This window comes from Myotis myotis, unplaced genomic scaffold (genome assembly GCF_014108235.1).
Source record: "Myotis myotis isolate mMyoMyo1 unplaced genomic scaffold, mMyoMyo1.p scaffold_m19_p_4, whole genome shotgun sequence".
NCBI classification, from domain to species: Eukaryota; Metazoa; Chordata; class Mammalia; order Chiroptera; family Vespertilionidae; genus Myotis; species Myotis myotis.
The window spans coordinates 119,019,542-119,091,630 of NW_023416346.1; positions in this window are offsets into that span (position 1 = coordinate 119,019,542).

Here is a 72,089-nt window from a genome sequence, read left to right on the forward strand (position 1 = left end):
ATTGGTGATAAACTAGTCATCTTTTAGTACTTATAGAGAAGTGAGAGAATTTGAAGAAATGGTTAGTTAACAAATATTAAAAACCTCACCTGAACTTTTGGTTAAGTCAGAGTCTACTTACAGTAGAACTCTCCGAAAATGCCTAGAAGGTAAAGATAGCTTGGGCTGTACTCACATGCTTTCTGTGCTTGCTGGACAGATGGCAAAGGTAACATTCTCTTAGGAAAACTCAATGGAATCTCCCTTAGAGAACCATTATCACTTTGTAGAAAGGAAGGCTTCAAGGGATATTGCAAACCATTAAAAAGAAAAGTTTCTCAGAGCCTTCATTGAATAATAATGATTGTTCCTGTTTAGTGCAAATGAGGTACAGCAGGGAGCTCTGGGAAAATTAGGTTGTCATGGTAACTGATAACACTTTTTTTTTTCTACTGGAAGTCAAGATAGTCCAAGAGGCGAGGCAAAGCCATGTTTCCTTAAAGACTTTTCCCAAGTAAATAAAATAGAAAAAGAGAAATAAAAGGAAGATCTGGCATATGCTTGAGTGCTGTTCTGCCACAAATATAACAGATTTCTAATAAAATGCTATTTTGCATAATTAGCTGACCCAGGGAAGTGAAAGTGGCATCTCTCTTTTACAATATAATTGATCCAATACAGGTGGATAGATGATTATTTTATAATCAAATTCTGAGAAACTGCTGCCCAGACAAAATATTCAGATTAAAGTTAAAATGAAAATTAAATTCTTTAAAGCCAACATTTAACATTTAGCATGAGGAGAGACTGTTTTTCTTTTGGAATTGGCTATGAACTGAAACCTGAAAAGCAATATTTAAATACTCTTTGAAAGGCATCTGGGCTTCCGGAACATAAGTTTGCTTACCTATGAAATCAGCTACTTGGGCGAGAGCTCTATTATTAAAACATCTCTCTCAGTAAAACCTACCAGGGAACTAAACCTGTAAAGAGATAAAATTGCAGTCTCAGGATGGAGCCTTAGCAGGAGGCTCAGAAACAGAGCTGCTGGGCTTCCTTTCTTCTTCGTAATTGTCCTTAAGACATTTTATAGAAAATAATTGACAGACATATGTCTTAGCTTCTGCGTTTTAAATAGTCACACATGAAATGTCTTAATTGCTCTTAACAGGAACTATTCTCCATCTGGTAGCAGCTTTCCAAATGGCTCAGGAAGGATGGAGTCACCAACTAAATCAGAGTAATCAACTGTAGGGCTGAATGGGTTGATGTTTGACATAGATAATTCTGCCTTTTAGTTGCTGGAAGCAAATAAACCAATTCTAGAGAGCTTGCTTTACAAATCTTATGAAAGCCTATGCAGTCATACACTGCATAATAACATTTTGGCCAATGGCCAGTTGCATATATGCCAGTGGTTCCATAAGATTATAATAGGGCTGGAAAAATTCCTATCACCCAGTGACATCATAATGACATAGTGCAAATCATTACTCATGTGTTTGTGGTGATGCTTGTGTAAACACATCTGCAGTACTGCTAGTCATATAAAAGTATACCACATACAATTATGTACATCACATAATGTTTGATAATGATAATAAATGACTGTTTCTGGTTAAATGATCATTCTATACTTTTTATTTTTACTCTCACCTGAGAATATGTTTTTATTGATTTTTAGAGAAAGGAAGGGAGAGCGATAGAGAGAGAAAAACATCGATGTAAGAGAGACATGTAGATAGGTTGCTTCCTGTACACGCCCTGACTGGGGTTGGAATACGCAACCTAGGTATGTGCCTGAGAATCAAATCCGCAATGTTTCGTTTTATGAGACAATGCTCCAGCCAACTGAGCCAACCTGCCAGAGCTAATACTATACTTTCCCCCCACATTGCTCTTTTTTTAAAATCTTCATTGTTGAGATTCTTACAGATGTCCCTCTTCCCCCCCCCCCATAGCTCCCCTCCACCCGGTTCCCACCCCACCCCAGGCCCTCGCCACCCTATTGTCTGTGTCCATAGGTACTGCATACATGCATATAAAATCTTTGTCTAATGTCTTCCTGCACACCCCCTCACCCCTTCCCTCTGAGAATCGTCAGTCTGTTCCATTTCCATGCCCCTGATTCTATTCCATTCACCAGTTTATTCTGTTCATCAGATTTTTTTATTCATTTGATTTTTAGATTCACTTGTTGATAGATACGTATTTGTTGTCACTTTGTTGCTCATAATTTCTTATATTTACCTTTTTCTTCTTCCTATTCCTAAAGAATACCCTTTAGCATTTCATATAAAACTGGTTTGGTGGTGATAAACTCTCTTAGTTTTTTCTTGTCTGTGAAGCTCTTTATCTGACCTTCAATTCTGAATGATAGCTTTGCTGGGTAGAGTAATCATGGTTGTAGATTCTTGCTATTGATCACTTGGAATATTTCTTGCCACTCCCTTCTGGCCTGCATAGTTTCTGTTGAGAAATCAGCTGACAATCGTATGGGTACTCCCTTGTAGGTAACTAACTGTTTTTCTCTTGCTGCTTTTAAGATTCTCTCTTTGTCTTTTGCCCTTGGCATTTTAATTATGATTTGTCTTGGTGTGGTCTTCTTTGGATTCCTCTTGTTTGGGGTTCTCTGTGCTTCCTGGACTTGTAAGTCTATTTCTTTCACCAGGTAGGGGAAGTTTTCTGTCATTATTTCTTCAAATAGGTTTTCAATATCTTACTCTCTCTCTTCTTCTGGCACCCCCATAATTCGGATGTTGGTACACTTGAAGTTGTCCCAAAGGCTCCTTACAGTATCTTCATATTTTTGGTTTCTTTTTTCTTTTTGCTCTTCTGGTTGGGTGTTTTTTGCTTCCTCATATTTCAAATCATTGACTTGATTCTTGGGATCATTTAGTCTACTGTTGAATCCCTGTATATTATTCTTTATTTTAGTCAGTGTATGCTTAATTTCTGACTGGTCCTTTTCCCTTTATTTTAGCATTATCACTAAGATCCTTGAAGGTTTCACTAAGTTTCTCAGAGGTTTCTAGCTGTGGTTTAGAAATCTATATCCAGTAGTTTGCTTTCTTCCATTTCATTCATTGTGACATGTTTCTTTGTCTCCACATTTTGGCTGCTTCCTTGTGTTTATTTCTATGTATTGGGTAGCAGCTAAGTCTCCTTGAGTTGATAGAGTGGCCTTGTATGGTAGGTGTCCTATAGGGCCCAGTGGCTCAGCCTCCCCAGTCACCTGAGGTGGACACTCTTGGTGCACCCCTTTGTGGGCTCTGTGCACAGTCTTGTTGTAGTTAAGCCTTGATTGCTGTTGGTGTCACTGGGAGGAATTGACCTCCAGGCCAGTTGGCTGTGGGGACCAGCTGAGACTATAGTGGGAGAACTGCTGTGTAGGAGACACCCTTATGGGGCAGGACTTGCTTCAGTGGGGCTTTGGTATTCACCGAGTCTTCCCCTTGAGTGTGTCACTTATGGATGTGATGAGTTGTAATCTGGTATGGTCTCACACTGACCACTGGGTACACTGGCTCTTGGATCTCCAAGAGGGTGCAAAGTCAGCCACTGCGTGGGACCACCCAGCAGGAGCTACAGAGAGACCTGAAGATTCCTCCTCTTTGTATTGGGTTTGGAAGTACCCAGAGGAGGCCCAGCTGAGAAGCAAGGTAGGCTGGTCCTGGTGCTGACCTTGGGCCTTTTATTGATAGCTTTGGGGCTCCCTGACCCAGCTGCATCTTGTTTGACAGGTTTTAGGCCATTCATGTGCAAAAGCCACTGCTCACAGGTTGGATGGGATTGTAATTTGGGTGGGATGGGGTCTCAGGGAATCTCCAGGGTGGAGCAAACAGAAATGGCTGCCAGTCAGCCCTGCACCAGGGAGGTCCCAGCATGGGAACAATGACCTCTGCAAGCATCTCCATCTGGAAGAAAGCCGCCCCCGGGATCCTGCCCCAATGCCAGACAGTCCAGTTTCTCCCTGTATGTGTCTGGGTCCCCCAGATCCTCACGCTGGCACTGGAGCTCAGAGCAAGTGGGAGCTTGTAAATTCAATTGGCAGTGCCAGCATTTTAAGAGGAATAGCTCAGTCTCCAGCAGCCTGTGTGTCACTCAGCCCCAATCTCACTGGTTTTTACAGTCTGTAGTTCTTATTGCCTGTAGGGACTTCTTTCCCCAGATCTGGGGCCCTGGGCTGGGGGTCTGGTGTGGGGCTGGGACTCCTTGCTCCTCTAGGTGGCCTTCATAGAGGCAATCTCCCTTCTGATTAAAAAAGCGGCACACCCGGGTGCCGGACCAGCCCGTTCCACGCCTCTGCACCTCCTACCAGTCTCAGTGTGTTTTCTTCTTTACTTCTCTAATTGCAATACTTCCACTCAGCCAGCTTTCCCTCGGTTCTGGATGATAGTAATTTTGATGTGGTTGTGGGAGGCAGCAATTACAGGTATTTACCTATGCTGCCATCTTGGTTCCTTGATGCTAGACTTTTTATCCTTATTTTAGTTTACTCTTTCAACTTATTAAAAAGAAAGTTTGCTATAAAACAGTATGCTGTGTTATGCTGGCAGGAGCCTCACACATCATGTTTACCATGTCTCTTGATTACATCAGTTTCTCTTGTGCTTGACTTAATCTCATGTTGTTTTGTTCATTATGATGAGTGTACAAAATCTGCTGCTAATGTTGCCAGTAAGAGGCCACATCAAGTGATTGACCCGAAAACCAAATTAAAAGTGATTAAGCACTACAAAGGTGGAAAATCAGTGATGATTATTGCTCGCCAGTCAGGCATTTCTCATTCCACCATCACTGAGATCTTAAAGAACAAGAACAAAATGATGGATGCTGTCAATGGATCCTCTTCATTGAAGGCAATGTCACTAACATAAATTCAAGAAAGGTCTATATCAGACATGAAAAAACTTCTAATGACCTGGATTGAAGACCAGCCACAGGAGCATGTCCCTCTTAGTACAATGATGGCCACAGCCAAAGTAAAAAGTTTGTGATGTTTAAAGAAAAGACTGGACCCAACTATAATGCTGAATTTACTGCTAGCTCAGGGTGCTTAAAGGATTCCAGAACCGTTACTCATTACATAATGTGAAAGTGAGTGGTGAGTCTGAGAGTGCTGATGTGAAGGCAGCCGAGGAACTTTTGAAAACCCTAGATATGCTGATTATGGAGGAAAGTTACTTGCCAGAGCAAATATTCAATATGGATGAAACCTCCCTATGCTGGAAATAGATGCTGGACTTTCTTTCTCTGTTAAGGACTTTCATGCAGAAGGAGGCCAAAGCAATGCCAGGTTTCAAGGCTTTTAAGGACAGGATAATAGTCTTGCTTAAGGGCAATGTTACATAAAGCCTATAAATTGAAACCCTTTGTGATATGCGAAAGTGAGAACCCTACAGCCTTCAAGCACATCAATAAGCACACGCTGCTAGTGTCCTACAGGAGCAATTAAAAAGTCATGGATGGCCCAGCGCCTCTTCCAAGATGATGTCCTGAATTGCTATGTCAGCAAAATGAAGAAGTACTGTTTGGAGAATAATATAGCTTTCAAGATTTTGCTTATTGTTGATAATGCTCCCAGAAGTCTTCCTTTTATTGGCGATCTTCATCCCATGTCAAAGTGGTGTTTCTCCCTCCAAACAACACCTCTTTGATCCATAGCAGCTTTTAAAGCTTATTACCTGAGGAGGGCCTTTGCCTAGGCCAGTGGTCGGCAAACTGCATTTCGCGAGCCACATGCGTCTCTTTGGCCCCTTGAGTGTGGCTCTTCCACAAAATACCATGTGTGGGCGCGCACGTACAGTGTTATTGAAACTTTGTGGCCCATGCGCAGAAGTTGGTATTTTGTGGAAGAGCCACACTCAAGGGGCCAAAGAGCCGCATGTGGCTCGTGAGCCCCAGTTTGCCGACCACTGGGCCCTAGGCTATTGCTGCGACTGAGGAAGATCGTGATGCAATTCTGGAAGGATTACAACATCAATGACTGCATCAAGAACCTTGCTTAGGCTTTGGCAGATGTCACTAAGGAGTGTGTTGAAGAGCACGTGGAAGAAGATGCTCAGGAGGTTCATCCATAGCTTCAGAGGTTGCAAACATCAACAAGACTATAGTTGAGATGGCAAACAACCTTAACCTAGGTGTGGGTAGGATGCATTGAGGAGCTCCTACAGGTGGTTCCTGAGGAGCTGACTAATGAAGAGTTGTTGGAACTGGAAGAAGAGGCATGGATTTACACTGACAATACTTAAAGTAAATATATTTATATCATGCAGCATATGAGAGACCGATGGAGGGGTCTGTCTACCTGGGTTCTTGTATCAAAACACCCCCATATCTGACAGGTTTATTTGAATAATCCCTTAAGAAGTTATGGTCAAGTTATTAGTTTTTTTTTAATAAAGAACATGGATGTTTTATTTTCTGAGTCCTGTATTTTGTTGTTATCACAAATATATTTATTGTTTTGCTCATTAATTCAGTTAAGTATTTATTTGCTGTTGACTAAGTAAAAGGCATTGTTTTAGGTGCAGCAGAAAAATCTGAGCCCGGTCTTATTCTTTTGTAGTTAATCTGTTCTATCCAACATGTATACTTTTGTATGTGTCTAAAAATGGAGTACTTTAAATCACTTTTTCCTGTTATATAGTGAGCCCTTCCAATTTGTCAGTCTTCATGGTCTTCCCTGCCCTGGCAAAATATCAATGTCAATGGAGCTGGGAGGGTTGTTGGGAGCACCCTGGGCAAAGATGCCAGACATACTATTTCCACTGAACAGTCAGCAGTTTTTCAATGCTTCTTACATTGCCACATGCCTTTGAATGCTGCCATAGTGTTGAAATGGTTGGTTTTGTTAATTTTGTTCAGCTTTCTGGTTGCATTTTGGAGAGAGGATTTGCCTAGTTCCTCACTCAGCCGTGGCCAGAGTCTGTTTTGGGCTACCATATTTTAAGCCATGAGTGGAAAAGTTTTGAGACAATGCTCCTTTACAAAATTATTTTTTTCCTCCAGAATCCAGGGTGGCCTCTTCAACTTTTCCACCAATAGTTGAGAGCACAAGGAACCTACCTGTACATAAAATGTAACTAGAGTTAACCTATTTTGCAAAGTATGCAGAGTTTTTGCAGATATGCTAAGTAACTATTAGCAATTATGCTACAGAGGTATTTAAAATGCAATGGGCACAGTCTTTGTTATTAAGTCTCTTCCTTGAGCAGTTGCTTAGTGTAGGTACAACTGAGATGTCAGTGGGAATTTCTCTGAGGAAACTGAAGATATATGTTGCCTGTAGAATGTCATAGATGGTAAACTGGACTTTGATATGGATAAAGATCAGTGGATAACAAATAGAATAAGGATAGAAGCAAATCAGCACATAATATTTCCTTTAGTTCCTCCTAGTAGCTTTTTCTAGGTTCCAACAAGTCTGGATTGGAGTTAATACCACAGCAACACTTGGTAATAATTCTCTCATACATTTATTATATCTCATATATGTCTATTTTATGAAATGAGTATGGGTTATATACAAATATGCTATAGAGACTATTGATTAAAGATACTGGACATAGTGAGGTTACATGTTAAATTGCAAATTTTTATTCAGTAGAGATACAAATAATTTCTGTGCTGTGGAAAAGACAACTCCACAGCTTACAGTTTAGTGCTCTGCAGACAATTATTGGTTTTGTATTTAAGCTACCCATCTTACCCTAACTTTCTTTATTGAATTGCCTACAAATAGTTATAACCTTAAACATTCTTTGAATTGGTCTTAACATTTAATTGATTCCTTCATTAATTTTGAATAAAATTTCTGACATGAGAGTTACCATTTTAAGTTATCAAAAATGATATTTTAGCAATCTATTTGTATATGTGTAGAGAGAGGGAGACAGGGAGGGGGCGAGAGAGATCATATTGTTCAGTACACTGTGAATAATTATTTCCATGTAATGGGTTTCATTATAATTTTTCCATTTTAAGACCCAGAGTTAGGAGAAACCTTTTTGATACAGTTGATTCGTATGCATTGATAAATGAAAGAATGCATAACAATACTCAGATTGCATTAGAGAGATTATTTTATGTAGTTATCATGTGAATATTATTGTCTATCTAGCTTTGGGGAAGATTTCTTCTTTGCTGAAGCTTTGCAACTAAGACAATTTACTCATTGACTTTTCCTTAAATCAGATGCATATAGTTCTTGTGTAGGTTCCTGGCGCCTAGGATGATTCCATGGGGGCTAGACTCATATCTCAGAAATGTAGGATGACATATCTTGGTCTGCTTTAGAGAAAGATGAACACAGTAGGGGGACTACAGCTACTGACTTTATTCAAGTAATACTTGTGAACAATTTTTGTCTTGTTATCTGCTTGTGAAGTTTCGTATCTTTCCTCTTCAGAAAGAAAATATTGTTCTCCAATTGAAAAAGCCATAAGGCTAAAAATAACCTTTTTGACCTACATTTGTGGCTCTGTTATGCAGGGGGCCACCTAGAGAATGGCATAGGGTTAGGCTTGAGAAGTAGGCAGTGTGGAGCATGACATCTGGCATGCTATGTTAGGGAGCTTATGGTTTTTTCTGAAGACCCATCGCCCCCCTCCCTTGGCCTTTACCAAATCATTATCCATGTCCATGGGGTAGGCATATATGTTGTTTAGCTAATCCCTTCACCTTCTTCATCCAGTCACTCCCCTCCTTTCAGGAACTGGACAGTCTATTCCATGTATTCATGCTTCTGGTTCTATTTTGTTTGTCAGTTTATTTTGTTCATTAGATTCCACATAATAGTGAGATCATATTATATTTGTCTGTCTCTGACTGGCTTATTTCACTTAGCATAATACTCTCCAGGTTCCTCCTTGCTATTGAAAAGGGTAAACATTTCTTCTTTTTACACAGCTGCATAGTATTCCATGGTGTAATTGTACCACAGCTTTTATATCCACTCATCTGATGATGGGGACTTGGGCTGTTTATAGATCTTGGCTATTGCAAATGATGCTGCTATAAACATAGGGATGCATGTATTCTTTGTTACTGGTGTTGCAGGATTCTTAGGATATATTCTCAGAAGTGGGATTTCTGGGAAAAAAAACAGTTCCATTTTTTACATTTTTTTAGTAAACTCCATTCTGTTATCCATAGTGGCTGCACCAGTCTGCATTTCCACCAACATTGCACTAGGGTTCCCTTTTCTCCACATCCTCACCATTACTTCTTGTTTGTTGATTTATTGATAGTAGCTATTCTGACAGGTATGAGGTGATACCTCATTGAGTTTATCTAAATGTGGTATAATGTGTGGACATTTTATGACTTTAATAAGATTTTAATTTATTTTATTTCATAAAAAGAATAATTATTCTGAACTTTCTAACTCTAAATATTGGTTTGATATTCAAATAAGCTTACATATGCCTACATAATTTTTGAAATTATAAAAATTTGTGTTCAACTAAATTTTTTTCATTCTGACAGACTATTTCTATTAACAATAATTATGCTTTTAAATTTGAAAGCTTAAGCATAATTTTAAACATCTTTAATTAATTTAAATATTTGGACGACTATTAAGTTAATTTATAGGTAATAAATACCAAGAGAATTTGAAAGAATGAATGCTGAAAATTTTATTACAAAGCTTATATGCTTTTATTTAGAAACTAGAGGCCCAGTGCACAAAAATTTGGGCACTCAGGGTGTCCCTTAGCCCGGCCTGTGCCATCTTGCAGTCTGGGACCCTTCGGGGGAGGTCTACCTGCTGGCTTAGGCCTTCTCCCCAGGGGATGGGGCCTAAGCTGGCAGTCAGACATCCCTCCAGCAGCCCAGGAGCCCATGGGGGATGTCCACTTGCTAGCGGGGAGCAGGCCTAGGCTGCAGTCGGACATTCTTAGTGCTCCTGAGGAGGAGGGAGAGACTCCCGCCACCACCGCTGTGCTGGCAGCCATCAGCCTGGCTTGTGGCTGAGCAGAGCTCCCCCTGTGGGAGCGTACTGACCACCAGAGAGCAGCTCCTGCATTGAGCGTCTGCCCCTGGTGGTCAGTGTGTGTCATAGTGCCCAGTCATTCCCAGTCTTTCTGCTGTTAGGGTCAGTTTGCATATTACCCTTTCATTATATAGGATAGAGGCCTGGTGCATGGGTGGGGGCAGGCTGGTTTGCCCTGAAGGGTGTCCCAGATCAGGGTGGGGGTCCCACTGGGGTGCCTGGCTCCAGCTCCATGGCTGTGCCATCTTGGTTGGATTAATTTGCATACTTGCTCCTGATTGGCTGGTGGGTGTAGCTTGTAGGTATAGTGGAGTGACACCAATTTGCATGTTTCTCTTTTGTGTGTGTGTGTGTGTGTGTGTGTGTGTGTGTGTGTGTGTGTGTATTAAAGTTAAACATAGAGTTACCTTTTTAAATAAACAGTTTAATATTACCTTCAGGGGAACCCAAATCAGACCTTGATAAGAATAGTTACTTGCTATATGCCAAGAGAATTTTACTCTTCTACGTTCTTATACTATTGGTTCCTCTGTTAAATTGACCACAGCCATCAAATCTCATTATCTAAGTGTGTTATCCTTCCCCCTGATGCTGTCATGAAAGCTCCACTCTAGGATAGATTTTAGTCTAAAATTTGTAAAGACAACAACCCCAAATAACCAGTCTCAGGTCTCTGTGGGAAGGACTTTGCCATATCCCATGAACTATTGACACTTCCAGGAATAAACTTCTGGGGAAGACCTCGAGCTGAAAATGCTTAGACAACTTTCAAGCTGTACTATGGACTATTAAGAATTAGAGAAATCGTTTTAGTCTGCAAGCAGATATATGTCATGAATGCCAATTGCTGATCAGAATAAAAACATTAATGACACAAGACTAAACTGTTGATGAAAATATAAAACTATGATTATTTTTTGGAATGGTGTTGATATTTGGATTCCCCCCCCCCCAATATAAGAAGAAGCCTTTTTTATCTTAAGCTTTTCTTAACTCTAACTTTAGAATATTATGATTTTGTAAAAGGAAAATATTTTAATGGTTTTTTGGTCTCATTGGAGCCCATTCCCAATTAAAAAAATGTACTTAGACTTCTTCCTTTTCATGGAAATATAATGTTTTACATAGGCTCAAAGAGAATCTACCTTCATTTTCCCTGATGTAATTGGATATATTAGATGTCCAACCAGGGCCATTCCATGCAATGAGTGTCCCATTTTAAAATGATACTAATTTGATGAAGTATGAAATGCCACTATTAAATAACAATAATTTACAAAACCTCTTAAAACTCAGCAATAAGGAAATAAACAACCCAATTAGAAATGAGCCAAAGATCTGAACAGACCTCACTAAAGAAGATATACAGGACACATATGTAATACCTTAATCAATAAAGAAATTTAAAAAACAAACAAACAAACAACAACAACAAAAAGAAGATGTACAGATGTCAAGTAAGCATGTGAAAAGATGTTCAACATTATATACATTAGGGAGCTGCAAATTAAGACAGGAGTGAGATACTACAACAACCTATTCGATGGCCAGAATTCAAAACACTGGCCACACCAAATGCTGGAAGGATGTGGGGCAACAAGAACTTTCATTCATTGCTGATGGGAATGCAAAATGATACAGCCACTCTGGAAGACAAGGGGAAGTTTTTCATGAAACGAAACATACTCTTCCCATATGATCCAGAGATCAGACCTTGCTATTTTTATCCAAAATGAACATATTAGATGTTTAGTAACTTTACTAGTATTAAAGTCACTAGTTAGTTACTGTTAGTTGCAACTTAGTCATTCAGCTCTGAAGTAAGATATTCATTTCACGTCACTCCATCATCTCTGCAGACAATTTCAGACTGCAATAGTTTACTGTATGAGTGGAAAACACTTCCATAAACAGAATCTCTATTAAATTTGTGGATATGGTAATCAATTGGTTTATTTTTAGAAACCATCTCTGTGAACAGTTTTAAAAATTAAAGTTAGACATTTGATATGATTACAGAATAAAATCTCTTGTAATATTTCAACTTTATTTTTACTCTAACAGTATGAAAATATAAAAATTCAGAAGTTATGCCTAAGTTAGTCATTAATAATGCCATTTTATTTTTTCCTAAGGGGTAAGATATCTCTGTGATATTACTGATATGAATGATTATATTCAAAGACAGAAAAACTCAGTTTATTTTAAGGCATAAATAATGTCAGTGTCAGAGCTAGTTTTCAAAGCAAATGGTTTAATGGTGTGATATGGTCAAGTGCTTTCATATGATTCTATAAAATGGATTGAAAGAATAAATCATTTCATTTGCCATTTACAGCTTAATTTAATGATACCACCATTCCCTTGATAAATTTTGTACAGGGAAAGGAATGAAGTCTAGCTGTTTGTATATTGAGAGTATAAATATGTTTGCATTAAGCAAATAGGAATGGAGCTGATGTGTACTTGTATTCTGGTGAAATGATCTTTGCTCTCACAACAAAGGACTTCACTGATAACTAAGAATCAAGAGAAGGTTTTTATTCAAATGTCACATTTATTCAAAGAAGAATAATATATACCTCTCTTGCTTTTATACTGCCTGAGCAGGCAGAAAACACTTCTAGCTTCTATTTTAAATGATATCTATGATTATTGTCAGGGCACAGAAAAAGAAAATGTGAAATGCAGTTTCCCTCTGCAAAAGGTAAGATAAATGCCTCTGCTCTCTCTTTCATGTATTATACCATTATGTTTGTGAAATATCCCTCAACATTTCAAACTTCGACTGAGAAATTGTGATAGAAATAGAAAAAGGTAAGGCAATAAATAATTTAATATTAATTAATTTAGCCCTGTTGGCTTATGGGTTCTCTCTAATATTTGCAAAACTGTTGCTCCAGCTTGCACTATCTGCATCACAACCGAAATATCCATAAACGTAGCCACCTACAAAGAGAAACAGAGGAACATGCCCCTCCTTTGCCAAATTTTGCCCTACTATGCTTTAAGATTTTAGAAGTCCTTAGACGAATAGCACAGGCAAGTGCAAAACCAGAACCTCTTCATTCCATTGCTACCAAGTTTAGTGAACTCTACCTTGGAAATACCAAGAATCCCTGCAACTAAAACTACATTTAGCCCTAACTGGTTTGGCTCAGTGGATAGAGCATTGGCCTGCAGACTCAAGGGTCTCAGGTTCGATTCTGGTCAAGGGCATGTGCCTTGGTTGCGGGCACATCCCCAGTGGGGGGGTGTGCAGGAGGCAGCTGATCGATGTTTCTCTCTCATCGATGTTTCTGGCTCTCTCTCTCCCTTCCTCTCTGTAAAAAATCAATAAAATATATTTTAAAAAAAAACAACTACATTTAAATTGTGTTTAACTGGATGTTTCATTTTTTTAAATTGGCACTTGGTCTTATTTGGAGCAAAGCACCCCTGTCATGCTTACAGTTTAGGAAATTCTAACTCTGAAATAAGCAAGGTTAACAAATTTTGAATGCCTAACTTCTAATTGGCTTCATCTGTGAAGCCACCAAATATTTATTGAGCACCTATTATGATAAGCTCTTTTTTTGGAAACTGGTCTTGTTTATGTTCTTTTCTCTGCCTTTCAAAATCATCATAGCAAAATTTCAAAACCCTAAAATTCTAAAAACCAACTACCTCATTTAATTCTCAGCTAAAATTTCATCATCATAGGTTTTTAATGATAGGGAATCCTCCTCAGAATTTAGGGAGGACCTGCCTTGTATTTTATTATAAGCCTGGACTTTCATAAGTGAAGTACTTGCCAACTAGCTTATCTGGAATCCCATCCAGTTTTTCTTGGGTTTAAGATGTTGAAAGTTAGCTTACATTAATGGCAAACATGTTACCTGGGAGGAATAACATGTTAACCCCCATAATTATTACATCTTAGTAGGAATTAGCTACTTAATCCCTGAAAAAAATTCCTGAGAAAATGAAGCAGAGGCAAATAATGTTTGATAGGGTGAAGAGGTTCCATACATTTTCTGTTGAGTAGTGCTTCTCAGAAAGATCCAGGCTGGGTGGTGGTCTGTTTTTAAGAGCAAAGCCAAAATTTCATAAAAGAATAAAATACTTTAAATATCACAAAATTAAGCTATTCACAAATAACCATCCTATATAATAAAAGGCCAATATGCAAATCGACTGCACCATGGAATGAATAGTCACTATGAAGCACACTGACCACCAGGGGTCAGACTTTCAATGCAGGAGCTGCCCCCTGGTGATCAGTGTGCTCCCACAGCGGGAGCACCGCTCAGCCAGAAGCTGGGCTCACCAGTGGGCTCATGGCTGGCGAGTGCAGCTGTGGTGGTGGGAGCCTCTCCCACCTCCACGACAGTGCTAAGGACCCCTTGGGGGATGTCCGCTGCCAAGGGGTCCCAGACTGCGAGAGGGTGCAGACCAGTTTGAGGGACCTCTCTCCCTGATCCCAGTGCATGAATGCTGTGCACTGGGCCTCTAGTCATTAATATTAGATTAGATATCATTATAGATATCTTTGTATGCACATAGCAGAATGATATAAAATGTTTGTATTAGGCAGGGTTCAATCAAAGAATCAGAATTTCTGAGTTATGAAGTAGAGGTTTTATTATAGAAATCTGACCTTGCACAGTTGTGGGAGTAAAGGAGAGGAGTGGAAAAATCAAAGGAGGAATTGCCAGCCAATCTGAAAAGCCAAGCAGGTCCAGTTAAGTGGGAAGCTGTCTTTGTGTAGCTTCCACATCAATGGTCTGGCACCAAGTATCTGCTGGTGAGTTCAGGGTTGCTGTTGATGAGTAGGAAGAACTGGATACAGTTTCAAGGACAAGCTATAAAACCACTCAGAACATTTGTCTCTATCACTACATCTAGTCACCATGACCTTCTGATAACAGTGCCTTTAGCATCACTTCTGTCTTTCAAATATTGAACAAATTTATAATTTCGACAGCTAGAACCCAGAATGTATAGGGAATGAATTCTGGGAAATGTGTGTCCAGCTTAGCCAAGTTGAACAGTATAAACTACCACAAAGTAATTTATAAATTGGAATTATACTATAAATGTGATTTTAGAATGAAGTATTCAATTTTATTTTTCTTAAACAGAAGAAAAAGAAACTGAAGGAATTCAGATAAGTTTTCTTCATTGCACTTTATTACAAGATAGCTGATTTTCTAAATGATCATTTTAGATATTAAATACATTTTGAACACGATTAGGGGTTGGAGTTATGATTTTTCATTGAACTATATTAATTACATTTAGGCAAATTTGATTAAATTTGTAGCATGACAAAAAGAGATAATTTATCTTACATTTCCTCCTGTCACATCCCCATTTTGTGCTTTTCAAGTTAAATTTATTTTTTTTTATTTTGTTAAAGCTTATAACAATTTTATTTTGTTCAGTACCGTTAATTTTGGCATCCATTAAGTATTATTCTATACTTACATGAATGTAATGCCCATGACCTAGACTCTTGCCATGACCATTCTTCGTTCTAAGTATTCTCTTGTCTGGATTTTTTCAACTAGTTCTTTCATGAAAGGCTTATAGTACTGTATATATCTGTCCTATTTGAGTATTAGTGCTTGTTGCCTTTATATTTGTAAAACTTCTTGACGTATCATAATGTTCTTAGAATGTAATTTATTTTTCTAAAACTTATATACATACTAGAGGCCCAGTGCATGAAAATTTGTGCACTGGGGAGGGGGGTTCCTCAGCCTGGCCTGAGCCCTCTCACAGTCTGGGAGCCCACAGGGATGTCTTACTGATGGCTTAGTCCTGCTCCCTGCAGTCTGGTCTCCCTCTGCAGGAGTTGACCTGGCAGCAGATCAGGGGCTAGCGCCCCACCCCCCTTCCCCCATCGCCCCTCTGCTGCTGCTGGTCGCTGCAGCCTCCTCCCCCTCCCATCGCCGTCCCCTCCCTCTGCCCGCTGGCATGGGCCTTGGCTGGGCTGCCGCCAGTTGCTTGCCGGCCCTTCCCCCGTTCGGTCTATTTGCATATTACGCTTTTATTATATAGGATATGCATAACCGATGGACATAGACAATAGTGTAGTGAAGGCCTCGGGTGGGACAGGGGTTGGAAGGAGGAGAGCAAGGGAGGGTGAATTCAGGGACATCTGTAATACTGTCAAAAATAAAAAATAAAATAAAATGTGTATCCATGGCCCCATTTTCTTCTGGCATTAAAGATAGTTGTGGATAAACCTGAGAACAGTATGTGTTCCTCCCTGTAGATGAAGTTCTTTTGCCAGACAGTTGAGAATCCTTTATTTATAGTTAAAGTTAAGTAATTTTACCAGGATTTGAACATTTTGTACTTTCCTAGAACATTTCTTGTACCTTTAATCTAGGTTCATTTTTTTTACAATTCAGAGAAATTTTCTTAAATTAATAAATAATTATATCTACTCCATTTGTCAAGATTTATGTCATTCATTTTCATAGACTTTATTTTTAGAGAAATTTTAGGTTCAAAACAAAACTAAGCAGAAAGTAGAGATTTCCTGGAGGAAAAAGAAAGAAAGAAATAATAAAAACAAACAAATGAAAAGTAGAGATTTTCCATTACCCTACACACATACATATACATGCACACACACTTTGCAATAGATGAGCCAACATTGACACAGTATTATCACCCTAAATCCAATTTATATTAGACTTCTCTCTTGGTGTTGTACATTCTATGGTTTTTGACAACTGTATAATGACATGTAGCCACCATTTTACTCTAATACAGGATAGTTTCACTGCCCCCAAAATTCTCTGTGCTCTATTACCACTGATTTTTTTGTTATTGTTTTCATAGTGTAGACCTTTCTAGAATGTCATAAGGATGGAACCATATAGTATGCAGCCTTTTCAGGTTGGCTTCTCTCATCTATATAATAAAAGCTTAAGTGAACATTATGACGGAACGACCCGAACGACTGGTTTCTATGATGCTCACTGACCACCAGGGGGCAGACACTCAATGCAGGAACTGCCCCCTGGTGGTCAGTACGCTCCTGCAGGGGTAGTGCTGGTCAGCCAGAAGCCGGGCTCATGGCTGGTGAGCGCAGTGGCAGTGGCAGGAGCCTCTCCCACCTCCGCGGCAGCACTAAGGAGCAGCAAGCCGAGAGGTAAGGAGCAGGCCTAAGATGGCAGGCAGACATCCCCCAAGGGCTTACAGACTGTGAGAGGGCACAGGCCGGGCTGAGGGATCCCACCCCCACACCCAGTGACAAATTTTGTGTACCCGGCCTGTAGTTTAGTAATATGTTTGTTGTTATATTTTTATGTATTTAAAGTTTTTTTTTCTATCTTTTTATTCATCTTACCCATGTTTAGACATGTGGTGCAGAATTCTATTTTTTCTTTGCCTGACTGCAATATCTGAGCATCTGTTTGAAGATGAGATATTGAGGATATGTGTTATCTTGGAAGATGGGAAAATCCAGGTGAGTGTCTGTACAGTCTGATAGAAAATATGGTCTTTACTTATATTCTCTCTCTCTCTCTCTCTCTCTCTCTCTCTCTCTCTCTCTCTCTCGAATTCCTTCACCTTCTTAAGTCAGGCTTCCTTCTCTCCATTTAGGATTATGTCCCATTTACATGGAGTAATACAGTTAGGGTTCAAAATATCTCCCCATTGTGTAAATTCTTTACTTCTTTAGAAAGAAATTTAAATTATATTTTACACTTTCTTCATTTCATTACTCATCCCACGTCAGAAGAGGGAAATGATAACAGCATCCAATAAGTTTTCTTCTCTCCCAATTAGGAGTATTTGTGAGAGTTTCCAACACATCCATGTAGCTCAGGAGCGGGTCTTTGGCCTGGAAATTTTCAGTACTGCTCTGATTCTGCCTGTTTCCCTTGGTTATAAGTTTTTAAACCTTAGTGCTTTAAGTCAAGTTCTTTTCTTTATTTGACTGGAACTAATAATTCGTTTTACTAATGTTTACTATTACTTTAATCTTACTAAATGTTGGAAGGGGAAAGAGTCTATGATTTACTTTCATTCTACTTTGTTAATCAAGTCGACCCCCTCCAGAGTGAATTTAAGTCATTGAGTATTATATGCCAGAGTTGGTTCTTTCTTCTGTTAACTAGCTGTGTTACTTGGACATCTTACTTAACCTCTCTGGTTTAAGTTTCCTCACCTTTTGATGAGTGATTACTCATCTTACAGACCTATAGACAGAAATCATTGATATAATAACATACAGGGTGTGGCAAAATTAGGTTTACAGTTGTGAATATGTGAAACGCAGATTTTACTTTTGCATTATTTTTCACTAATTATTGTATTAGTTTCCATATGAACAGTTGTAAATCTACCTTTGTCCCACCCTATATGTAAGCACTTAACAAAATCTCAATTAGGATTATACTGGAATAGTACAGGTAAGAGGTGATGCTGGTTTTTATGAGATTAGTAGTAGTGGAGAATGACAGAAGTGGGCAGAGTTAAGATAGTTTTTGAGATTGACATGATAGGACTTAATTCAGGTCATGAAATTTGACAAACTCAGGTCTTAATCCTGTGTCTACCATTTACGATTATGTAAAAATTGATTAATAGCTCTGAGTCTCAAATTCATTTTCTGAAAGATGAAAGGTATAATTGTTTTGAAAGTTAAGCAAGAGAATACATATAAAGCTCCCAACACAGTGCCTGACAGAGCATACATACTCAGTAAATGTTAGCTGCTATTAGCAATAATTGCATTAGCATTAATTCTGTAATTGGTATTAGTACCAATATTTAATTCACAATTGAAAAAAGAAAGGTGATCCTGACTGGCTCAGGCCTTTAGCATTTTGGTCAATAGGAGTGTCATTTACTGAAATTTAGAAAACTGATAAGGAAATATTTGTGAGGGGGAGCAAATCACAAGTTCATAGATATGGCAAGATTTAAAGTCTCCTTAACATCCTGGTCACATTTGGTACACAACCTCCAGTGTCATTTTCCCATTTTAAGTTTGTTGTCCAGTAGTGGAGACAGTATTAATACTGTGTCCAGGAGGACCATGGCTTCTTCATTTTTAACACAATAAACACTATGTTTATTGATACCATTTAAAACATCATTATTCCCTTTGGAAGCTATTTCTTGCAGTATATTGTTACTAGAAGATCTTGCAACCCTAATGAACACTTTATGCTGAAGAAGATGTCAAAGGTCTTGACCATTGTCATGCCTCTAGATGAGCAGAAGAAAATCTGCTTTCCAGGTCAAAGAGCATTATGGCACAAGTTCAGATCAAATATTAAATTTGGTTCCTATGACATCTAGGACTTGAATGCTGCCATATCTAATTTTAAGTAGATAAAAATAATGAGCTTTTATTTAAATGAGGTATAAAATGCTCTCTGGGACTCTCCCCAGGGGCTAGTTGTAATGTGCCATGCATAAATAACTTACATGGCAGACTTGACCAAGAATAAACTTTAATAAAGGACCATTCATTAACACATTCATTCATTCAAAAGTTATCTTGAGAACTTAGCATGTGGCAGGCACTATTCCAGGCACTGGGGAAATGTGAATGAACGTAAGTTTTGCTGCTCAGCTTGTATGTCTTCTCTAGCCAGCAGAATCTTGAAGACAATGATCACTGAAGCTATTTGCTTTGAATGTTTACCTTTGACAGCCCCTAGTCATATTCTATTAATGTGAGACCAAAGCAGAATACTTAAAAATGACTGTCCACAGTATGGAATTAAAATGAGACAGTCCATGAAACAGGTGACTCAAAATAGTATGTGTGGGGATGGGTGTGCATATGTGTATAATATAATAGGGTTATATTAAAATATCTTACAAACTACAGATAGTACATATTTTGATTCTGATATTCTCCTTAAATCATTCCCATGGAACTCTTTTTTTAAAAAATATATTTTATTGATTTTCCACAGAGAGGAAGGGAGAGGGCCAGAGAATTAGAAACATCGATAAGAGAGAAACACCGATCAGCTGCCTCCTGCACACCCCCTACTGGGGATGTGCCCACAACCAAGGTACATGCCCTTGACCGGAATCAAACCTGGGACCCTTCAGTCCGCAGGCCGATGCTCTATCCACGGAACCAAACCAGTTAGGGCTCCCATGAAACTCTTGGTGAATCCCTTAAAGAAAGAGTTAAAGGAAAATATCTCTTATCTAGTGCTACACAGATTGTCCTTGCCTTTCCAATGTTCACACTGGTGGGCATCAGATTGCCGCTTCCTTTTATCAGGTTTTGATACTCACTGCAAAGGTTCTCAACATTCAAATCCAATTTTTCTCCAACCTTGATCTTTAATACACAGTGTTCAAGCAATTTTTCTATAGTTCCAGCAACAGCTGCTCTGAATTTCCAATTCACAGATCCTCCACCCTCTGCTGGATCTTCCATTGTGTCCTTGGCAGAACATCTATTGGTTGTCACCCCAGGAAGGGCTCGTCCCTCTCTCTATTTCCTGTCTGCTGCTTGTTCTCTGTGTGCCAATGCTTTACATGTTCTTACCTGGCTGTAGTAGGTGGTAAGGGTTATGGCCTGCCCTCAATTCGACAAAAATAAAACAGCCTGCAAGTTGAATAATATATATTTTTAAAAGTCTTCCCTTCCTATTTATTGCTTATTCTTTACACCAAATCTCCCCATTCAGACCACCTCCTGTGACTAGCAGAAGTCCTTTTTCTCTTGTCCTACTTTTTCACTGAAATATGTTGAGATATATTAACGTGTCTCTGAATATTGTCATACTTTGTAAGTTATTTTTTTTTGCAGAATCTTTTTTTGATCAGCCATGCACTGTCTCTAGAACCTTTTTGCTATTCTTTTCATCTAATACCCAGTTTATTTTTTAACTCCCATAAGTCACTTCTTAATCCCTGTTTGTGGTGGCTGGCAGCTTTGCACAGAAATGCCTTATGTAACTCTAAATGAAGAGACTGAAAGAAAATGGCAGGACCTTTTAATAATGCAGCTTTCTCAGCATCTTACATATGTGGGTAGTAATTTTGCTTTCACAGAAGGTGCAGCAAGTGCAGGTAATCTAGATTCAAATGTGTGTTTTTTTAATTTTTAACACTTTTTAGGCCTTTCTAAAGCTTTTGTACAGCAAAAGAAACCATCAACAAAACAACAAGAAATCCCACTGCATGGGAGAACATATTTGCCAATGTTATCACCAATAAGGGTTTAATCTCCAACATTTACAGGAAACTCATACAACTTAACAAAAGGAAGATAAACAATCCAATCAAAAAATGGGCAAAGGACCTAAATAGACACTTTTCAAAGGAGGACATTCAGAAGGCCAAGAGACATATGAAAACATGCTCAAAGTCACTAATCATCCAAAAGATGCAAATCAAAACAATGAGGTACCATCTCACACCTGTCAGAATGGCTATCATCAACAAATCAACAAATGACAAGTGCTGCAGAGGATGTGGAGAAAAAGGTACCCTCCTGCACTGCTGGTGGGAATGCAGACTGGTGCAGCCACTATGGAAGACAGTATGGTGTTTCCTCAAAAAGTTAAAAATGGAACTCCCATTTGACCCAGTGATCCCACTTCTAGGAATATATCCCAAGAAACCAGAAACACCAATCAGAAAGGATATATGCATCCCTATGTTCATAGCAGCACAATTTACCATAGCTAAGATTTGGAAACAGCCTAAGTGCCCATCAACAGATGAATGGATTAAAAAACTGGTACGTCTATATGATGGAATACTATGCTGCTATAAAAAAAGAAGGAATTCTTACCATTTGCTACAGCATGGATGGAACTGGAGAGCATTATGCTAAGTGAAATAATCCAGTCAATGAAAGAAAAATACCACATGATCTCACTCATCTCACTCATTTATGGATAATAAAGACCATTATAAACTGATGAATAAAAATGGATACAGAGGCAGAGCAGCATCGAACAGACTGTCAAACTACAGCGGGAAGTCCGGGGAGGGGGGCGGGAGGTTAAGAGATCAACCGAAGAACTTTTACGCATGCATATAAGCATAACCAATGGACACAAGACACTGGGGGGTAGGGGAGGCTGGGGGAAGGTCAAAGGGGAAAAAGGGAGACATATGTAATACTCTTTGTAATACTTTAAGCAATAAAACAAAATTTAAAAAACATATACATACCACGATATAAATAAAATTAAAATCTGTGGAGCAAAATAAATAAATAAATAAATAAATAAATAAAGGAACTGTTACCTGTTTATCAGTTATATCAGATCAAAATTACGTATATTGAATTGACTTAGAAGTGATTTTGCATGTCAAAAACTATTTTGATAGTAAAGATTATTTGGAAATTATGCTCAATAATTTAAGAAAGAGGTATTCAATTTCAGTAGTTAAATAGCAGAAAATTATTGCAATAAATTTCATTTGCAAAACTTTCTTAATCCATTTCCCTGAATCAGATCTTCAAGATCTCACAAATTTCTCCCTAAAATTCTGGCAGAATTTTATTATAAACTGCAAATCTAAGTAAATTGAATCCTGTTTAAACTCCATCTTCAGGATAAAGTATAAAACCTTTTAATATGGACCACAAAGACTTCCATGATATGACCTCAGCCTGTATCTCCAGTATCAACTCTAGCACACACCTCCACTCAAATTATAAACTCCAGACATATTATTTATCCTGCTATTTCCCTTCCTCTTCTTACCCTGTCATCTTGTCTAGCATCTTTCTTCATGAAAAAACTGGAAATTGGTTTTCCATATCTTTTTCTGAGAATGAAGTCGGTGTGGACCCTGGAGAAAAGCTATACTCTCAGAGGTCCTATGATTTTTCTTTCCTTCAACAAATGTTCAACCTTGAAAGCAAGTCTAATGGTTCATTCCAAAGAATGGATACCATCATTATTTTGGAAAGCTTTGTCTAGAGATTAACGTCTAGCATGGAGGAGTCCACTTTCTGCTTGTATCAAGTTCATTGACTGCTTGAAGTTCTATCATATCATGCTATGCATGGTTTTAGTGTTTTGAAAATGCGAATTCTAACAAAATTAATATTTTAAAATAGAACCATTATGCACCTAATAACTGCATAATTCTACCTCCAGCTTGAAAATACAGCTAATCAGTAGAATAACCTGTGTGTCTATATCCAAGTAGTCATAACAATTATGTAAAAGAATTTCCCTCCCTCTTGACCTGGTTTAGCCAAATATTGCCAGAGTCCAAACACTGAAATCCAAACTTCCTCAACAGTGAGCTATGCCAACTTTACTAACGTATTTCAGTTTTGCTCAGGTAGTATTCCATCTTTGACATTGTATTATATTGTCTTTGATACTGGAATATCCTTTTCTTACCTCCTCACCACCCCCTCACCCCCATTGAAAAACATCACATTTTCTTCTTTGTGAATCTCTTTGTGGATTCCTATTGCTAATTCTCCACCTGTTCAATGAAAGTTCAAACCAAAATGTGATAGAGGAGCAGAACTGTGATCACAGAGAGAACTTCATCTCTAAGTTACCGCCCCCCCCCACACACACACACAGCCTGAGTAATAAAAATAGGTATCATTCATCCTGGAACACATCACCTAGGATCAGAAAGAAAGACTTCTTTCACATTTGATGCTGAAGAATATTTTTAGGCAGAATTGGTCTATTTAGAATACACAGGTACCCAGTATTTCCCAGATTCTTTTTTCATCAGGAAAGACCCATAAAGACTTCCTTTTCTTGTGACAAGACATATGACTTGCATTGCTTTTTAGAATATACTGGGGCTAGTCCTCTCTAATAACTCTAAAATCCTAAGAGCAAGCCAGTGTAGTATAGTTTTTGAGAGCACAGACTTTGGTTTAATTCCCAGCTCTGCAGTTCCCTAATTGTGTTGGAAAGTCACTTAAGCTCTCTCTATGCCTTAGTTTCTTTAAGTGTAAAATTAAGATAATAATATTATATAATTCATAAGGTTGCCCAGAGCACAGGGAGCACCACAAATGCTGGGAATCATAGTTCTGGTGGCAGACGCATTGCGGGATCTCCTAGACACTAGAGCAAAATGAGCCTGGAGCAAGTTACTGTTGCGGGTGGGGGATGGAGGGAGAGCAAAGGTGAGAGACTTAAGTAAAGTCAGAGTGTTGAGGAAAAATTAAAAGGAAGATATCCTGCAACTTCTAGGAAAACTCCACCAATGGAGCAAAGAAAAAAAAAGACCTCTATTATTCTGTGAGCAACAAACCAAACTGGGTTGGGGTCTCAGACAATTCGCTCATATGATTGCAAAGACAGACAGAAACTCCCGGATTGGAGAGGGCTTCCCTGAGGGCTCCCAGATTGGGGAGGGTGTAGGTCGGGCTGAGGGACCCATCCCTCTCCCATGCATGAATTTTGTGCACCTGGCCCCTAGTAGTATATAAGTCATAAGGTTATAATAAAATTTTCCAGCTTTATTGTTTGAGTTTTGACATATAACATACAAATGTAAGGTGTACAATGTGATGATTTGATACACTTATATATTATAAAATCATTACCACAAAGAGTTTTGTTAACACTTTTATTCCCTCACATTATTAACATTTTATTGGTGTGGTGATAACATTTCAGTTCTATTCTCTTGACAACTTTCAAGTATAATACAGTATCATTAATTATAGTCACTGTGCTGTACATTAGATCCCAGAACTTGTTTATCTTATAGGTGGGAGTTTGCAGCCTTTGACCAACACCTCATTTCATCCAACACCCAGACCCTGGCAAACACCATTATACTCTCTATTTTTATGAATGCCGCTTTTTTAGGTTCTGCATGTAAGTGATTATACACTATTTGTCTTTTTCTGTCTGACTTATCTCACTTAGCTTAAGGTACTCAAGTCTATCCATGATGTTGCAAAAGGCAGGGTTTCCTCTTTTTATGGCCGAATAATATTCCACTGTGTATGGGTGTGTATGTGTGTCTTGTGTATCACATTTTCCTTATCTGTTTATTCATTGATGGATTCTTAGGCTGTTTCCATGTCTTGGCTATTAGGGATAATGCTGCAATGAACTTGGGAGTGCAGCTATGTCTTTAAGTTCTTGTTTTGATTTTCTTTGGATATATACTCAGAAGTGGAAGTGCTGCTGGATCATATAGTACTTTTATTTTTTTTATAAAACCACCATACAGTTTTGCATAGCGACTGTACCAATTTACATTTCCACCAACCAGGCACCAGGATTCCTTTTACTATACAGCCTTGTGATCCTTTGTTGTTGTTTTTATAATAGCCATGCTAACAGGTGTGAGGTAATATCTTACTGTTGTTTTGATTTGCATTTCTCTGATGATTAGCGATGTGGAAGTGCTTTTCATGGACCTGTTGTCCATTTGCATGTCTTCTTTGGAAAAAAAATCTCTATTCAAGTCCTTTGCCCATTTTTATTTTTAAATTGGATGTGATTTTTTTGCTATAAATTGTATGAATACCTTATATATTATAGTTATCCTTTTTCAGATAGATAATTTTCAAATATTATCTTTCATTTCATACATTACGTTTTTATTTTGCTAATTCTTTTGTTTGCTGTGCAGAAGCGTTTTTAGTTTGATATAGTTCTACTTGTTTATTTTTGCTTTTGTTGCTTGCACTTTTGGTGTTATATCCAAAAACCATTGCCAAGACCAATATCCAGGAGCTTTGCCCCTTGTGGTTTCTTACACTTTTGAATCTCACATTTAAATCTTTCATTTATTTCAAGTTAATTATTGTGAGTTGTGTAACATAGGTGTCCCATTTCATTGTTTGGCTTGTGGTTATCACGTTTTGCCAGCAGCACTTATTGAAGAAACCATCTTTTTTCCTCATTGAGTGTTCTTGGGCCTTTTTTTTTTTCAAATATTCATTGACCATATATGTGTGTGTTTATTTCTGTGGTCTCATTTCTGTTCCATTGGTTTGTGTGTATATTTTTATGCTGGTACCATACTGTTTTGGTTATGATAGCTTTGCAGTAAAGTTTGAAAACAGGAATTGTGATGCCTCCAACTTTGTTGTTCTTTCTGATAATTCCTTTGGTTATTTGTGGGCCCTTTCTACTTCTGTGCAAATTTTAGGGTTGTCTTTTCTATTTCTGTATAAAATGTCATTGGGATTTTGATAGAGGTTGCATTTAATCTATAAAATGGTTTTGGGTAGTATGGACATTTTAAAAAATACCAATTTCTAATTGCATGATATCTTTCTATTTATTTGTGTTTTATTTGATTTCTTGCCATTTTCAATGTAAAGATCTTTTACATCCTTTAAAAATTTATTCCAAGGTATGTTACTTTTGATGGTATTGAGATCACAGGATTTTTTCCATTTATTTGCATCCTGTTTGATTTCTTGTAATTATCAATGTAAAGATCTTTCACACCCTTTAAAATTTTATTTCTAAATATTTTATGTTGTGATGATATTGTGATGCATTTTAAAATAGTTAAAATACACCAAATGCTTAGAAGAGTGTCTGATAAATAATTAGCACCATGTAAATACTTGATATTATTGTCTTTCTTTGATTGAATTTCCATTTTAGCTCCTTTCCCTGTCCTCAAGCAATGTGAATATTTGAAGTAGCCCTTTGGAGACTAGGACTTACAAAAGACACTATTTTATTTCTTTCCAGTGTTCGATACAAACAGTTTATTTGGGAGGTGATTCCAGGAAGGACAATGAGGGAATGAGAAAGTGAGACAGGGAAGGGAATACTGTAAAGCTAATATAGGGAAACCCAATTATTTAATAGTAGTAGTTTTCTGTGGGCAACTGGGCTCAATCCTAATAGGGACCTTCAAGAGACTATGTGGAACACAGCTTAGAGAGTTCCACAGATAGGTAAGACATCTAGGGTCTTATGTACAAACTCATGTCACTTAATGGTTGAGAGTAATTATTGGGATGGTACCCTCGACAGACATTCTCCCTGCCCAGCCAGTGGACTGAGCAGGATTCTGAGGCAGGAGAAAGCCTTGGGCAGAAGATACAAATACAAGAACCTGAACATAAAAACTGTATCTGGTATAGGCCAGAGGTTATAAGTAGTATACCAACACCGTCTGCTACAGCTGACTACTACACATCGTTTGAGTGCCAACCTAAATATATATTTAACTGGCAATATAGGAATATGTATCAGAATCCTTTAAACAGGTTATAACCTTTTAACATTGCAATTTTATTTCTGGAAAATTATTTTAAGGATACTGAGGTAGGCAAAATGCTAAATGCAATATTATTTATAATTGTAGTAAATAAAGAACAACCTAATTTCAAAAATAGAATATTGGTTAAATAAATTCATATAATCTCATTATATAATATTATGCCATCAATAGAAAACATGCTTATGAATAATTAAGTATACATTAACATATATAATGTGTGTAAATGTTTGTGATGTGTTATTAAGCATAAAACAGGTTGTAAAAGATTATTTACAGTATAATCCCCATTTTACGCACATGCATACACATACATGCATAGGCAAGGAAAAATGGCTGAAATATTACACAAAATAATTAACAGCAGTTATTACTTGGTTATAGGATTTGAGGAAATTTAACTCCCTTATTGATATTTTTCTAAAGTTTCTGCAATTAACATTATTTTTATAACCAGAAAAATCATTAAATGTAATTTTAAAGCAAAATTAACCTTTTAAAATATTGATATTTTTAAACCCGGAATTCTGTTGGTTCTTTATGTATATTATTGCAAGCTAGATTTGAAATCTAGCAATTACACACTAGAGCATCCCACATTTCTTTTTCTCAGACAGAGCAGAAATATGTATAATCTCTGGGAGAACTTGATTGCAAACATATATGTGCTTTGAATGCAATAAGGCAGATTGTAGCTAAAGTTATTTTCTCTGTCTAACTGGAATGATGTTGTGATTTGGCCTGTAGGATTCCCCTGAAATGGATTTTTGAAGGCAGATAAACTGTGTCTCTAGATAAAATAGGCTTCTGACATATATAAAAATGAGCTGGTTATTGACCTGTTTATATGCAGCGTATGCTATTTCTTATGGTAACATCATCTGCTCAGAACTGCAAACACTGTAGACAGTGATTAATTATTAAAAATGACTCTGGAGAAGGCTAGAGTGGTGAGGTTTGTGGAATCTGGCACTAATCATATGGAAAGATAATTTCATAGCCACAGCCCACCTCTCTAACATCCCAGTCCTATAATATACATATGAGAAGACTGAGTCAATCTAAACCTATCACAGTACACACACTCTTCTCATTACTAACAGAAAAATAACTCAGAAAAGAATGGATCAGTCATTTATTATCATACTTGCATGATAATTAAAAAGAAAATTTAAAGGTACTGTCTTACATTGTAGGTGCCAAATGAATGATCAAGTTTGCCACATCGATCGGAGAAAAACCATTCATGTAATTTTGTTTGACTCCTTATGTTTATATGAAGTGTTTGGAGAGGAAAATCCATATTTTTCTATAGTTCCGCAGCCAACAAACAGAATTAAGTTTCAATGAGCTAGTAATTCAACTTCTCAGAATCTGGTCTAAGAAAATTGTCATAAATTTTAGCAAGAGACTTACGCACAAATATTTTATTCACAAAAGTATTTGGAACAATGAAAACATGGTAGCAATCTAAATAACCAGCTGTAGCAAAATAGTTTAAATGATGTCATTCATACTATAAGATACTACTGATACGGGATGGGGCAAAAGAAGATTTACAGTTGTCTGTATGGAAAATAATACAGTAATTAATAAATAATAAAATAAGAATAAACTCTGTAATACAACTGTAGACCTACTTTTGCCCCACCCCGTATCAATGTTGAAGGATATTTAGTGACATACAAAAACACTATGCAATATTAAATTTAAGGTATATGCAAAATTCACATGGGTTTTCACTGCTCTTATGTAATAATAAATGTTGGTTTATGGGTATGAAGAAGAATTAAAGGAAATAAAATACCATCTACAGTTTATCCATGGACTATGGGTTTATTAGTGATTTTTATTTTCTTGTTTGTTTTAGTCTTGCATTGCGCACATTACTTACAGTTAAAATGTCTTATTTTTATTAGTAGAAGATGGTAAACTAAAGGAGTGGATAAGTAAGAATTTTACCTGAATTCCTCTTTAACCCTGTTTCAGTGCATTGAGAATTGGCCATTTGAGTCATCAAATGAGAAGCAGGTGCTCAAATGTGAAAGTAATTGAATTTCACACAACATTTTCCATGGGGCAATTGATCCGGGAGTGCTTAAAAACATGCCTTTGGAAAATTTGTTCCAAAGACTTTTTAAATCTGTGTATTACAGACTAGTCTTTCAACAACTATGTACTAGTATATACTGTCCAACATATATTCAACATTATGCTATTTCTTGTAAAAAAAATAGAAGCACATAAAATGGTCTCTAGGTTCAAGAAAGTTCAAGCTCTAAGGGGAAGAAAAAGATGTCAAATAAAACCATTGGCACATAATACAATAATTATGGTAATTCTGTGCTAAATAACATAGTAGTGTGTATACTATTAATATAGAAGTTCAGAAAAGGGAATTGTGTAAATATTAAAGTTAACTAAAGTAAGTACTATGCAGTCTCATAGGTATATACTTTTATTTATTTAAATTTATTTTTATTTTAATTAATTAATTTAAATTTTCTTTTTTATTTCATTTTATTTATTTTCCCCATCACCATTTGTCCCCTCTATGCCCTCTCCATCTCCATCCACCCTCCTCTTACCCTTGGTAATCATACTATGGTCCATACTTTTAATAATTTTCCCTGCTGTCTCCTTGTAAGAAATCTTTCAGTTTCTATCTGAACTACAGATGGATGGATGGATAGATAGGTAAGAGGACTTTCAGGCGAAGTACATCTTAACCAAGTGTGAGCTAAATTCTTCAAGAAGCAGAATGGCTAATGTATCTTACTCAAATCGGTACCTTCCAAAAGAGCATTAAACCAGCAGTCAAGAGACTTGGTTTTGTTGACTCAGTTCTGCAAGGCACGGGACTGTCAAGGACCCTTATTTATGTTCTCTAAAACTATTTTCTTATGTGTGACCCAAGGGGGATCATATGATTGGCAAGGACCTTCCAACTTTAATACTTTTACTAAGTTATAAAGTTGCAAAAGTACTTGAATACCCGCTGTGGAAAGAAAAGTGAGAGGTGGAATCTTCAGATCAGATTTTTCCTGCATTTTTTCATCTCTTCTTTCCCTTTGCCATCAGTGCCTCACTCCAGAAAGTGGTCTCCAGCACATTTTCCACTTTCTCATCTCCTATTCAATTCCATCTACTTGAAATGTTAGCTGTACCCCAAATGTTCTCTCAAAACTTTCTACTTGCCCAATCCTGTGGCATTGCTAATATGAATTCTAATTGTCATTTCCTGTTTTGAAATTTTATTGTTGAGAATATTACAGATGTCCCCCATTTGCCCCCTTTTGGCCCCTCAACTGGGCTCTTGCCCCACCCCAGGCCTTCACTGCATTATCGTCACTATTGTCTATGTCCATGGTGTCATTTCCTTTTTTGTGTGTTCTTGAGCAAGTTACATTTCTTCTTTGACCTTTGTTTCTCCATCTGAAACAATAGAAATAACACACCTCACGAATCTATTATGTTTTATTCCAATTGAGTGCTAGCACATATATAAAGTGTTTGGAACTTGGTAGGTTCTAAAAAAAATGACAATCCTTTCATTCTCTTGGTTTCTGAGCTGCATATGTTTTTATACTTCTGTTTGCTTCATAATTATCCTTATGGTTGATTAATTTACCTTATCTCTTAACCTAAATATGAATGTTCTATGTTACTGTTAGTGTCTTCTATTCTTACAGTTTCTTGTCTCATTCTGCACCTCTACAGAGCCAGGCCAGATATTCCAGCAAGCCCACACTTCCAAATATCTACTGGAAACTTCATTTGGACATCCAATACCACGCTATAAAACCAGTATAATTGTATCTCAAGCTAAATATTTCATCAATGTCCTTGTTGCATACCCATACTATATCAATACCTTTTCTGACTTTACTCTTTCTCTTAATGTTATCACTATTAAACTGTGTATATTATGTAATTCCTCCCTTGGCCCCCAATCCATACCCAATAAGCAACCTCATACTCTGATGTTTTCCTGGGACAGAGTGTATTATAGGAATAATCACAGGTAATTCATTTGTCTTTAAGCTCTGGCTCTAACATTTATTAGTTACATAGTTATAGTGTCCTTGAGAAAAATACATGATGTCTTTGAGTATCAGTTTTCTCATCTGTGAAAATTAAATAATAGCCTCTTATGTCATGGGCTTCTTGCTAGTGATGTGAATATTATTTTTGAACTAACAAATAATTATAGATCTGTGAATAGGTAGATAGATAACTTCCAATACTTCTTCCTTCCCCCGTCATAGTTCAGATACTACCAATAGATCAATCAATTAAGATGTACCTATCTAGCCTATTGATAAACCCTCCTATCCAGTCTTTTTGCCTCTACCTCTATACTTTCTTTGTCAATTATCAAAAATACCATATTATTTTTATCAATTTAAAATAGTACTTTTAGTAGCTTCTCATTGTTTATGAAATGAAGTCCAAACTCATTCTCATTCATATTTATTGCCCATCTACTCTATATGAGGCATCATGCAGAATAGGATTGGAGCTAAGATTCAAATTCCCTGCTTAACTCTAAAACTCATAATATCACATTGCTTTACAAGAGTGTACAGTAATATGATATTTAAAATATTATTACCCATTATCAAGAATTTTATTTGAACCAATATTAAGAGTTTGTGAGTGCTGAAAATAAAGTAGGTAGCTTTCAACTGTTCTTCCCTAATATGGTCAGTTGATTGTAGAGTAACACAGTCCCTTTCACATTTCATGGTTCAGAGAATAATAGTATTTCATCTTGACATGTGGAAGTGTCATAAACCTGAGTAAATGGGAAGATTTAACTGTCAATCATAAAACTAATTGTAGTAGACAATATTAGGTGACCTTTGCCTGTCCTTGTAAAATCAGTGATGCTTGCCCTCAAAACTGTGTCATAAGTCTGTAAACTAATTACATTCCAACTTGAAATAGTACACAAACATTATTACATACAACTAAAAGTTAAATTATAGGGTTGTTTGAATTGCCTTTGTAGAATCTCTGGCAGTGTTTTGCTGGTCCTACTGATTACTGGTTCTGGGCAGAAGCTTCTCTAAAGTCTGCAAATTAAAACAAACCACCAAATTGTATATATTATTGTGTTTGGTATTGAGCAGCTGCAAGAACAAAATAGTATAAATGAAATGTGTGTCCCAGTTTTTGTCTCCTAGGAAGGTAGCAGACAAAGCCATGCCATGATTAAGTATCTATCAATATATGTTAGTGACATTTTAGGTAGAAAATTTGTCAGATGTAAGGAAGAAACTGAGGATAACTTACCTGCATGGCCTGAGTTGGTGACATGTGGTCTCAGAAAAGATGACACTTGAAAGGAAGGTACATGTCCACTATGAAAGGTTTTGGGAAACTGAAAGGGAAACATAATTCTGTACATATAGATATTTTAATTTTCTCTAGATTCATTATGAAGTTACCTGACCACTGGTATCACAAAGCTAAATAATTGTCAAGTTTGTATTTATACATTGTCTAATAACTATGATTCATTTAAATTCCAACATACACAGATTCATAAAAACTATTAAACTATTAAGGATATTGATAGATTGAAATGGAAGAATTGGAGTTCATTTCGTTTCTTGAGAATTCAGTTCTTGTGAAATTATCCTGTAGCCTGGCAGTGGACAGATCTGGAAAGATCTAGAAAGTCCTTATGAATCATGCCCTTCTCATTCAATTTCATTCTATATAAAATAACATGAAAATTTTTGTTTCACCTTTTTTTTCTATAAAAGTGAAACCATAGGTTGTGGAATAAGAGTGAATCTACCATCCAATGCAATAATTTTCAATGTAAAGAACCCAAGGAAGATTTAGCGTTCGGGTAATTGGTTGATAGGATCATGTCGGTATTTAACAATAGAACTAGTCCCAGGAAACAGACTTCAGATTCATAGCCCACAGGGTGCTTGCTAAAAGTCTCAGCATTTTAGGATTACCAAACAGAAACCTTACTTTTGAATGATATCAAAGCAGTATATATTTGATGATTCAATCAATAGTTGTCACAGTGTAACTGACTTTAAAAACAGGCTTACACAATGCTCATGTGCATTGATTTAGTTTACTATTAATATGCATTTCCTAGCTGAGAAACTCAGGATATAAAGTCTTTTATTTTTATTGAGTTCTCAGGCTGAAATGGTTAATCACACTCTATATTTCTAAAGCCTGGTAGGGAATACCTTTGCTACCACCTCCATGCCTCTACTGAGTTTAGCTCCTTTATTTACTCTTTGGAGTCATTGATTTCAAGCCTGCTCTCTCTGGAGAAACAGAACCTCAACTGGAGGTTGAAATGAATGAGTTCAGGTTCATGGGTTTTAGGCCCCAGTTACTGCAGTCAGTGGTGTCTTCTACCATGGAGTAGTGCTCATGGAGGTACAACTTGAAATGGAGAACCCTTCTGCTTCAAGAGGCTCCCTGTTCAGTTTCTAATCTGGAGTTGAAAGAAGAGCCTTTTCTCTCTGTCTTCCAACTCTCATCATTCCTTACATGTGTGCCCATACATACACATTCATTCTTTTTGTCTCTCTTGCTCTTAGTATTTCACTGTATCTGTCTTTCTGGATGTCTCTCTTCAGGATAGAAATGATAATTCTTTCATTTCTCAGTTATCTCAAGGTCATATCACCCAACCCCTGCATTGCCACAAAACCACAAGGAAAAGAAGTTTCTGAGAAATGCAAAATTTCCTAGGCTTTCCACAGCATCCGTTGTTTTTTTTGTTTGTTTGTTTTATTTCTTAATTTAATCAACCTAGAGTTTAGCTAAGCATGCAAAAGGCTGTTGGTAGTAATATAAGTAGCATCCAGGGCTGTGCTATCTAATATGGTAGCTATAAGTTGTGCCTACTAAGCATGTGAAATGTGGCCAGTGCAATGTATTGAAATAACATTTTGGATATATTGGGTTGAAAATAATATTTAATTACTAATAAAGAATATTCTTAAATAATTTCACCTATTTTTACTTTCTAATGTTGCTACTGGGAAGAATAAAATTATACATGTGCCTCATATTATATATTTTTTTACTTTTAAAATACTTTGTTATAAACTATAGTCACCATGTTTTACATTAGATACTCAGACCTCATTCATCTTAGAGCTGAAATTCTATACCCTTTTACCAAACTCTCTTTTCCCCCCAACCCTTGGCAACCATTTTTTAATACTGTTTCTATTAAGTTTGACCTTTTAAAAAATAAGATTCCATATATAAGTGATACCATGTAACATTTATTTCTCACATTACATTTAGATTGGACAGCACTGATCTAAGTTTTTTTTAATAATAGATTCATACATTTTAAAGATGTTTATGGGCATTTAAACAAAATATAGCTACTTTGCACCTAGAAAACTTTTCAAAATATTTGTTGTGCTGTATTTTCTGAATTGAGTCCTAATCTTTTCTTCAGCTATGTCTAATCCTCTGTTCAATCCATGCATTGAGCTTTTTAAAAATATCTCCGTGAGTATATATTTCTTTGCAGATATTCTATAGTATTTGATTCTTGGTTTATAAGTCCCTGCTCAAATATTACCTTATTTTTGAGACCTTCATTGATTATCCTATATAAAATAGTACTTCTACAACCCCTATACACACACACACACACACACACACACACACACACACACACACACACACACGAGTACTCCTTTTTTTCTACAGCATGTATCATTATCTAGCCATATATATATAATTTTTTTTTTAAATTATGTCTCTCCATGCTCTCACTTCCCCCTTTTCCTCACACAATGGTATTGAGCCAGATGACTACTTTATCAACTTAGTGCACTGCAGTTTACTTTGTGTCTGGTAGATAGTAGTTGCTCAATGAATCATAGTTGAACGAATTAGTCATATTACTCATTTCATACATATTTTTATGACCTGCAGGCACCGTCCAATATGACAGCCAGTAGCCTCATGTGGCTATTGAGCACTTGAAATGTGGCTAGTCCAAATTAAGATTTGTTATAAGTATAAAATATACACTAAATTTCAAAGACATAGTATAAAAAAAGGATGTTAAAGTTAAATAAAATATTAAACTATTGAACTTAATTTTACCTGTCTTTTACTTTTTAATGTGAAATTTTAATTATATTTAAAATTGTATATGCGACTCATACTTGTGGTTTGTATGAATATGTCTGTATTGGACATTGTGGTTATGGACTCATAATAAAAAAATATATATTTCCCCCCAAATTACTGGAGTATTAATCCGTTTCTTTGTAGTATCTGGTAAACTTGCTATGGTTGTTGATTCTATCTATATTTTTAAACTTTTTTTAAACTTTTGTTGCTAGTTTGTCTTAAAGGAAGCTTTTTTTTTTTTTTTTTTTTAGAAATCCCTTGTGGTCTGGGTAGGTGTCAAAAGCCCAGTATAAATGCTTATGATAACTTATTGTTTTGAAGATGCTACCTATGTGGAGCCCCGTCATAGGAATTTAATTTTTCTCTGAAAATTTGCTATCATCTCACCAGATAGATATGTGGCTCATTTTTACTTCCCATGCGCTGGGATTATAGCCTTTTGAGGATCTCAGAGTTATTCCTAGTTCTCGTTTTTAATGTTCCACCATGACTGACCAAAGCTGTTATCGCCTGTCCCTTTGTTTGTGTTAAAATCAAGACCCTATTATTACTGGACTAGTTACAAATCCAAGGCTACACAAAAATCAGCATGCACTCTTGACATTTTTGTTTATTCAACATCACTAGGTTTTATCGGGAGAGAGTTTCTACACTAGCCAAGTGAGTTATTTTGCGGAAATCTATCATAATTTCTTTAATCTTTTTCGGTTGGTAGACATTATATTTGTTCAGTTATTAAATATGTAAAACATGCTGCAATGAACATCCTTACTTGTACATTTTTCCATATATGTCTATCTCTTATGGAGGATTCTTAACTTTATCTCTTATGGAAATAAAATTGGGTCAAAAGATATGAAAACAAGGCAGTACCTCATAGAAAAATGAGCAGACACATAGATCAATAGAACAGAATAGAGAGTTGAGAATTTGAGCTGCACAAGTACATTCAAGTGTTTTTTGTCACTAATGAAAAAGCAACTCAATGGAGGAAGGATGGTCTTTGCAATAAATCATGTTGGGACAATTGGATATTCATAGGTAAAAACAAACCTCAATCTAAACCTCACACCTTATACCCAAATTAACTCAAAATGGATCAGAGATCTAAATGAAAACTGTAAAGCTATTAAACTTTTATATGATTTGGGTTAGGCAGAGTTCTTAGACATGACACCAAAATCATAACCCACAAGAGAAAAATTGACAATAGTCCTTATAAAAACTTTAAAAATGTTGTTCTCTGAAAGAAGATGAGAACCGCTGATGATAAAAATCTATTCACAAGTCACATATCCAACATAAGACTTGTATGCAAAATACACAGGGGTTGGCAAAAGTAGGTTTACAGTTATATGTCAAACTCTGAGTTTATTCTTGTATTATTTATTTGTATTATAACTGTAAACATATTTTTCTTACCACTGTATAAAGAACTCTTTAAACTCAGTATTAAGATAACATTTTAATTAGAAAGTAGGCAAAAGACTTTACCAGACCCATAACTTAAGAGGACATACAGAAGGCAAATAAACACATAACGATATGTTCAATATCATTAGACATTAGACAAATGCAAATTAAAGCAACAATACCAGTATATAGCTCTCAGAGTGACTTAGTTAGAGTATAGTGGCAACACCAGATGCTGGCAGGATATGGAAAAATTGGATATTTCGTACATTGCTGGTATAAATGTAAAATGCTATAATCTTCTGAAAACAGTTTGTAGTTTCATATAAACTTATCCCATATACTTTCCATATGACCTAGCAATCACAATTCTGGATCTTTAGCCTACTGAGTTGAAAACATATATCAACACAAATATCTGCACACAAATGTTCACAGCAGCTTTGTTTGTAATAGCCCCAAACTGTAAACAACCCAGATGCCCTTCACTGGGTGAATGGATAAAGAAACTTGTTCATCCATGTAATGTAAACACTACTCAGCCATAAAGAGAATCCAATTATTGATATCCACAAACACTCAGATGGGTCTCCAGGGTATTATGCTGAGTGACAAAAACTGCCAATCTCATAAGATTACATATCTATGATTCCATTTATAGAGCACTTTCAAAATGACAAAATTATAGTGATGGAAAATAGATCAGTGGTTGTCAGGGGTTAGAATTGGAGATGATGAGTTTTTGTTGTGTTTTATGTTTTTTTGAGGTGATGAAATACTTCTGTATCCTGATTGTGGTGGTTGTTACATGAATCTATTCATGTGAAAAAAATTTTTGTAGTCCTATACAACAAAAACACAGATGAGTCCAGTATAAACTGCAGAAATTGACATGTAGTCCGTAGATTAGTTAATAGTATTGCATCCATGTCAATTTCCTGGTTTTGACATTTTACCATTATGACGTAATATGTTATCATTGGTGAAAGGCAGGTGAAACCCTCATAGGAATGCTGTACTATAATTGCTACTTCTTGTATTAAGTTATTTCAAGGTAACACGTTTTTAAAAGGTACAATCATTCCTAAATTATTGATACAATTGGAAAATTAGCTTTCAAGAAGATTATGTTGATTTCCTCCCATTTTAATAGTACTCCCAGTGGCTTTATCCATTTACCCTACTTTATATTCCTCATATACTTCTCATTATCTCAAATCATGTTGTTATTTTTTATTAGATTCTTGTCTGTTTCCCTTAAATGAAGACAGGGGTATTGTCTCATTCACCTCTCTGTTCATAGTAACCCACAAAAGTACCTGGCATAACATTGGTCATGAATAAATATATTTTGAATGGAATGACTATAGATAAAACATCTTTTTTTAAGTTATATGAAGATTTTTTAAAATATATTTTATTGATTTTTTTACAGAGAGGAAGGGAGAGAGACAGAGAGTTAGAAACATCAATGGGAGAGAAACATCGATCAGCTGCCTCCTGCACATCTCCCACTGGGGATGTGTCCGCAACCCAGGTACATGCCCTTGACCGGAATCGAACCCGGGACCTTTCAGTCTGCAGGCCGACGCTCTATCCACTGAGCCAAACTAGTTTTGGCTAGATAAAACATCTTAATTTATTTCAATATTAGTGAGATTTAAACAATTTTATATGCTTATTTTCTAGCCATTATAATTTTCCTCTTGTTCATTGTCCACTAATGTTATTTTTCTTTTTTTCTATTGGCTGGTATTTATCTTTTTTATTTTAGAATTATGTACATATAACACTACTCATTCTTTGTCATTTTTTTCAACTATTTCCCTGGCATCCATTTGTTTCATATTTCTGCTTGTTTTGTTTTTTTTTCTTGTAACTTTTAATAATGAATATTGTGAAGTTAAATTTATGTTTTAAAAAATAGTTTCTCTTCTTGTTTTTATGCTGAGAAATATCCCCCTGGATCTGAGGTAATATACTATATCTATTTACAAACCATTTGCTCACCTGTAATTTAATTTGGGGTTAAGTAGAGATTAAGTTATTTTTCCCCAGTAATGCTTCTTTAGCATCATTTATTACAGCTTATTTTATTTCTGTATTGGTTCAGTTTATGTTAATAATGCCTTCTTAAATATACATTTCCCCTAGAATGTTACTGTTTCTCTGGTCTATTTCTATAATAGTATGACAGAGTTTTAACTACTCTAACTTTAGAACATACTATGATACCTGATTAGGCAAATTCCACTTTAAATATGTTTCTTGTTTCTTCCTGCTTCTTTACTGGTCTAAATGAACATCTTACAAAGTTTGAAGTAAACATCACTATCTTCTTGATATTACATTTGATTTAGAGAATACTATGGGGAGGGTTGGTCTTCCTAACCAACAACATAGTGTGTCTCGCTTCAATTTATTTCAGTGTTCTTTATGGTCTTAGGCCAAGTCTTATAATCTGCCTATGAGTCCTGCACATTTTTTTTTATCTAGTTTACTCTCAGATACTTTATATTTTATTGTTAAATCTGAAGACAATATAGTTTCCATTACATCTTCTAACTAGATTTTTCTGCCGTGCTTGTGGTTTGTTTGTATATTTATTACATAACTCACTACCTTGCCAATATTTTAATAATTCAAATGTTTTTTCAGTCAGTTTTTGTTGGGTTGTTATAGGATAGGTAATGTTATAACTTTCAATCAGTGATAATGTTGCCTGTTCTTTTCCTGTATTTAAAACCTATTTATTTCTCTGGCTTTACAACTTAAGTACTGTTAAGGAAATGATAATCATCATATTTCTCATATTCCTGACACTAGTGAATAATCATATATTGCCCAGCCGGTATGGTTCTGTGGTTGAGCATCGACCAGGAAGTCACTGTTTGATTCCTGGTCAAGGCATATGCCTGGGTTGCAGGCTCTATCCCCATTGTGGGGTGTGCAGGAGGCAGCCAATCAATGATTTCCTCTCATCATTGATCTCTCTCTCTCTCTCTCTCTCTCTCTCTCTCTCTCTCTCTCTCCTTCTCCCTCTCCCTGTCTCTCTGAAATTAATAAAAAATATTTTTAAAAAGCATATATCATTTTACCATTTAACATAATAAATATAAATGACATATATATGACATATATAATATGCAATAAATGCGTATAAGAAATATAATGAATACATTAAATATGTATGAATTAGAAACATATAAGCCATCATGTTTATAACTGGTCCTTCTGTTTCTAATTTTATAAGTTTGAGCTTTTTAAATTTTCAAAACATGATGGAACTTTTATTTTATCAATTGCCTTTGAAACCTCCCATTGAATAATCATAATTTTTCTATGACATAATGATGTGATCCATACCTTTTCTTGTACTGAACTTATTCTTATTAGAAAGCATATGACATGTAATGGTGTTTTTTAACATGTTGCTGGATTCAAGTTGCAAGTACCTTTTTAGGACTTCTTCAGCTATATTAATTAAGGCTATTAATTATGTTGTTCATATTTGTTAAGTTTTCTATCAAGCTAATTTTTATGCCTAAAAGATTTGACAAAGCCGCTCCCTAACCTAATTGGTCATGTTGCAAATTTGAGTCCTTCCACTACCTTATTTACTTTCCTCCAAATACATTCTAAATTTTCTGGTCATTATACTAGTACTCTGAATGTCAGTGCTTGGAACTGAAAGCAGAGATGGCATGGCAACCTGACCCAGAACAAGGCCATTGTTTCCTGGATTCTAGAATATATATATCTTCTGATAAGGTCCATGATGACACTGGCTTATTCTGGTAGCCACATAATGGTGTTGGCTTTTGTTGGTAATCATCTAAAGCCCTAAGTCTTTCTTACAAACTTCTGCTTAGCCAGTTGAAAACCTGTCCAGGTGGTTTGGTCAACCTACTGACAGTCCCTCACACCATTTCCTTTTCAATTTCATCTCATTAGATTCAGACCATTATTTTAACCTGCCTTTATTCTTTTCGAATCTTGACTCTGTCATCCAATGAATTACTGTCTTTAGTCTCATATCATTCATAGAGGAATGTTTACTTGCTACCCCTTCCTCTTTACCACTGATATGTCTGTCTGAATGGATATTTTAGTGCCTATCTCTTTACCACTGATTATCATTAATCATTTAGTAAGATAATTCAAAGTTACACATTTGGGTTTATTCTTTCATCATATAATAATTAAATAATTTCTCTCACCCAGGCTGTGATAGATATTGGGTATATGACAACTAATAAAATTTGTTTTCCCTACTCAAGGACTCAGAGAACACAGACAAGTAAAAAAATAAGATTAATTCAATATGGTATTTGTTATGATAGGGAAGTATAAACATCTTTAAATTATTAAAAAAGATTTAAGGCAAAAGGGAATAGATGATAATTATTTTCTAAATCTCATTGATCTAAGTATATCAGATCTGTGATGGGTGCTTTGATGTATTACTGAGATCTGGTTTAGAAATGAAATACTAATAGTCTCACAGATGTCTCTCATTTTAGGATGAAAGAAATGTAACATGAGTATGAGAAAGCAAGGCAAAAAAAAAATACTCATGCCATTGAATTCAAATTAGAAATATCATTGTGATAATTAGTGCCCAGGTTTTTTTGTTTGTTTGTTTTTGTTTTCTGAACACCATTCCACTTTGAAAGTGAAATGGCTGGGGCAAGTAATAAGATGCATCCAGACCATCAATTAAGGAAGCACTTAGAAGAGAATGACATTTCAAAAAGATACAAAAGCTGCCTGATTGGACTCATACTAGCCAAATTTGGAAAAAATTGAGCAACAAAATGAATAATAACAGAAATTAAGTAAAACCTATTGTATGAAATGAGAATTCATGTGTCCATAGAGACAGTAACACAAAATGAACAAATAAATCAGGAGGAAAAACTCTCCCTTGCAGGAGAATGCTAACTAATAAATACAGAGGAAATAACAGCATTAGATAATGGCCATTTTTCAACCTTATTGTAATCATTTATTCAAACAAGAATCATCAATGGATATTAATACTATTAGTTGAAAGTTTGGTGGTTAACAGAATATTTACACAGTTGAAAAATATCTCCCCACTGATTTCTTATTAACTACAAAAGAAATTTATAGTGAAGAAACTTGGTGGATACACCCTTATTAGTGATCACAGTTAACATCCTGTATAATAAAAAGGTAATATGCAAATAAAACAAACAGCAGAACTACTGGTCACTATGAAGCACACTGACCACCAGGGGACAGACACTCAATGCAAGAGCTGCCCCCTGGTGGTCACTGCACTCCCACAGGGGGAGCGCAGCTCAGCCACAAGCCAGGCTGACCGCTGGTGAGCACAGTGGTGGTGGTGGGAGCCTCTCCCACCTTTGTGGCAGCACTAAGGATGTCTGACTGCTGGCTTAGGCAGGGAGCGGGCCTAAGCCATCAGTCGGACATTCCCCGAGGGCTCCCAGACTGCAAAAGGATACAGACTGGGCTAAGGGACCACCCTCCCCCCGCCCCCCAAGTGCATGGATGTCATGCACCTGGCCTCTAGTCTCCAATAATGAGACAAACAGACATTGTGTAGCTCTTGATACAAAGCACAAGAAATAGGACCATATACATAATGTCCCTGCAGAAAAAGTGTAAATCTGAATCTAAACATGAGAAAGAATCATATAAATGTAATTTGGGGGTCAGATTAACAGAATAACATTACAGAATAACTCCTCTATACTCTAGAGCACTTTTCCATATAAAAAGAGCCCTGGCTGGTGTGGCTCAGTTGGTTGGAGCATTGTCCCACAACCCAAAAGGTGGCAGGTTCAATTCCTATTCAGGGCAATACCGAGATTGAGAGTTTGATCTTCGAACCCTGTTCAGGGCACATATCAGAAGCAGCTGATCAATATTTCTCTCTCATAACAATGTTTCTCTCTCTCTCTCAATCAATCAATCTCTCTCTCTCTCTCTCTCTCTCTCTCTCTCTCTCTCTCTCTCTCTCCCTTCCTCTCTCTAAAATTAATTTAAAATTTTTTTTTTTAAAAAAAAGACTGAAGAGACATAACACCTAAATGCAATGATGATCCTGGCTGGACAACATACTGGACCATGGGGGTGGGGCAATAAAAAGAATGTTATTAATACACTTGAAAAAGTTTGAGTATGGCCACATGCACAATATATTAGATAACAATATTACATTAGTATTAAAGTCCCAAATCTCATCAGATACTTCCATCTAGTACTATTAAGAGATGTGCTTTTTCTTAAAGCTATATGTGCTGAAATATTAAGAAGAGTCATGTAGCTGACAAAAGAATTGAATCCAAATCTCAGCAAAACTAATAATAACAATAATGTTAATAATATTTATTACACTACAATATGCAAATATGTTCTTTATAATATAATGTATAATATGGGGGAAGCAGATGTGGCAAAATGTTAACAATTAAGAATCTAGGTGAAAGGTATTTGGGAATTCATTATATTACTCCTGCAACATTTAAGCTAGTTTGAAGTATTTTTAAAAATAAAAACTTAAAAAAAATGAAAATAATAAATAAATAAAAATAAAAACTTAAAAGTTAGAAGAAAATACTTTAGTAAAATAATTATCTGTAATTTAATGTTTTTTAAAATTCTATAAATTTTCTCAGTGCTTTCTGTAACACACAGAACACTATGCATGTGACTTTGTATATACTGTAGTAATTGGCACATACACCATATTTCTAAATAACTAGAAAAATAATTTGTGCCAGATATAGTCTAATTGGCTAAATTTTGTGACTCATGCATCCATTCTTGGAATGTGAACCCAAATAAGGGTTATTCCTCAAGCCTAGCTGCATAATTTGTGCCAAACTAATAAAAAATACATTTATCTTTAAATTGGGATACCTACTTTGATTAGTAACTCTACTTTTATTACATTTTTAAATTAATGATGAATGGTTAGAGGAGCTGTTAGTTAGCATTGGCCATAATTATTTTAATACTAATCTACAGAATACTTTCCAGATAAATTCAAAAATAACAGACTTCGTAAAAATTAATTTAATATCCATTAACCAAGAGGTTTTAAAGTCCTGGATGCATTAAATATGATTTTTACCATCTACAGAAACCTTTTTCAAAATGCTCTGAAGTGTATTGTGACAATATAAAGTGGTTTTTAAAATCCTATCGATCAAAATGTTAATATATACTTAGATACTGATGACTAATGGAACGAACTGAAACTCCTTGTTCAAAAATAGAGCTACATAGAATTTGACAGTAAAATCACAGGAATAGATACTCATTTGTAAAGTATTTTGGATAAGCTTTACAAATATGCTTTCATGATTTGCAATTCCAGGAATATGGAGTAGATCTACTTTTCCTCTTCCTCCCACTAAATTCAACTAAAACTCCTAAATATTACATGTAAACAAGCATAATAAGACTCTAAAAGAATGAAAGAAGATGGCAAAACTGCTAGGCACCCCAGGACCTAAAGAATGGCATGATGGTGTGTCCCCTGCATTTTCTCTTTGGTTCATATGCTCCAGAATTGAAGCTGAATAAGCTGGCAACTCAGAAATGCTAATGGATGCAGATAAAAACATATCACAGGATGAATTCTACCTGCAGCCTCACGCAAAATTAATTTAGATGATTTAGATAATGAAAATTTGGACCTTTAAGCTGACAAGGTTAACAATTTGGGCTTGAGTTGATTCTGTAAAGGGTTGAGACTTTTGAATACCTTGGGATAGAGTGAATGCATTTTGCCTGTGGGATGCACATGTATCTTTGGTGGCCAGAGGGTAGACTATGGTAGACAGAGTAATTGCCTCCAAAGAAGTTCAGGTTCTGATACCCGCAACCTGTTATTAGCTTACCTTACATGGCAAAAGGGACTTTGCAGAGGTAGTTAAATTAAGGACTTTCAAATGAGATTATCCTGGATATTTTGGGGGTGGGGGTTGCCCTAATATGCTCACAATGAGTCCTTACAAGGGAAAGAGGGCAGCGGGAGAGTTAGTCAAAGATGGAGATGTAATCATGTAACCAGCAATCAGGGTGATGTGATTGCTGACTGAATACCATACACCAAGGAATCTGGAAACCTCGGAGCTGGAAAAGGCAAGGAAATGGGTTGTCCTCCAGAGTCTTTAGTAGGAACTCAATCTTGCTGACATCTTGATCATAGTCCACTAAGACTCATCTTGGAATTCTGATCTCCAGTGCTATAAGAAAATAAATTTGTGGGGTTTTTAAGCCACTAAGTTTATGGATATTTATCACAGCAGCGATAGGAAATTAAAACCTATTTGAAGCAAGAGTGATAGCATTAAAAGGAGAAATAAAACACAATGGTAGTTGGAAACTACAACATTTCTCTCAACAATTAATAGGAGGGCTGGAGAGAAAATCAGCCAAGCTATAGAAGAGCTCAGTAGTATCAGAAATTAACAGGACCTGTTTTACATTTATAAAGCTTTGAATACAACAACAGCAAAATATATATTCTTTTCAAGTCCCCATGGAACACGTGTCTCTATAGATTATTTTCTGAGCCATAAAATGAACATCAACAAAATTAAAACAATTAAAATAATGTGGTTCTTTGACCACAGTATAATCAACCTATAAATCAGTAACAGAAAGAAAACAGAAGAGTTTCCAAATACTTGGAAACTAAGTAACACACTTCTGAATTATCCATGGGTCAAAGTATTAAGAGCAATAAAAATGAATTAACTTAAAAATGAAAATACATCACATTAAAATTTGTGGGCCACATCTATAGCAGTGTGTAGAAGGAATCTTGTAACCTTAAATGTAAATATCAAAAAAGAGGAAAAATCCCAAATCAATAATCTAAGCTTATGCTTCTAGAACCTGAAAAGAAGAATATGCCCCATACAAGCATAAATAATAATAAAGAGAAGTGAACAATGAAATTGAAAACAGAAAAACAATAGAGAAAATCAATGAAGCAAAAAACTAGTTTTTTAAAAAGCTAGTTTTTTAAACAGATGAATAAAATTGACAGACTTCTAACAAGACTAACAAAGAAAAGACAGAGGTACATAAATTATCAACATCAGGAATAACAGGACATATCACTGCAGATACTATAGACAACAAAATGCTAACAAATGAACACTACGAATAAGTTCCCATTCATAAATTTGACAAATTAAATGAATTAGACCTCATTATCAAAACACACAAACTACCACAATTCACACAATATGAATGATATAGTTGGAATAGCCCTATAACTAACAAATAAACTGAATTTGTAATCAAATAACTTACCACGAAGAAAATCCTTGACCAGATTACTTCAATGGAGAATTCTACCTAACACTCAAAGAACAAGTAACAGCAATGTTATATGATTTTATTTAGGACAAAAAAAAAGAGGAGGGAACACATTCTAATTCATTTAATGAAGATAGTATTACCCTGACATGAAAACATAAAAGACAGTACAGAAGAAGAAAACTACAGACCAATATACTTCATAAATATAGACACAAAAATCCTTAATAAAATATAATTCAGAGTGTATAAAGAGAATTTTACCCCATAACCAAGTGGAGTTTATTCCAGGAATCCAAAGCTGGTTCAATATTCAAAAATTAATGTAATTCAGGCTAAATAAGAAAAATTACCAAGTAAAAGTTGCCCTTTTTAGAAGAAGGAAATGCAAATAACAAATAAGCACATGAAAAGATGTTCAATCTTTAGCCACTAGGGAAATGTAAATTAAAACCATAATCCTATATAATAAAAGCCCAGTGACTGAACGACTAGAACAACTGGTTGACCAGTCGCTATGATGCACACTGACCACCAGGGGGCAGACGCTCAATGCAGGAGCTGCCCTCTGGTGGTCAGTGCACTCCCACAGTGGGAGCAGCCACTAAGAGGGCAGGTTCACAGCTGCCCAACTGATCGGAATGAGCTGCGCTCCCACAGTTGGTTGATCCCTGCAGGCCATGCCCCCGACCAGTGCACAGATTCCATGCACTGGGCCTCTAGTAATATAGAATATATCACTATACACCTCTTAGGATGGCTAAAATAAAAATGTGATAGTATCAAATGTTGGCAAAGGTGTGGAGAAATTCATACGTTGATGTTGGGAGTGTGAACTGCTATAGGCATCTTAGAAAAAATAAGAATTTTCTAAACTTTCTCATTAAACTCTTAATTTTGCTATAACTGTGGATATGCATGGTGTTGTGGGAAATAATACAGTGAAATCCCATGTAGTCTTTACCCTATTCAGCTATATTTGAAATTTCCAAATTGGGCCTTAGCTGGTTTGGCTCAGTGGATAGAGCATCATCAGCCTGTGGACTGATGGGTCCTGAGTTCAATTCCAGTCAAGGGCACATGCTGCATTGTGGGCTCGACCCCCAGTAGGGGGCGTGCAGGAGGCAGCCAATCAATGAGTCTCTCTTATCATTGATGTTTCTCTCTCTCTTCCTCTCCCTTTCTCTCTGAAATCAACAAAAATATTAGAAAATAAATTTCCAAATTGGTTACATAAAATATTCATTAGTTAAATAAAACATAGGGCAAAATGTACCATTGGGTTGACATTTCTTCTGTTCTTGGTAGAAAAAAAAAACTATCAACAACAACACAAAAAGAATCTAACATCTATTATTACTGGTTAGAGAGTTTTAAAGATGCCAGTTCACTCATGTTGGTTGATAATTTTGAAATTCTGTTGTTGGGTGCATACAAATTCGGTACTGATAATTTTTGATGGTTTGACTCCTTTGTTCCTAGCTCATCTTCTTCTTTATACGTAATAATAATTGTTCTGGCTCTAGGAATGCAATGTTGGTTTGATATTTGAAAATAAATCTATATAAGCACCTAATTGCCAATTAAGAAGAAAACTCATAATCATTAGCTAAAAGATGCAGAAAAAACATTTTATAAAATTCAACAGACATGACATTTATGATTTTTGAAAAAGAAACCCTCTGCAAACAAGAAAAAGAAGGAAATTTCTTTAACCTGGTAAAGGGCATTTATAAAAAGCACGCAGCTAACATAATACTTAATGGTGAAAGATTAAATACTTTCCCCCTAGAGTAGGGAGGAAGGTATGGATATCTGCTTTCACCATTTATATTTAACATTATATTAGTGATCTTTACCACCATAAAGAGGTAATGAAAACATATAGAATAATGATTAGAAACAAAGAAGGAAAACTGTCACTACTTACAGATGACATCATTGTATACATAGAAAACACTATAGAATCTTCAAAGGAAAATCCTGGAACTAACATGTTAATTTATTAAAGCAAGAGGATATACACTTAATATATATTCATTGTATTTATATGTACTTTAAACAAACATTTGCAAAATTAAATTTTTAAAGATCCACAAGATCATAAACAATAAAATATGTAGAAAATATTTAAAGAATGACATGTTTCACTTAATTTCTGAGAGAAATGAAAGCACATCTATCTAAACAAATGTAGCAAAAAGAACATGTTCACAGATTTGAAGAATCAATATTTTTGAGATGTCCATTCTCTCTAAATTTATCAATAGATGTAATACATTCTTAATCAAAATTTAACTTCCAGGTGTTTGCACATACACACAAAATAAAAATTATGTGCGCAGCATGACTTGTACAAGAATGTTCATAGCCTTTTCAGAATAGCCAAAATATGGAAGAACCCAAGTGTTTATATTCAGGAGAATGAATAAGTATATTATAGTATACTAGAAGCCCGATGCACGAAAGTTGTGCAAGAGTAGGCCTTCCTTCCCCCGGCTGCCGGCACTGGCTTCCCTCTGGCACCCGGGACCCAGGCTTCCCTCGAAGCCCCGGCTTCATCTGGAAGGTCGTCTGGAAGGATGTTGAGTCTAATTAGCATATTATGCGTTTACTATTATAAATTCTTATAGTGGTATACTAATTCATCAATAAAAGCAGAAAATTACTGAAAGACAAAAACATGGATGAATCTAAAAACAAATAAACAAAAACATTGAGCAAAAATGAAAAGAATAAAAACTATTATTTCACTCACATGTAGTATAAGAACAGACAAAACTAAGCTGTGATGTTTGAAATGAAAAATGGTTATCTCTAAAAGGACAGAATAGGATTTTCTGGGGCAATAGGAATGTTCTGTTTTGTTTTGAGTGGTCATTACACAAGTGAATGCAATTGCCAAAACTCCTCATACCAAATATTTAAGATCTCTGTGTTTTATTTTATATAAATTATACCAATTTATTGGACTCATGAATTTTGAGAAAAATATTCTGGGAAGTTTAAAACCTTACTGACATTATGTAAGTCATAGAGATAGTAAGTCAAGATTTAAAAAAAAATAAGTTCTTTTGGACACTGGACATTGGCAGAGAAAATTTCATAAAAGAAAGTGCCCACTGATAAACATTATATGAAGATTGTGCTTTCCTCATAGTTGTTCTAGCTGCCTTGAGGCTGTATAGTTGGAATTCAAAATATCTGACAGGCATGTTCTTGACACGGTTATGGTGATCTCCATCATTACTTCAGCAAGAATGTTTTAGTGTCTTTTTTTTCTTTCTCTTTAAATTATGCTGATAGCATTAAGCCTCAGGGCAGAAGTACAGTAAAGTGGATAACTAACTGAAATATTTAAAAAAACCAAGCAGCATATTCATGAGCTATTACAATAAAATAGCACAGAAAACTGCTTCCTCAATATAAGTATTGGTTAAATGAGTAAATATACTTATATTCAGATTAAAAGTTCATCAAGGGAAAAAACAAAGCCCGGGAGAACCAAGATGGCGGCATAGGTTAATGCCGGAGTTTGCTGCTTTGAACAACTACTTCAAAAGTGAAACCAAAAAACGGAAGGGACATCACCCAGAACCACAGGAACGCTGGCTGAGTGGAAGTCCTACAACTAGGAGGAAAGAGAAACGCATACGGACACTCAGAGGAGGCGCAGTGCTGAAGTCAAATTCTGAGGTGCGGAGTGTGAGAGCGGGCTGGCGGCGGAGGGCGCGGTTGGCGTTTTCAATCGGGAGGGAGTCGCAGACTCTGAGCTCCAGATCCGGGCGAGTCTCTAGGGACCCAGACTCAAAGGGGAGAAGCGGGACTGTCTGGCTTCGGTCAGAGCGAGTGCAGCTTTCTCTCTGAGCTTTGCAGTGGGTGCTGGGACTCAGAGAGGCAGAGCCCCGGGGGACAGGACTGAGAGCCGCCATAACTGCTCTCTCTGGCCCACCCTGTTGATCCTGTGCGACCCGCCCCGCCCAAGCCCTGCACACAGGCATTTGCCGGATAGCCTCAGGCAAAGGCTAGATTAGCACCTCCCTAGAGGACAGAAGTTCTCTCACTGCTGACACAGCTGATTCTCATAGCCACTTGGCCTGGAGGTCAAACCCTCCCTGGAATTAGCTACAACAATCAAGATTTAACTATAAGACTGCGAACAAAGACCACTAGGGGGTGCACCAAGGAAGCATAACAAAATGCGGAGACAAAGAAACAGGACAAAATTGTCAATGGAAGATATAGAGTTCAGAACCACACTTTTAAGGTCTCTCAAGAACTGTTTAGAAGCCGCCGATAAACTTAATGAGATCTACAAGAAAACTAATGAGACCCTCGATCTTATATTGGGGAACCAACTAGAAATTAAGCATACACGGACTGAAATAACGAATATTATACAGACTCCCGACAGCAGACCAGAGGAGCGCAAGAATCAAGTCAATGATTTGAAATGCGAGGAAGCAAAAAACACCCAACCGGAAAAGCAAAATGAAAAAAGAATCCAAAAATGCGAGGATAGTGTAAGGAGCCTCTGGGACAGCTTCAAGCGTACCAACATCAGAATTATAGGGGTGCCAGAAGATGAGAGAGAGCAAGATATTGAAAACCTATTTGAAGAAATAATGACAGAAAACTTCCCCCACCTGGTGAAAGAAATGGACTTACAGGTCCAAGAAGCGCGGAGAACCCCAAACAAAAGGAATCCAAAGAGGACCACACCAAGACACATCATAATTAAAATGCCAAGAGCAAAAGATAAAGAGAGAATCTTAAAAACAGCAAGAGAAAGAAACTCAGTTACCTACAAGGGAATACCCATACGACTGTCAGCTGATTTCTCAACAGAAACTTTGCAGGCCAGAAGGGAGTGGCAAGAAATATTCAAAGTGATGAATACCAAGAACCTACAACCAAGATTACTTTATCCAGCAAAGCTATCATTCAGAATTGAAGGTCAGATAAAGAGCTTCACAGATAAGGAAAAGCTAAAGGAGTTCATCACCACCAAACCAGGATTATATGAAATGCTGAAAGGTATCCTTTAAGAAGAGGAAGAGGAAGAAAAAGGTAAAGATACAAATTATGAACAACAAATATGCATCTATCAACAAGTGAATCTAAGAATCAAGTGAATAAATAATCTGATGAACAGAATGAACTGTTGATTATAATAGAATCAGGGACATAGAAAGGGAATGGACTGACTATTCTTGGGGGGGAAAGGGGTGTGGGAGATGCGGGAAGAGACTGGACAAAAATCGTGCACCTATGGATGAGGACAGTGGGTGGGGAGTGAGGGCGGAGGGTGGGGCGGGAACTGGGATGAGGGGAGTTATGGGGGGAAAAAAAAGAGGAACAAATGTAATAATCTGAACAATAAAGATTTAATTTAAAAAAAAAGTTCATCAAGGACAGGAATTTGTCTCTTGTTTCACATAACATGTTATCTGTCACAGTGTAGACACACATGTGTCAAAACACTTTCTGCTTTAATATACATGGAAACGGTGCTATCTAGAAGTTCCTCAGAGGGGTATATCTGTTAGTTAACTATTGCCACAATGATATTACATAACACACCACCCCAAAACTCAGTGGCTTAAAAAAGCACTTATTCTCAGGAATCTCCTCTGTTGACTCATACACCTGCAGGGAAGGAGCTACAAAGTCACATGGCAAAGGGTTTGGATACCAGGAAGAATGAAGCATTGGAGTCAATGATGTTATCCAACACATGGGGATCTGGAATTCTGAAAAAAATTTTAGGAAGCCTGTTAGAAAAGTATGAATGTAAGAGAATATTTCCCCGCTGAATCATGTGGATGATTTATCAAAGTAAACCAAGAGCTTTGGAACATTATTGCCTAAAATGTAAAGTCTTGCCTAGACAATAGATCCTGCTGACTGTTTCACTATTTTATTTTTCTATCGATATATAGATACATTTGAGGATAATAAATATCTAAACCATAATGGATCTTTCTACCTATGAACACAGTATATCTGTCAATATATAGTGAGGTTCCTATTGCCTTTTGTTTTTAATTTTAGAATTTATTACAAACCCAATTATATAGAAATCCTCTTCTCTCAAGGAAGGAACATTTTTATTTCTAAGAGATGGAAATAATTCCACTTTTTAATTTATTCCCAAAGTGGAACATGGAATCCCTTGGGCCATAAGCTGTCTCAATTCAGTTGCTTTGGTTTGACTGTACTGCAAAATATGAAAATATCATATCGTAGATCCTGGCAACTAAATCTAAACTTCAATCCCATTGCTAACTTCTACCCAAATAATAATTTACAGCATTAAGGGTGATAGGTAATTGCCACAAAGGTCAGAGTGATAAGGCAACTGAAGTGGTATGATGGTTTTTGATCTTACACATGATCAGTTTCAGAACTTAGTCATCAATAAAAATTCCTTATCAGTACACAGTACCGCATGCACCAAAATGTATACACACAATCTCCATTCTTCCCTGGGGTGACAAATTCCCCTCCCCACTTGCCTATTTTCCTGCCAACCCAGATTATATTCTAAAGTCAGATAGGATTGCAAATATCTAGATTTAAGTTGAAGAATTTTATGGCCTTAGGCTTTAGAATTTTCATAATAATATCTGAAACCCAACATGTATCTCAACCTATTTCTGAAAGTTGTCAATATAGCTCAGGGTAAAGTTATCCTTCTGTCTTGATGACTATAGCACACTGGTAGCTAAGTCAGAGAACTTGTCTGGGTCCTTTAGGGCATTAGATGTGACATCAATGTTCCCTAGCTCCCCATGTTTGTATTTTTACCCAGATGAGTGAAGGAGTATAATTGTAAGCACTGGAGAGTTCAACCTTTGCAAATATGAAGTCATCATTATATCCTAAGGTTGAGATAAAGGTGCCACATCACAAGCAGAGAAAGAGGAGGGAGAGGATAGCAATAGATGATGTGGTAATCCTGTATGGTGTCACCCAAAATTTCCAATGACAACAATATATAGGATTTCGAATCCCTTGTAAGGCTTTCCCTGCATGGTGACTGTCACTGACCATCTCAAAGAGAGCTCTACCCGAAACTGTTCCTCAGAAGTAGTGACAATAGAACAGACATATAGACCAATGGAATAGAATAGAGAACCCAGAAATAGACCCAAACCACTATGCTCAATTAATATTTGACAAAGGAGGCAAGAGCATACAATGGAGTCAAGACAGTCTCTTCAATAAATGGTGCTCAGAAATTTGATCAGACACATGCGAAAAATGAAACTAGACCACCAACTTACACCATACACAAAAATAAACTCAAAATGAATAAAGGACTTAAACGTAAGATGGGAAACCATAGAAATATTAGAGGAATCCACAGGTAGAAAAATCTCAGATATATGCCAAAGGAATTTCTTCACTGACACAGCTCCTAGGGCAATGGAAACTAAAGGGAAAATAAAAAAATGGGACTATATCAAAATAAAAAGCTTCTGCACAGCAAAAGAAACCATCAACAAAACAACAAGAAAGCCCACTGCTTGGGAGAACATATTTACCAATGATATCTCTGATAAGGGTTTAGTCTCCAACATTTATAGGGAACTCTTACAACTTAACAAAAGGAAGATAACCCAATCAAAAAATGGGCAAAGGACCTAAATAGACACTTTTTGAAAGAGGACATACATAAGGCTGAGAGACATATGAAAACATGCTCAAAGTCACTACTCATCTGAGAGGTGCAAATCAAAACGACAATGAGGTACCATCTCACACCTGTCAGAATGGCTATCATCAGCAAATCAACAGATGACAAATGCTGGCAAGGATGTGGAGAAAAAGGTACCCTCCTGCACTTCTGGTGGGAATGCAAACTGGTGCAGCCACTGTGGAGAACAGTATGGAGTTTCCTCAAATAACTAAAAATGGAACTTCCATTTAACCCAGTGATCCCACTTCTAGGAATATATCCCAAGAAACCAGAAACACCAATCAGAAAGGATATATGCATCCCTATGTTCATAGCAGCACAATTTACCATAGCTAAGATTTGGAAACAGCCTAAGTGCCCATCAGCAGATAAATGGATTAGAAAACTGGTACATCTACACAATGGAATACTATGCTGCTGTAAAAAGGAAGGAATTCCTACCATTTGCAGCAGCATGGATGGAGCTGGAGAGCATTATGCTAAGTGAAATAAGTCAGTCAGAGAAAGATAAATATCACATGCTCTCACTCATTTGTGGATTATAATGAACAACATAAACCGAAGAACAAAAACATGTAGAGACAGAGAAGCATCGATCAGATGCTCAAAACTCAGAGGGAAGGTAGGGGAGGGTCGGGGTGAGGGGGAGAGATCAACCAAAGGACTTGTATATATGCATATAAGCCTAAGCTATGGATGTGGACAACAGGGGGTGAGGGTGAGGGCAGGATTGGGGGGATGAGGGGACATTGGGGGGATAAGGACACATTTGTAAATCTTAATCAATAAAGGGGCAAAAAAGAATTAGTGACAATAGAGAAATATCAGGTGATTCAGCTACCCAGGGGCATGAAACCATTCCAGGAAGCAAGGGAGTCTCCACAATTCATAGAGAAACATATTAGAGCTACTTTCAATAATGGCATATGAAGACTCCCTATGCTAGGAGCTTCCTGAATTTGAAAGATTTTGGAAACTGTGACTCACTAGAGAGATCGATGACACAAGCCACTAAAAATGAGTGAAGCTGCCCTAGCTGGTTTTGCTCAGTGGATGGAGTGTCGGCCTACAGACTGAAGGGTCCTGGGTTTGATTCCGATCAAAGGCACGTGCCCAAGTTGTGGGCTTGATCCCCAGTGTGGGGCATGCAGGAGGCAGCTGATCAATGATTCTCTCCCATGAATGATGTTTCTCTCTCTCTTCCTCTTCCTTCCTCTCTGAAATCAATAAAAAAGTAAATCTAAAAAATGAGTGAATATGATAAAAATCACAATACTTAAACTATTACTTGGGTGAACAGTCCACTGACAGGACTATCACCAGAATTCCTTTTTGGCAAGTAGCATCCCTGGGAGCATAAAATAGCTTTGAATTCGGGAAAGTCAAGATTTGTGATCTCTGATATCATAACATGTGTTCATATCTTCCCTTATACATACGGATACTTGATTTTCTATTGATAGAGTTCAAAAAACAACGAATGAATAACAATTTTTCACCAAAACAACAAAATTTGAAAGTCCCTAAACCTTTTTTTGTAGACTAACTGTTATGATAACCTTGAATCCTAACCCATATTTTATATTTCATTTGAATCTCAGAGGGTTATACAAAAATGGGCATGTCATGGACCTACAAAATGGGCTTGTCTTTGTCTATTTCTTTGCATTTTTAAGGCTTTCATTGAAATGCACATGTGACAATAGACAGAGTATATCAGCTGAATAGTGATATTTTGCTTAATGTACTGAAAGGCAATAGAGTAGAAGATGATAGTTGTGAGAGGAATTCACTTTATAAATATGGATGTCACTACTGCAAATTTAATTGGAATTGATGGATTTTTTGAACTTGATGTGTTGCCTGATCTCTAACAGAATGTGTAAGGAAGTTAAGATTTATAAGACAAGAATATCTTGTAGTTTTTTAGATTTCCATTAATATTCTTATGAAACACTTGTATTTAAACAGAAGCCAATGTATGTTCTGGGTCTAGACCAGTGGTTCTCAACCTTCTGGCTCTTTAAATACATTTCCTCATGTTGTGACCCAACCATAAAATTATTTTCGTTGCTACTTCATAACTGTAATGCTGCTACTCTTATGAATCATAATGTAAATATCTGATATGCAGGATGGTCTTAGGCTACCCCTGTGAAAGGGTCGTTCGACCGCCAAAGAGGTAGCCACCCACAAGTTGAGAACCGCTGGTCTAGACCATAAAATATTTCCTGTTGTCCATGTTACATAGCTGACAACCATAGCCAATATACTAATTGTGAGATTCTATCTGCTAAGATTTTGGATAAAGATTAAAGGCCATCCTCACAAAAATAAAATCTCAACATTCAGTTTCATTCACCTTTGCACTTGGGATTGGGACACATGTTGAACCTCTGGGCACCTCTCTGTTCTGAGAACATTAATAATCTGGACCTCACAGAGACCTCTTATTTTTTTCATCTTTTAACCTTTATTTTTGCAATATTCTCGTTGCCATTTTCATAGAAGATCCGAAATGACACATCTGAGTGCCATTGTGCTTTTATACTTTCTGGATTTTTGAAGTAAGGCACAAATATAGAAATAGTATATCGATTATATTTACTAACCTGTGGTTATCTATCAGAAAGTAAATTTGAGTTCCATTCCAAAAATGCATCAACATCAACAATAGAAGGGCACACTCACCTTTTCCCCATGTCTAAGCCTCATATAATGGATTCAATGTCTTGGATATTGACTAAACAAGAGCAAGGTATAGAAAAATAAGGTCTCAAAATAGAAGCAGCAGGGGTTGAGAAGAAAAAAGTAAGATGAGGATTATGAAACTAAAATGAACAGGGTGATTTATGAGCACCAAATTAAAGAAATGAGGACTGGTAATCAAGTGTACTTTTCTCTTTATTTTTCCTACCTGGTCTTTTCCTTCAGTCATCACTGTTTCTATTTTTGCCACTGTAGGGTCTTGTTGACAAATACGAACCAGACTTAGGTGATTTATGTGGGGGTTCACAAGCCTAGGGGTACCCCTACTATAATGAGATCAGCTGAGTAAGGGGGAAGGGGAAAGAAGAAGGAAACTCCCAGATAACATGGAAATAGGGGCTTTGTTGATACATACCTAGTAAGCAAATTAATTATGTATAGGAAATTGGCTCTTAGGCATTTTTCTATCAAACATCCTAATTTCTTTTTAAAATTAAAACCTTCACTAAAGCCTTTCATATAACTTTTCCCTCCAAATAAATTGAATTTTTAATTTTCCAAGCTGTCAAAAAATACATTTTGGAAGTTACTTGCATTTCTATAAAATGTAGTTGATACATAAACATAAAACTAGATCACTACTTCTTATTATTTTCTTTCATATGAATGCTATAAACATCTAGAGTTCTTAATATTTATTTGGTTGGTACAAATTATTTCTTCACCTTAAACCCACTATATTTAGTTTTCTTGGGTAGTCATCCCTTATAACAATATGCAGTGTAACAACCAATGAAAAATATGTTGGTGGCATAAAATAATAAGCATTTATTTCATTTATGTCTGAGGATAAGCTTTAGGTTGGCTGATCTAGGCTAAGCTTGACTGTTGTGATTTTGCTGGGGCAGCTCTGTTCCATGTCTCTTTCATACTCCTCCTGAGGTCAACAGGCTAACCTGGACATGTTTTCTCATTATAATGTCCTAAGTGCAAGAAAGGAAGCCCAGTTACAAAAGGACTTGTCTAGAGTTGGCACACATAAATTCTGCTATTATTACATTGGCCAAAACAAGTCATATGATCTAATGTAAAATCAAGGGGTTGGGAAATTGACTTCAGTCTTTAACAGGGAGAACTACAAAGCCACATTAAAAATAGCATTGTCTACTAAACATACAACTTTGAGAGGAAACTGATTGGGAAGGAAGGAAAGCAATAACAGTCAAAGTAGCCAGATAATCTGAATTAATTTTTGTGATCAATGAATCTCTCTCTCTCTCTCTCTCTCTCTCTCTCTCTCTCTCTCTCTCTCTCTTCTCTCTCTCTCTCACACACACACACACACACACACACACACACACACACACACACACGACACTTATTTGAAGTTGCAGGACATAAGAATAGGGCATTTAAAACTATTCAAGTAACCAAATAGCCTTTTTGGATAAGACATTTTTCAGTAGTTTCTTTGAATACATCATTCATATAAATGATTCTCATTTCTTTTTGCCAAAAAAAAAAAAAATCATAAAATGGATTTCAATTGTTCTAGGGATGGCTTTGGGAAATTGCTTTGACTAAATCAATAGCATAGAGGGGGAAAACCCACACACTCTAATAGGTATATATTTCTCAGAATCCTACTAGTATGTATTGCAGAGATAGATAAGAAAATGCCTCCAAGGAAATCTCAACCCAGCCTTACTCAGGTACCTGAGTCACTCTTTAACATTGCCAGTCTGACACTTTCAATTTTTTTTGGAGCTTAGATAAATCACGAAGCCTCACAGAGCTATGACTATCATACCGTGATCTGCAATGCTGCCAGATCTCACTGCGCTACCCAACTCAATCACAGAAGGCTGAAGTCAGTCATCAAATAGTTTTCTCTCCTTTAGCTCTGACCACCAGTCATTGCTTATGTTAGCTCTCAGTGCAACCCCTTCATATTCTAGCTCCCTTTTCTTACTGGGGTCCTCATGACCATTTCTTGGGCTATTGAAAAATCATCCTCAAAAGAACCTGTTCCCTTTCTCTACTATTCTAATCTAATTCATCATGTATACTGTTCCCATAGTCTAACTAACATCCTCCTGAAAGCCCCTATACCTATGCAAGTCCATGACCTTTTTGGTTCTGAACATCCTGGCTTTAGTCTAATCCTTCATTTTCCCCAGTTGACTCGCCCAACCTCTACTAATGTACTGGCATTCTAGAATGACCAACTCATCCCAGTTTTCCCAGACTTTCCAGGTTTTAGCAATGGAAGTCCCACATCAGTTCCAAGCAATCCTGGATGATTGGTCACTTTAACTTACAAAAACACACCACATACACACCCACACTCACCATGTAATTTATTTAATGACTACTTATTGAACACCGAATATGTGCCAGGCATTGTTCTGGATATTGGAAATTCAGCAGTAAACCGAAAGACAAGGTTTTTTTATATAGGCCTCAAAATTTTAATGGGAAGAGACAGATGTTACATGAATAAAATGTTTAAATATGTCAATGGTGATATCTGCTGTAAAAAAATAAAACAAGGGAGTAAACAAATGGGTGGGTAGCTAATGTTTTTACAGGGGAGGAGGGACAGTCTCGCTGATAAAACTTCTACATACATTCCAAAATTAACACCTTGCACATCCCCTCATGTGCCCTAAAATATCTGATTTATTCTCTCCTGTACCCATTAACATATTAATTCACACAACTTTTTTATATTTATTTATTTTAATATGTTTTTATTGATTTTAGAGAGAAAGGAGAGGGACTGAGTGAGATGGGCTGGACACTCCCTGGAGTGCTCCCGCGGTCTCTCCCCAGCTGGCCAACTAGCTGGGCTATTGATGATTTTTCAATAGCCCAAGAAATGATCATGAGGACTCCAATCTCCCTCTGATTTTAGAGAGAATGGAGAGATAGAAACATCAATGATAAAGAGAAGCATTAATTGGCTGCCTCCTGCACGCCCCCTACTGGGATCAAGCCAGCAATCCAGGCATGTGCCCTGACCGGGAATTGAGCCATGACCTCCTGGTTCATAGGTCTGTGCTCAACCACTGCACCACACCAGCCAGGCTTTATTTATTTTTAATTACCATTGATATACAATATTATATTAGTTTCACGTCACACCACAAGTTTACTGCAACATATACTATCCACTAGACACTGTGTTAGAAATGGCTTACAAAAGAATAAATAAAACTCACAAACCCCCCCCCCCCGTCAAGGTCCTTATAGTTATGTGCAAAAAAACCTTGAGCCATCAGTCACACAAATACATTTATCACGTTACATTATGACAAGTAGTAAGAAGGAACCAAATGGAAAACTATGGGTATTTACAGCAGGATCTAATTTTTATTCAGGAGTTAAGGATGTTTTCAGAAGAATTCACATTTAAGTCCCCAAAACTGGTAGAATTAGCCAGTGAATAAATATTGGGAAAGAAAAAAAAAATTCTAGGCAGAAGAAGAGGCACATGTAAAGCTCTGAGGAAGGGAAATAGAAGTTGATTCTGGAGCAGAAGCCCTTCTGAGTAGAGAACCATGAGTGATAAGAGTGATGGGTGATAAGTGTTGAGGAGAGTATAATCTAGATCAGAGAGGTCCTTATTGTCCAAAGTATCTGAGTCTTAGTTGCACATTATATAAAACTAGAGTCCCGGTGCACAAATTCATGCACCAGTGGGATCCCTTGGCCTGGCCTGCGGGATTGGACAGAACCCGGCTCTCCAACATCCCCTGAGGGGTCCTGGATTGCGAGAGGGCACAGGCCAGGCCGAGGGACCCCATTGGTGCATGATCAGGGCCAAGGAGGGAAGCAGGAGGTTGGCCAGCTGGGGAGAGACCGCGGGAGCACTCCAGGGAGTGTCCAGCCCATCTCACTCAGTCCCAATCAGCCGGACCCAAGCAGCAAGCTAACCTACTGGTCAAAGCGTCTGCACCCTGGTAGACAGTGCATGTCATAGTGAGCAGTTGAGCAGCCTTAGCATATCATTAGCATATTACGCTTTGATTGGTTGAATGGTCGACCGGACACTTAGCCTATTAGGCTTTTATTATATAGGATTCTGTTGCCTGGTTTCCTCCTTATAGATTCTGGTTTGGGGTCCAGATTGGGCATTAGGTTTTTAAAATTTCCCCAATAATGGACGTTTTTCCCAAGTATAAGCTTTCACCTGTTTCCTCAGACAGGAAAAAACTCAATCCACTTTTTACTTACTGGAACCCTACATCTTTTTCACAGGTTCAAGTGCTATCTTTTCTTGGACTTTTTCCCCCTTTCCTGGCTGAAGATAGCCTTTTCTTTCTTCTTGCCCTTTCATGTCTTTAGATTCAGTATTAAAGAGCATCAGAAACTAACATTCTAATTAACTTTGCAGACAACTTTGAACTGGCTTTCTCACCCATCAATTTCCTTGTTTATCTTTGCCTCATTTCCATCCACCTCTCCACTCCTCAGAAACTTAGCACATAGATTTGACTGCTGTAAATATTAGGTATGAGTTTATTAAATAAAATAGACTACCAGCTTTCGAGGAGACAAGTGCACAAGACAGTACAATATCTCTAAATCTTGGATTTACATTCATGAGGGTGAATAAGCTTACATCCAGTCACATTATTTGGCTGTCTTTGAGATAAGCACAGGCAAAAGTAATGGTCATTTTTGATTTAGTGTTCTAAGAAGAGATGGAAAAAAGCTGGTGTTTGGCAGGCTCTAAATTTGATCTTACTTTACTGGTTTTATTTTCCATTATAACTTTTTAAAAGTTGGGAATAAACAATGCCAAACTCCTCCTTATTCATATTTTTCTGGCGAATCACACATCTAAATAGTGTTCATTTGCTTTGGCTGTTCCTTGAATCATTTTTAGTCAGTGCCTCTGATCTTGTTAAAGACAGAATCCATTTTTATTTTTTAATCAAGAATTCTGTCTTTGATAGTGAGTTACAGAGAAAAGAATACATAAAACCTAAACTATCCAGAGGGAATTTCCCCGGCCTGCTTTGTGGCGATAGCTCTACATCAGGCAGGGTTATTAAGCACTCCAGTCTTTATGGATCCCGATTTCTTATTCTTGCTCCACTTGTTGAAGAAAAACAAAATCACTGAAATGAAAACTCACATATTTTATACCAATCATTCTTGCATAAAAACTCAACTTGTATTATTAACTCAGAAATCTGTAAGCACAGATGAGGAGAGGAAGGCAGAATAATATTTCCATTCCAAAACTGCGGTATCAATTTGACTACCTTTGATTTCAGGTGGAACAAAAATGAACTCAAATAAATGTTAAAAGTATGAAAATACAGGGTGGGAAAAAAGTAGGTTTACAATTGTTTGTATGGAAAATAATACAATAATTAATAAATAATACAAGAATAAAACTATTTTGCATACTCACAACTATAAACCTACTTTTGCCACACTCTGTATTTTATTTCACTGACCAAAAAGATAGCTTCAGAGTTGGTTATTTCAGAGGCTCAACGCCACTTTTAAGGATCAGATTTTTCCAAAATCTGTTTTGACATCCTTCCTGTTTCAAGGAGGTCCTCCAGACGTATACAGTAAATCTGTGTCCAATGCAAAGAAAATGGTACCACAACTATGGATTCAGTCTAATCAAGAAACATCTCTTAGGGCTGGTTCCCAAAATACATGGCCCTGGGGAGTAGAGTAGGTACCTGAACAAAAATGAGCAAAAGGAAGAGAATAAGGCCAGATGGAAGGGACCAACTAATAGTGTCTGCTATAACTGGCATGGGGTTCAAGAGATATGTACTGTAGACCATTACATTTCTTCTTTAAACCAGGCGGTTTTAACATTCAAATTAGAAGCTTTAAGAAAGGCTACTTTGTCAGTTTGGCTTATTTCACTTAGCATAATATTTTCCAGATCCATCCATGTTATCCCAAACCTAAGAGACCCCTCTTTTTTACAGCTGCACAGTATTCCATTGTGCAAATATACCACAGCTTTTTTATGCATTCATCCACTGGTGGGCACTTGGTGGGGACAAGAAGAAATAAACCAAAGAACTTACATACTTACTAGAGGCCTGGTGCATGGGATTCATGCTCTGGTGGGGGGCATGGCCTGCGGGACCGGCCCACTGTGGGAGCACCGCTCATCCGGATGGTTGTGGACCCACCCTCTGAGCGGCTGCTCGCTGGTCTGGCATCTTCGGTGGAGCCAGAGCACTTGCCTCTCCAGGGGATCCAGTCAAGGCCAGGCCCAGGGACAATAGCACTGAGAGGCGGCAGAGTAGGCCTCAGTCCTGCAGCGGCCACAAACCCACCTCCCAGTCTCCGGGTCAGCTCTGCATGCCTGGCTGTGGTGCTGCACGGCCTGTGGGCATCTGGAGGAGGTGGCAGGGAGCAAGGAGAAAGAGCCTGGGGTGAGGAGATGATGATTGCAGCCCAGGTTCCTGCCCATTGGCCCGGGGTTCACAGTGGGAGCAGCCAAGCAGCACTCCCACTGTGGTAGCACACTGACCACCAGAGGGAAGCTCTTGCATTGAGGGTCTGCCCCCTGGTGGTCAGTGTGTGTCACAGTGACTGGTCAACCGGTCATTCTGGTTGTTCTGCCATTGGGTTGCTGGGCTTTTATTATATAGGATGGGCATAGCCCATGGACATGGGCAGTATGGTAGTGAAGACCTGGGAGGAGTAGGTAGGGGCTGGGTGGAGGGGAGTAAAGAGGGGGAAATATCTACAACAATAAGAAATATATTTTAAAATATAAAATAAAATCAATCAAGACATTTTAAAAATAAAATCAATAAAAGCTTATTTAAAAAAAGAAAAGCTACTTTGGTATTTTATTGATTTCAAAAATGTGAGGAAAGCCTCTTCCAAAACAAAGTAGCATTCACATTAGTGTGTTCATTTGTTGTATTAAAAATTGGAAACTGAGTCCTAGCCTAGAGGATTTTAAATAACCAAGTCTTTAAAAACTTAATAGTGGCCTCTGGGTTCCTTTCTCCTTCTACTTTTGTGCTTTTAATAAAAAGAAATCTTAGCACTGTGAACATTGTTAAACCGTGTGTGTCTGCAATATGAAAATGTGAGGTTGATGGTAGGTTGGGAGACTGGGGACATAATGTGGGTCAGGAGTTGAGCTCAGGGTTCAGAGCTGGGATTTGGGTTAAGGAAGACAAGCTGTTAGAGTTGGAGGGATTGACTCAAGTTGGGAAAATGCATGAATCTACAATTGGGGGAGAAGGAGGGAAGTGGTTCATTGAATTGTGGGATCTTCAGAAAGGGAGCAATTTCCAAATTTGACAGTTTATTTTTAAGGGGCCGTTGTCAAATAGACTAGTGACTCTAAAATACTAGTTTAGAAAAAGCCCTACTTTCATGTCCAGGACACAATGTAGCACATAGTAGGGAGAGGGTTATTCTACCCATTTGCACTAGGGATCCCAAATAACTGTAATGTTTTGACACCTCAGAAAGTTAAGCACGCTAGCCCAGGGAGACCAGTGGACAGAAGGAATGGGCATCCTTCCTTACCAGTGTTGGACAGAAGAGGCCCCAGCAGGGGCTGTAAGTCATAAGCATCACATTTATCCTCTTAGCTAAATAGAGAGGTTTTTTTTTTTTCATTACATCTAGTCAGACATTGTCTCCCCCCCGCCCAACACTAAATTCCCTTTGCTAGAAATGTATTTAGGGTTTTTGTACCAATGTTTAGAACTTTTTTCTCTTACTGTCCTTTCTCAGTTTTACTGTCAAGGTTATATTAGCCACATCAAATGACATAATTTTTGTTCTTTGAAACATTTGTATAAGATAGGAGTATAAGTTCCCTGAATATTGAGTAAAGACTTGCTGCAAAATCATCTGGCTTTATTATTTTTATGAAATACAGTGGGGCCTTGACTTACGAGTTTAATTCGTTCCATGACGGAGCTCATAACTCAAATTACTCGTATGTCAAATCAATTGTGAACGAGTGAGACACGTGATGCTGGGCTGATGTGGCATTCACTGTTACATTCGCTGCGCCAACTAGTGGTGGGGTATCTGAAGCTGGCTCATAACCCAAATTTTAGCTCACAACTCAAAGCAAAAAATCAGCCAAGAGACGGCTCCTATCTCGAAAAACTCGTTAGTCGGGACACTCGTAAGTCAAGGCCCCACTGTACTAGAGGCCAGGTGCATGAAATTTGTGCACGGAGGGGGTGTCCCTCAGCCTGGCCTGCACTCTCTCCAATCTGGGACCCCTTGGGGGATGTCCAACTGCCGGTTTAAGCCCAATCCCACAGGAATTGGGCCTAAACCGGCAGTTGGACATCCCTCTCACAATCCAGGACTGCTGGCTCCTAACCGCTCACATGCCTGCCTGCCTGATTGCCCCTAATCACTTCTGCCTGCTATCCTGATTGCCCCCTAACCGCTCCCCTGCCGACCTGATTGCCCCCAACTGCCCTCCTCTGCTGGCTTGATTGCCTCCAACTGCCTTCCCCTGCAGGCCTGGTCACCCCCAGCTGCCCTCCCCTGCAGGCCTGGTCGTCCCTAACTGTCCTCCCCTGCAGGCCTGGTCACTGCCAACTGCCCTCCCCTGCTGGCTTGGTCGCCCCTTACTGCCCTCATTTGCAGGCCTGGTCCCTCCCCAACTGCCCTCCCCTGCAGGCCTGGTTGCCCCCAACTTCCCTCCCCTGCCAGCTATCTTGTGGTGACCATCTTGTGGCAGCCATCTTGTGACGACATCGCAGTGGCCATCTTGTGACAACGTCGCGCGACATCACCTAGGCTTTTATTATATAGAATATGACCTTTATTATGTTGAGGTATTTTTGTTCTATTCCTAATTTTTGAGAGTTTTTATCATGAAAGGGTGCTGAATTTTGTCCAACACTTTTTCTTCATCTATTGAGATGATCATGTGATATTTATTCTTTGTTCTGTTAAGTGATGTATCACATTAATTGATGTTTGTATTTGAACCTTCCTTTTATCCTAAGGATAAACCCCACTTGGTCATGTGGTATGGTCCTTTTAGTTTGCTGCAGATTCAGTTTGCTAGTATTTTGTTGAGGATTTTTGCATCTGTATTCACCTTGTATATTTTCATGTAGTTTTATTTTCTTGTGGTGTCTTTATCTTGCTGTAGTTTCTTGGTAGGCTGGGTTAATAAAATGAGTTTGGAGGTATTCCCTCCTCTTCACTTTCTTGGAAAAGTTTGAAAAGGAGTAGCATTTTCTTCTTTAAATGTTTCATATAATTTACCAGTAAAGCCATTTAATCTGTACAGTCACAAAAATATAAATAGTGTATCATTCCACTTATATGAGGTACCTAGAGTAGTCAAATTCATAGAGATAGGGGAGAGTGAAGTAGGGAGTTGTTGTTTAATGGATATAGAATTTTAGTTTTGCAAGACAACAAAGATTGGTTGCACAATAATGTGAATATACTTAACACTACTGAACTATACACTTAAACATGATTGATATGGTAAATTTTGTGTTATGTGTATTTTATTATAGTTAATTTTTTAATATGTATGAATCTGCTAATTAGACACAAGTAAGATATCTTTTGCAAAGTTTAGTCTGGTAATAAAAACAAACAAGGAGTTACAATATGTCACTGTTTCTTCCAGCTTAAGTTTCAGATCTTAATATTTGCTAGACTATGTACTAGAATTATTGTCTTTATTTTAACAATAAATTCAGCCTTAAGAAGCCTTTCCAGTGATACCTCAAGGCCCAAATCAATTACTGTTCCCTCTGGCATCCATCTCACAAGAATTTCTTTTTCTGAATAGCATTTTGTCCATACTGTTACACTAATTTACTTAGTTGGACATGTGTCTGCCTCTAGAGTTTAATGTCAAGGATTATCCCCTAGATAACTTTGCTTCCTTGTTTCCTAGTATTGTGTCAGGCACAGAGTAGGTGGGTAATAAGAGTTTACTGAATTCATTGAATAAAAATGTATTAAAATTTTTAATTAATACTTGTAAGGACTAAGATAGATGAATTTTTAAAAAATATTTTATTGATTTTTTTACAGAGAGGAAGGGAAAAGGATAGTTAGAAACATCGATGACAGAGAAACATCGGTCAGCTGCCTCCTGCATACCCCCTACTAGGGATGTGTCCGCAACCAAGGTACATGCCCTTGATCAGAATCAAACCGGGGACTCTTCAGTCTACAGGCCGATGCTCTATCCACTGAGCCAAACCAGTTAGGGCAGATAGATGAATTTTTAATGTTGCCTTTATTTAGTACTAGTTAAAACTTCACAGAGAAAATAATTGAAAACTTAACCACAATCTTATTTATTGACCAGCTAGGTTTATTATTTCCTTCTGTCTGCTTATGCTGGGATTTCTTGTTGCTCTCTTTCTAACTCTTTGAGTTGTAGGATTGACCAGTTAGGTTTAATATGTTTTATTCAAAAGCCATTTGATATTTAGTAAAAGACAAAGTAATGATTTAGCTTATGAGAAGAGAGTGTGTAATTTTAGAATGCCAGGCCTCTGAAAAATAGAGTTGCATGTTTTAGACACAATCATTCCTCCTGCTGTCTTTGAATATATACAATACTTGGTAGTATCAATTCTTAAAATTAGACCGGAAAGGTGCCTTTTCTACCTAGAAAAAAATATTCCTGTAACTTTTAGGGTAATTACAAATACTTCAGTGTAGCTACTAAGTGTAGCTCTGTGAGAAATGGGGCAGCTTAATGAGGTTATTGTCTATAAGCCAATGTGGCATTAGCAATTACCATAAACTCTAATGTATGTTTAAGAAACTGTTATAAACAGGAACATATCACTAGTTTTTTCTCTGAGTTTAAGTCCAAGCATCCTTAGTAATTGTATGTGACCTCATGTCACCATTTATATTATATTAATTGAATATGTGTTCTATTGTTTATGGAAGGTTAAGTGGTACCAGCATGTCTTAAGAAGTTCACATCTTTGGAGAAACATCCAATTTATTAAGAAATCTCATTTTTAATTTTAATCCCTAATAAAAAGTCTGTGAGCATGGTGTTTAAAAAGATTAGGGCCAAGAGGAGCCAATGTTAGGGTTAAATGAAAGGAAGGCTGACTTTTTGATCAGATACAGAATTATGTATGATTGTCATCTTACATTTTACAAACTAAAACAATAATCTAGGGAGTTTGAATATCAAGGAAATTTTAAAGCTCAGAATTATTAATTGTATTTTTATGTTCAATAAATATAAAATATGAAAATAATTATGGTGTTCTGAAACACTGACTTTATTATAAGAGGGTCATTTATACATTCTCATGGGCCCCTACCTACTTGGAGAAAGCTAGTAGAACCCCTTTAATGACCCCTCATTAATTTAAATATATCACAGTAAGAGGTAGTCATGAAGATCATCTGTCCTTATGAGTAGTACATTAATTCTATGACCTATTTTAAATGGAGAGTTTATTTATAAAAATTATATGTATACTACAGAATGTCCTTTGTGAAAAGAAAGAAAGAAGAAAGAACTCATACAGTACAGAAGTACTATAAAAACTTAAATTTTTCTTTGCTCCTCCCTACATTTCCATGCCCCTCCCAGAGATAACAATTATTAAAAATACTTATTTATCCTTTTAGAACTTTTTTTCTACCATTACATACATGAATGGAATTAATACTTATAACAAAAATCTGTTCTGTATTTATAATATATAAATATATAGCACATTATAAACATATAATGCATATATACTGTAATATTGTATATTAATTAAAGATTAGGATAGATAAAATGATCTGGCATAGAAAGGGTCTAAGTTCTAATACTTATTTACAAAAATCGAGCTATGCCATGTTTTTATTTAAGCTCTCAACTTAATTCAGATCCAGGATTAGAACTAGGGATTGTCTATGACAATTTGAGTATATAAGAGTTTTAAAATGCTTCTAAGCATTCTTTTTTTTCCTTAAGCATTCTTAAAACATCATGAAGTTCCTGTAACTTCATGAAGTGACTGATTGTATGGTTGAGTTTGTTCTAACCACATGAACCTAGAAAATATAGAAAAAAAGACAGAATGTTAGTAGAGTGGCACTGGGTTGAATGAAAACATCAGGCAGCTAGACTCATTTCAGTGGTAGAAACTAATTTGGAAGGAACTGTAATAACCATCTCTAATAATAAAAGTATAATATGCTAATTAGACCAGTCGTCATTCCAGATGACCTTCCAGATGAAGCCTGGGCTGCAGCCTTGGGACGGAGGCAGCTGCCGCAGCTGTGAGGGAGGGATCCAGGCAGCCACAGAGGCTGTGAAGGCCTACTCTTGCATGAATTTTGTGCATCAGTCCTCTAGCGGACCTATAATCAATCATTGTTTTCTCTCCCCATTATCTACCACCAAGGAAGAATCTGGGACAGGAGTAGTGGCTAGAATTTTAAACTCTGACACTATTGTCTATGACTGTAAGACTAGAGTGGAGAGGGTATCTGGGGCTGTGATCATTATGGTACTCCTTCCGTATCCTAAGAAAGAACAGGAAGCTTCTTGGATTCTACATTAGCCCAATGATGAATGTTATTACAATGTACATTTGAGGTGGGTGGGGTCTTTATTTTAGTCACTGTTGTGTCTCCAGCACTTGCAATACTGCTGGGCACATATATGGTGCCCAAAAGTATTTGTTATGTGAATTAATAAGTTAACATGGACTCAGCCCTTGCTATAAGTTCTTTCAAAGGAGGAATATAAACAAACTGGCCAACATTAGCAAGTAGGGATTCTGGGTGACAGAATCCAAAGCTACATTTAGTGCAACTTGCAAAAACATAGATGAGTGATGGAACATTTCAGTGGTGCAAACTACATCAGGAACAAGCAGTTTAGAGAGACCTATTTATTAGGTTGGGGTTCATGTAAATTGGTGGCTAATGAGAAAAAAAGACTTGAACGCAACTTTCTTTGTTTTTTCTTTTGTACCTGTAACATGGTCATGCTGGCTGGGTATCATCATCCCAAAGAGGGAAATCTGTTATTTTCTGACAATTTTTCCAAAATCAAAAGGAAAGAGTGTGTATAAATTATAGTAAATTAATATCATGATCTTAATGATGTTGTATAGGAATCTTACTGTATTCCAGAAAATGGTGTGGGTGTGGCTATATGTGTTTGGTGAGGAAGGAGGAGAAGGTTCAAATTTTTTTTTAATCCTCACCTGAGGATATTTTTTTTGCATTGATTTTTTTTAGAGAGAGTGGGAGGAAGGAGAGGGGGAGAGGGAGAGAAACATTGATGTGAAAGAGGCACATCAATTGGTTGCTTCCACTACGCACCCATAGGGGCTGGGGAATCTGCAACTGAGGTACCTGCTCTTGACTGGGAATTGAACCAGCAACCCTTCAGTCCATAGGCCAGCACTCTAACCATTGAGAAAACGGCCAGGGAGGTGTTAAAACTTTTGTTTTGCTGCCTACCTTTGTTTGTTGCCTCTGTGATTATCAGCTCTCATCAACTTCTATAGGACACCTGTAACTTAATCCCTAGGCATTATTTGTGATTCCATCCCTGTTATATTCTTCCCGATTTGTTGCCAAAATTTCAATCATTAAATGATGCTGCTGAATATTCACAAAATAAAATCCATTTTATGCAAAATCACTGTCAGAATCTTGTGATCAACATATGAAAAACAAATGAAAATATTGTTTTCAGTACAGTTTTAGAGAAAACCTTGGAAGCAACTATAGTAATTAAATTAGGGGTAAACTTTAATATATTTATAAATTAGGAGAAACAGTAATATATTTTAGAAATGTATTGACCACTTTGTTTTTTCTCTATTTCCATTTATGTTACCTACCACCAGAAACAATGGAATTAAAAAATGTTAGCTTAAGCATTTGAGTGTGGAAGTGCTAATATATAAACAGCATTATAAAATAGGGCTTTATCTGGCTGGAAACAAAAGATTTACATGCAGAAACAGTACAAATAAAGTCATAATATCACATTAGGACTTGCAGGAGATGAATTTGCATAAGGCAATGTGTGTATTTTTCTAGTTATGAAATGTATCTGGTAAGCCATTAGACATTTGTGGGATATTAATAATATCTAAAAACAAATAATAGTCAAAAGAGAGAGAAACCATATGAAGGGGGGGAGAGTCCTATAAATAAGCTAATACCTGACTCAGCTTTAATTTTCTCTCCTCCATCCCTGCTCTACCTTTACCAAGGTTAGACAGTCATTAGATGAGAAATGTATTCTCCACAAATCAATGTTTTCTCACTGAACACTCACGACATTCCAATAAGGTCAGATATTTTTACAACCCCCTTTCAGAGTAATAAACCAAGTTTCAGGCAGGTCAACTAATGTGGCGATGGTCAGCCACTGAATAAATTACTGAACCAGCAGCATTCAAACCCAATTATTCTCTAAAGCATTTGCTAATTCCACCATAGTCCCTGCAGCATTTCAGAATATTATAACAAAAGAGCTTCCCTGAGAGGATTATAAGCATAAATGTCAATTAGAACAAACCCAATAAAAGATTTCCGTATTACGTTTACAAAACAGAAAACTACTAATTTCTATTAAATTGGGCTGATTTGTTTTCCTGTTGAAAGTGACTGGGGAGCTAAATAATGCTGCTTTATTCATTGGGATGCTGTATGCTTCAGCAGCTGTAAATATTAACGGAATTAAAGACTTTAACAGGAGTCTAATGTGAGTGCTCTGAAAAGCTATTCCATCAGATTCTTAAGCTAGGCAGGCTTTTTATTTTATTAAAGCCTTGTTAAATTAAAAGGTATTGGAAGTATTGATTATACCTGTTATTCTAACTATTCATATGATGTGAGCTTTGTTATCTCAGCTTACTACACTTGCTACATTTTTGAACCAGATAAAGGTGGAGAGAAACTATCATTTTAATAGATATAAACATACTGCAATACACTTAATATTTCTCTTTTTAATGCTTCAAAGTCATACTTTGTGATCATTTCAATGACAGCTTGCCTAGGTTGTTTACCTCTAGTGATAAAAATGCATTACCAAATAAATAGTATAGAAAGGTTATAGATAGTGTCTTTTCACCTGCCTGACATCAATTTGTTTCAAGTATCCTGCTAGTACCATTACATGTTTTATTCATTTATCTGCATTAATGTGAGGAGCTAAAACCTTTTAATCACCCTTTGTTAGCCTCATTAAAATCAGCACCATGAGAATATTTGACTTGGCTATATTTTTTTCAAAATTAATAAGTTCCAGTCTTTTCAGAAATCCAGATCTAGTTTTCCACCAGTTAGTCCATGTTAGTAAAATTTCTATTTTATTTGCATTATTTTCATACGTGATGGCTATCAAATATAATGAGATGAAATGTTCCAGGTAGAGCTAAGCATTAGGCATGGATTACAGAAAGAAGAAAATTACCGTAGTCTAATTCTTATGTAAGAAAAATACCTGAATCCTAGGATTTCAGAGAACTCTAAATGGACTAGGCAAATGCCTAATTAGTTATCTAATGACTGAACCAGTTCTAGTAATAACTGAGAGCATATGGTTCATAGAGAAAACAAATGCATACACTGAATTCCAGTAATAAT